The sequence below is a fragment of the Humulus lupulus genome, chromosome 2 (genome assembly GCF_963169125.1).
Source record: "Humulus lupulus chromosome 2, drHumLupu1.1, whole genome shotgun sequence".
NCBI classification, from domain to species: domain Eukaryota; kingdom Viridiplantae; phylum Streptophyta; class Magnoliopsida; order Rosales; family Cannabaceae; genus Humulus; species Humulus lupulus.
This window is the reverse complement of record NC_084794.1, coordinates 71,079,833-71,151,921: the sequence shown is the minus strand read 5'-3', so window position 1 is coordinate 71,151,921 and position 72,089 is coordinate 71,079,833. Positions and strand designations below refer to the sequence as shown.

At 37.5% G+C, this 72,089-nt stretch overlaps 3 protein-coding genes and 1 non-coding gene across 6 annotated transcripts; 3 read left to right on the top strand and 1 right to left on the bottom strand.

Annotated features, from left to right (window-relative positions):
- The first annotated feature begins 24,155 nt into the window (after positions 1-24,155).
- Positions 24,156-24,265, top strand: LOC133820751 (small nucleolar RNA R71). Its single transcript, XR_009887151.1, has one exon. It is a non-coding gene; the product is annotated as a small nucleolar RNA R71 (small nucleolar RNA).
- Positions 24,266-36,848: 12,583 nt separating this feature from the next.
- On the top strand, positions 36,849-40,562 carry LOC133818002 (NAP1-related protein 2-like). 3 transcript variants are annotated; one of them, XM_062250678.1, is made up of 11 exons: positions 36,882-36,984; positions 37,026-37,179; positions 37,840-37,962; positions 38,080-38,130; positions 38,246-38,317; positions 38,475-38,588; positions 38,668-38,732; positions 39,409-39,466; positions 39,653-39,733; positions 39,856-39,906; positions 40,212-40,562. In XM_062250678.1, the coding sequence occupies exons 2-11, from the start codon at positions 37,060-37,062 to the stop codon at positions 40,257-40,259; spliced, it is 783 nt and encodes a 260-aa protein (XP_062106662.1). In that variant the 5' UTR covers positions 36,882-36,984; positions 37,026-37,059; the 3' UTR covers positions 40,260-40,562. The 3 variants fall into 3 exon arrangements, with proteins under 3 accessions (XP_062106660.1, XP_062106661.1, XP_062106662.1); XM_062250676.1 differs by having other exon boundaries at positions 36,849-37,179; XM_062250677.1 differs by having other exon boundaries at positions 36,850-37,179; positions 39,677-39,733.
- Positions 40,563-42,266: 1,704 nt separating this feature from the next.
- LOC133818003 (uncharacterized) lies at positions 42,267-48,417 on the top strand. Its single transcript, XM_062250679.1, has 12 exons — positions 42,267-42,782; positions 43,005-43,071; positions 43,301-43,678; positions 44,871-45,001; positions 45,175-45,283; positions 45,392-45,537; positions 45,725-45,798; positions 45,883-46,000; positions 46,086-46,288; positions 46,399-47,462; positions 47,551-47,828; positions 47,942-48,417. Exons 1-12 carry the CDS (start codon positions 42,409-42,411, stop codon positions 47,976-47,978), a joined length of 2,979 nt encoding a protein of 992 aa, XP_062106663.1. The 5' UTR covers positions 42,267-42,408; the 3' UTR covers positions 47,979-48,417.
- Positions 48,418-48,595: 178 nt separating this feature from the next.
- Positions 48,596-52,339, bottom strand: LOC133818001 (DExH-box ATP-dependent RNA helicase DExH18, mitochondrial). Its single transcript, XM_062250675.1, has 4 exons — positions 52,229-52,339; positions 49,684-52,129; positions 49,110-49,174; positions 48,596-48,958 (listed from the first exon to the last, which is right to left on the bottom strand). The coding sequence occupies exons 2-3, from the start codon at positions 52,098-52,100 to the stop codon at positions 49,120-49,122; spliced, it is 2,472 nt and encodes an 823-aa protein (XP_062106659.1). The 5' UTR covers positions 52,101-52,129; positions 52,229-52,339; the 3' UTR covers positions 48,596-48,958; positions 49,110-49,119.
- Between the last annotated feature and the right edge of the window lie 19,750 nt (positions 52,340-72,089).

The following is a 72,089-nucleotide window of genomic DNA, read 5'->3' as shown; positions in this document are numbered from 1 at the left end:
GACTTCTTCAATCTGGTATGGCCCTTCCCAATTAGGCCCGAGTACTCTAGCAGCTTGGTCGCGGGTGTTTAGAAAAACTCTTCGGAGTACAAGATCTCCAACACCGAACTTTCTTTCTTGAACTTTAGAGTTGAAATACCGGGCGACCTTTTGCTGGTACGCAGCTACTTGGAGTTGGGCTTGCTCTTGGTTCTCATCGATCAAATTGAGGGATTCCATCAATAGCTGACTATTCGAGCCTTGGTTGTACGTTATTCTGCGATGCGAAGGCGGATCTAACTCGACAGGCAACATAGCTTCATATCCATAAGCCAAAGAGAATGGAGTATGACCTGTTGTTGTTCGGTGGGAAGTTCTGTACGACCAAAGTACTTAAGGCAATTGTTCTGGCCACGCCCCCTAGCCTCTTCTAGTCTTTTCTTCAGTGTATCCTTCAACATTTTGTTGACTGCTTCAACTTGTCCATTTTCTTGGGGATGAGCAACTGAAGAGAAGCTCTAAATAATACCATGCCGCTCGCAGAAGTCCGTGAATAAATCACTGTCAAACTGGGTGCCGTTATCCGAGATGATCTTCCTTGGCAATCCATAGCAACAAATGATGTTTTTGATCATGAAATCCAGCACTTTCTTGGTCGTTATGGTTGCAAGCGGTTCAGCTTCGACCCGTTTGGTGTAGTCGACGGCAACCACAGCATATTTGACACCGCCATTTCCCGTGGGCAAAGATCTGATTAGGTCAATACCCCAAACTGCAAACGGCCCTGGGCTTTGCATCTGCTTAAGCTCATTAGGGGTTGCTCGTAGGATTTTGGAGAATCTCTGGCATTTGTCACACTTTCGCACGAATTCCATCGAGTCTTCATTCATCGTTGGCCAGAAATATCCTTGCCTTAGGATCTTTTTTGACAAACTCTGCCCCCCAGCGTGGTCTCCACAAAAACCTTCGTGCACCTCTTTCATCAATTCTCTGACTTTCTCCTTTGTAATACATCTGAGGAGTGGCATTGAGTATCCCCTTCGGTACAAGATTCCATCGACCAGGATATACCTAGCAGCTTGCCGCTGAAGGGTCCTAGCTTTGTTTCTATCCGTTGGTAATGTGTCTTGCATTAGATACTCTATATATGGTGTCATCCATGCATCCGTCATGTGGATCACCATAGCGGTCTCTTCTGCTTAGATGCTTGGCATTGTTACCCGCTCAACCGGCACTATATTCAAAGTATCAGCATCCTTCGCACTTGCTAATTTGGCCAAAGCATCAGCATTGGAATTTTGATCGCGAGGTACTTGCTGGAGACTGTATTTGTAGAACTGAGCTAATAGATCCTTTGTTTTTTTCAAGTAGGCAACCATCTTTAAACCTCGGGCTTGGTACTCTCCCATGACCTGATTCACCACCAACTAAGAATCACTATAGATGTCAAGCACTTTTATATTCATGTCCCTGGCTAACCGCAATCCAGCGAGCAGTGCTTCATACTCGACCTCATTTTTAGAAGCAGTGAAGTCAAATCTGATTGTGCAGTGAAATCGATGCCCCTCCGGCGTTATCAATATCACTCCTGCCCCAGCGTGGCACTCGTTAGAAGAAACGACTGTAAATAATTTCCACGTGGGAGTTTGGCTTTGACATTCAGGCTCGTTAGGCTCTTCAAGCTACCCACCACTCGTAAGTTCAGTGAACTCTACAATGAAGTCAGCCAGGGCTTGTCCTTTTATCGCTGCTCGCGATAAGTAAGATATGTCGAATTGCCCGAGTTCGACTGCCCATTTTAGCAATCTACCTGCAGCCTCTGGTTTTTGTAGGACTTGTCGAAGACGCTGGTCGGTCAAGACCGTAATTGGATGAGCTTGGAAGTAAGGCCGCATTTTTTGGGAGGCCAAAACTAGGCAATAGGCTAGCTTTTCGATGGGCGGGTACCGCTATTCTGCTCCAATCAGCCTTTTGCTCACATAGTAAACAACCTTCTGCACACCTTCTTCTTCCCTTACTAAAACGGCACTAGCAGCGTATTCCGTGATCGCTAGGTAGATGAATAAAGTTTCTTTATCGACCGGCTTTGACAGGATGGGTGGTTGCGCCATATGTGTTTTTAGTGCTTGAAATGCCTCTTCACACTCCACCGTCCATTCAAACTTTTTATTGCCTCTAAGTAGATTAAAAAAAAGGGACGCACTTATCTGTTAACTTTGAAATGAATCTACTAAGAGCGGCAATTCTTTCGGTTAAGCTTTGAACATCCTTAATCTTTCTGGCGATTTCATGTCGATCAGGGCTTTAATTTTCTTGGGATTGGCTCCAATTCCTCTCAAGTTAACTATAAATCCCAAGAACTTCCCTGATCCTACTCCGAAGGAGCATTTAAGGGGATTTAGCTTCATCTGATATTTGTTCAAGACGTTGAAGCACTCCTGCAAATCCCTTACATGCCCTTCTTCTTTCTTCAACTTGACCAGCATGTCGTCGACGTAGACCTCCATGTTTGTGCTGATCAACTTCTTAAACATGTGGTTGACGAGTCACTGGTAAGTCGAAACAATCTTTGGGGCAGGCTTTATTTAGGTCTGTAAAATCCACGCGCATACACCACTTTCCATTCGGCTTGGGCACTAGTACGGGATTAGAGACCCACGATGGATAAAACGCTACCCTGATGAACCCATTCTCCTTCAGCTTCTCGACTTCTTCTTTTAAGGCCCTTGATCTATCTTTGTCGAGCAGCCTTCTTTTTTGTAGCACTGGTGGAAAACTCTTGTTGAGTTTAGGACATGGCTGATGACTACAGGATCTATCCCGACCATGTCTCTGTGCGACCAGGAAAAGACCTCCTGGTTCCTCCTTAAAAACTCCACCAGTGCTTGTTTTGTTGTTGTCTCTAAGTTTTTACCGACTTTCACAACTCTGGTCGGATTTTCTTCATCGAGTTAGACCTCTTCAAGGTCCTCGATGGGAACTACTTCTTCTTCAAAATCCCCAAAGCGAGGATCTAAGTCCCTATCCTCACTTTGGGCAACGCCCTATTTGGTGACATTATCACCCGAGTGGGCATCTCTCGTCACACCTTTCTTTGCCTTGGTGATCGAGGCATTGTAGCATTCCCTTGCTTCCCGCTGATTTCCCAACCGCACCATATCCCTGCGTCTGTTGGTAATTTCATGGCGAGGTGCGATATCGAGGTGACGGCTCGTAGGTCAACCAAAATTGGTCTCCCAATTACAGCATTGTATGCCGAAGGACAATCAACTACTATAAAAGTAGTGAGTAATGTCCTATTAGCAGGTGCGGTGCCTGCTGTAATTGGGAGTCTAATTTACCCTGTTGGGGCGAGCCCTTCTCCGGAGAAACCGTAAATGGTTTGGTTGCATGGCTCCAGGTCCTTCACAGACAACTTCATTCTTTCCAGCGAAGACTTGTATAGGATATTGACCGAACTTCCTGTATCGACCAATACCCTCTTCACCATCATGTTAGCAATCTACACGTCCACGACCAGCGGATCGGAGTGTGGGAATCGCACATGCTGGGCATCGTCGTCAGAGAAGGTTATCAATTCCTCCTTTGTACGAGCCTTTTTTGGTGCTCGATCATCGACACTCATCATCTCGATGTCCTGGTCGTGGCGCAGGATTCGAGCGTATCGTTCCCTTGCCTTCCCACTATCTCCTGCAAGATGCGAGCCTCCGCAGATGGTGAGTAGAGTGCCTGCCATAGGAGCTGGCTGTAAAGGTGGCGAGCGTTGGCGTGCAGGTGCCTGCTCGTTGCCACCTTGAGCCTCTCGCTGAGAACCTCCTACAGCTCGCACATATCTTCTTAAATGTCCCTGCCTTATCAGGAACTCAATCTCATCCTTCAGCTGGTTACACTCGTTGGTGTCGTGCCCGTAGTCGTTGTGAAAACGACAGAACTTTGTTGTATCTCTCTTGGAGATATCTTTCCTTATAGGTGCGGTTCGTTTATAAGGCACGTTTGAGCTGGTCGCCTGATAGACCTCAGCTCGGCTTTCGACAAGGGCAGTGTAGTTGGTGAATCTCGGTTCATACCGATTTCCTTTAGGGCGCTTACTCTCAGAGGTTGAGGGTTCATTGTTCGCCCGCTTTCCACCATTTCTACCATTGCCATTCTCGTTGCCTTTGCCATTGCCATTGGGTTTTTCCAAACCACTGGCGGCTTTGGTGGGTTCTTCCTTGGGCCCCTTGTCTTTTGTTGGCGATTTCCCTTCGTTGGCAATCGCGTCTTCGAGCTTGATGTACTGATCAGCTCGATCTAAGAACTCTTGGGTGCTCCTTACCCCATTCTTTCTGAGGCTGCTCCAGAGGGGTGAATGGTGTCTAACCCCAGCAGTTAGGGCCATCATCTTACCCTCATCGCCCACAGTCTTGGCTCCAACTGTAGCTTACATGAAGCGCTGAACATACTCCTTCAAGGGCTCTCCCTCTTTCTGGCGTATCTTGACCGGCTGGTTGGCCTCAGTGGGGTGCACGCGACCCGCATAGAACTGTCCGTAAAACTCCTTTATGAACATTTCCCATGATACTATACTAGCAGGAGGGAACTTAAAGAACCACTCCTGGGCGATGTTAGACAGTGTTGCAGGGAAGATGCTGCAGCGGGCATCTTCTGACACCTTTTGTATATCCATTTGTATCTCAAACTTATTAACGTGAGATACCAAGTCTCCATACCCGTCAAAATTTGGTAGTTTTGACATCTTGAATTTACTTGGGGTTTCAGCCACAGCAATCCTCTGCACGAAGGGGGTGCCTCTCCTTCGATCGTACTCAATGTAGGATGTTTTCCCCCCGACCAGCTGCTGCACCGCCTGGTTCAGGGCATCGATCTAAGCCTGAACAGCTTCTGGGATTGTCGGGGCCACTGGTGCTGGGGGAACGTACTCATCGTGCCTTTCACGGCGGTCGTTAAGTACGTCCCTCAGATCATCGTCTTTTCGTCTCTGCTCGTTGGCTCCCAGTTGACTAAAGACGTTCTGCTGCCTTGGCTGCCCCCCAGCATTATGGCCCACTGGTCGGTCCTCTCTAGTTGGGGGGCTCTTGCCTCCACCTCTTTATTCGTTTCTCCGACCAGCATTTCTTCTTCCGGAATCGGCTTCATTATAGTCATGGCCATCTCTGAACTATGGTGTGACCGGTTATTCACTTTGTTGCCTCCTCGGACTGGCATTTCCCGAGTGTCAGGGGGAGGCCTGCGCTGGTCGGTGGGTCCCCGTGCATTTTTATGTCGTGGGGTGCCCTTGATCGCAGAGCCCGTCTCGGAGTTCCTCCTGTTGGCAGAAGGACGCTGCCCCCTGCTCGGTAGATTCAGATCTTCATCCCCTGGGCGTCTAGGGCTGCGAGGCGGTTGCCCAGCCCTATTCTGCCTTGGGCACTGGGGATTTCCTCGACCAGCCTAAGATGGAGGATGCTACTCAGGATCCCTAGGTGGGACATCATCCTGAGCCATAGGCGGCTGCTCCGGCCTTTGAGGGCTTACCGGCTGGAGTGGAGGACTAAGAATGGGACCCCTTTGAGGCGGCCCGTTTGGTGGCTGATCTGGCTGGGAGGCTGGCACAGCCTGATTCCTAGCCAGTTGGATGGCTGCTTCAAGGGTGGCCATGGCATCCCTCTGCCGACGATCCATCTCAACTTGCCGCTCGCTCAGCTCCTGACGCTGGCGCTCTATTTCTCTTTGTTGCGACGCCATTATCTCTGCAACATTCTCTTGATTGGCCCTCAGATTGGCTAGCTCATCCTGCAACACCCCCAGCATTGCCTTTAGTGTTTCAGAATCTAATTCATCCTCATCAAACTCCAAATGTACTTCGTCCTCAGCCACATTTGGGGGAGGAGGCTGAGATGATGCAGTGCCAGCGGCCTGTCCGGTCCTCTTGGATGTTTTTTGCCATTAGATTCTTTCACAAGCTCTCAATGAAAGCACCAGAATGTTGACCCTCGAATTTGCCAATGACACGGAGTCAAATATACGACAAAATATGGAACGACACTTGAAAAGATAATCTAACGGAAAGGGAAAAAACACCAAGTGATTATAGTGGTTCAGCCCCAAAGGATGGTAATGACCTACGTCCACTTAGTGATATTGTTATTATTGAATCTTAAAGTCGTGATCAAAGAACTAGGGTTCTTGAGTTTCACAAACCTTAGATGGATTACAATAGAATGATGAACAATCACTGTAGCTCTTTCTCTCTCAATATCAAGCAAAAAAACTAATGAATTCCCAAAAGTCATTTCCTTGAGCTATTTTATGCATATTTATAGGCTCAAGGAGGGTTACACATGCTAACGGGTCCTATCTTTCCTTAATAATCACGTATCAATGATAATTATGAAGAAATATTCAAATGCAGTTAATATTATATTACAACTTAAGAAGGAAATAAATCGGGTTTCACGATCAGCCTGGTCGTATCAAAAATTAACACTGACGATGATGTGTGCTTCTGGTCGATAGTCGAACAACACATTTGCCCTTCAATTACACCACGTGTCATTCCACGTGTGAGAAATCTTTGCCACGTCATCAATGACCATTTTTGGGTAAACAGATAGTAAATAAGAATCGTTCCCACAGATACTATAACCCAATTACCAATAATTGCTCTTTACTTTCTATTTGGCAAGTAAAATTAAGATGAACAAATCTAACTACAAACACAATTTAAATAACTGTAAACAAAACATTTAATCAAAGGACAAAAATCAATAATAAAAAGACCTAGGGTATTAACTTCATCAACTTTTCATTCTATTAATTTTACTAATTAATTCTAAATCTCTTTCTTCCTATTCTAATAGCAAGTTAACAAAAATCGATTCCTATTCTTTTTCAAGATATAAGATCTCAACCTATATGCAGGTTTTCTACATCTCTGTGATAAACTTAAACACATAGTATGAAACCTAATTGTTACACAAGCCATACATGTACTTTCGTCCAATATGTAACCTATGTCTATATAACGATAGCATATTCAATTCGCATCTTTCGAATTTTGAATCAAAATCATAAATCAAACAAATATTGATCAGATATTTACTAGCATTAAGCAAACATTATATAGATTAGAATAAAGAAGAATCAATATAACATCATAATAACATTAAATAGAAATCCAAGTGACTACATTAATCCATAGATAGAGGATTTAGTTCATATCAGACATAATAACAATAACATTAAGATAATTGTTCATATAAAATAACCCAAAGAATTAAGATGAAGAAGAAATCTAGAAAACAATAAAAACAAAAGAAGAAATCTAGAAACAATAAACCAGCAGTCTTTTCTTAACCTTCCTACATTCGCAGAATAATGTCACTTAAATAGTTTTTCAATGCTCCCAAGTGAAAAGACCGTTTTGTCCTTCTAAAAATGGCTTAAAATTTCAAAATCGCGTCGATAGCGCTAGGTTTTAGGCGCTGTAGCACTGATAACAGAGCCAAATTCCATCAGAAATTCGTGAACTAGCACTGTAGTACTAGGTTTGTTGCGCTGTAGCGCTACAATCAGACTCCAAATTAATTTCAACTAGCATTGTAGCGCTAGGTTTGTAGCGCTATTCACAGAAATGATAGCCTTCAAAACAACCAAGTAGAGCTGCAGCGCTACTATGCTAGCGCTGGGGTGCTAATCACAGTGGCATAACTCAGACTCCTTGCTTCCAAAACGACTCGATTTTCTCCAAAATTGCTCCATTCTCTCCCACTTTTACTTCATTAATCTCTTTTCACTATCTTAACATAAAAAACCTGAAACATGAACAAACAAGCATAAATCTACGATAAAATAGCCCTAAACTAATGAAAACCTTCATAAAAACTATACCATAAACAAGCCTAAAACTAGCTTATCAAACTCCCCCAAACTAATCAATTACTCGCCCTCAAGTAATGAATCTAACTAGACTCAAACTTAAACAAACCTAGTTGACATAACTAACCAATTCCAACACTCAAAACTGTTATGCACATATAATTCTCCGAAAAACAATCATGCTATTTAAAATATTAATCTAGATTTTAAGTCAAAATACTTTACTCCTTCACTGCAATCTATTAACGCCAAACCTCATTTCACTCATAACTCCCAAATAAAATAATTGAACCACTTTATGCACCTCAAATTCTCACCAACTAACCACATAACCAAATTATTCCATATGTCTGCATTACTTACTATTCTCCATTAATATAAAGAACTGCACAAATAAGAATCAATAGGACTTTACAGGGGTTGTAATAGAAGGCTTAGGTACGGGTAGATAAAAAAACATTTTAGGCTTAATCATACCACAAGCATTCCAACTAAGCAAACTTTCCCAGCAATTTCAAACCACTCATCCCCTTTTTTTTTTAATATTACATTCCCCCAAACTTTGATTTTTCAATAAATAATTGCTTAGGAGTGTAATCCTTTCACACTTTTTTTTTCTTTTCTTTTATCCATCAAAAGGAATTTTCTAAATAACACATTATACATAACTTCCCATTACACATTCACTCCCCACATAATAATTTTCATGCTCATGGTATGGGTCAAAAGAATAAATGGTAATCAAATTCACCACTAGGATCAAAAAATGTGTTAACAAGAAAACAATTATAAGGCTCAAAAGGGCTAACTAAGGATAAAATTTAATAGGGTTAGCTTGAAAGGCACAACCAGTCCAAAAATTTCCTATATCATTTTCCTAAATGTGCATTGTTTCAAATTTCATCTCAAATAGTAAGCAACCAAGTTCTAGAATTTTTTCAATCTTTTTCAATCTGCAATCCAAATTTGACATTCATAAAATAACTCAATTATAACATCTGCAATTCATGAGCAATAGGTCTCTAATGTCAACAGATCACAGTGAAAAAACAAAGTATTCTGACCAAGCACACATATTTTAGTTTTTTAGAAGCACATCAACTTTTCCTTTGAATTATACAAAATAACAGTCAATTACATTAAAATGGAAATTATCATCAACTTAATTTACACTCTAAAACATGACTCAATACTAACTAACTAGAAAACCAAACTGAAAAACGCATCAAATAACGTAACACTAAATGTTAGGAAAAATTGTTTTGCCTCAATGGAAATTGATAATAATATTACAACTCTATGCAATATATTACAAATAAATAATGATTTATTAAAAGGAGTTACAACTCTATAACTGAAAATTACAAATAAACAAAGGAAATGAAGAAGATGATGAAGAATAAGAGAATAGTAAAATACAACTCTAAGCAAAAGGTTACAAATAAAGTAAAGTGTTTGAAACAAAAGAAAAAGAAAAGATTACAACTCTTGAACAAGAAATACAAGTAAAAAGAACAAGAGAATAAGAAGAAAACAATACAATAGAAAGAAGAACAGAAATACAAGAAACTCTCACTTACACAACCTAAGTGAAGAGGGTTGGGGATCACCAACTTGAACAAGGTTTAAAACCTTTGTCCAAAAGCTTATTTCCCCCTAACTCAAGCACTAAGGGATCTCTCTCAGATATTGGAAAAGCTTTCTGGAATTATCAAGCCTCAAGGTGTTTCTAGCCAAGTACTCTAATGGATAGAAATGTTGTGTCTTACAAGTGAGCTATAGGCTCCTATTTATAGAGTTTAGAGACACCCTTTGAATTTCAAATTCCACCAAACCACATGGCTGTTACCAATGTTTAATTGGATTAATATGGAATTAAAAAGGAGATTTGGGAGTTATTTGGGATTTTTGAGCCATTCAACAAAGATTGAAAAAACTGAAAAATTGGTCAGTTTTTGGCCTGTGGCCGCGGCCACTGGTCTCTGTCCCACAGGCCGCGGCCACCAACATTCAGTGGCCGCGGCCACCAACATTCAGTGGCCGCGGCCACCGACCAATTTCAACACTTAAGAATGTGTTGTTTTTCCAAACGGTTCCAAACCCTCCCAAATGATTTTGTAACTCCCAAAACACATTATTGGGGTTAAAATCATATCTCTCACAGCCATATCACATATGGCTTTATGAAATTCATCTCAATATTGTGTAACAACAATTTTACACAATAAAGGGTAATATTTGGAAGTTACAAATTTGTAACACCAAATATGTTACATTATTTGGATATATCTCATATATCTAAATATTGTAACTCTCTATTATATGTTACAATATGTGACATACTTTGTCACATTTATTTAATCTAAACATTATATTATAAAATAATATAACATTCCCCCACTAGATTAAATAGTCATCTATTGTAACACTTATTTAATCAATTATTATATTTTGAAATATAACATATCCCCCACTTGATTAAATAAGAACTCTCTCTTATAGGAGTCATTGCATTAGTGCATAAAGCAAAGTGTTTTTCAACTTGAACTTCACTATAGTGTAATTATCACAAAATTTGTCGAAAATTAGGTTGCACTAGGCATTGAACCATCTTTTCATGATGAAAAATCGATGATAACACACACACATTTGCGATGTTCACTTGAGACCTCTATGTCTCGCTTTGCACCGTTAATGGCCATGTGCACTTTCCATTCATGGACGTTCTTGAGAATACTCCCAATTCTCATGAGAGGCGGCACCACCCCTAGGTCCATATAAGTAGAATTCTTACAGTATTTTGTTACCAAAAATACTTTTCTTTACAAGACTGAATTCTATTAAAAAAACCTTTCGGTTTTAACCCTCCACTTGGTAACACACAAGTACTCAATATCTCAAATGGGACTTGTTTTGAGTACAACTAATATTCACTTAATTGACTTGTTGTTACCTATTGAACCTAACACTAGTTGAATAACTAGTGTTAAGATAGGTTACCATCAATCGTGATTCTCTTTAGGGAGTTTAAGTCCCATCCCTCGAGATGATGCAGCCACTAAATCCCTCGTTAGTGGCTTAGTGAAAGGATCTGCCAGATTTTCACTTGTTCTCACATAGGATATTGAGATGACTCCTCTTTGAATCAATTCTCTTACATATCCATGTCTTAGACTAATGTGTCTAGACTTCCCATTATACACTCTGTTGTATGCTCTAGCCAATGTCGCTTGGCTATCACAATGTATCGATATAGTAGATACATTATCTTTGATTAGGGGAATCTCTATCAACAGATCCCTTAACCATTCGGCCTCTTTGCTGGTAGCAGCTAAAGTTATGAACTCTGCTTCCATAGTGGAATGAGATATACAGGTTTGTTTCTTGGAACCCCAAGAAATTGCACCTCCACCAAGTGTAAATACCCAACCAGTTGTGGACAAGTTGTCCCCAAGATTGGATATCCAAATTGCATCTGTATATCCTTCTAAAATCGAAGGAAATTTGGAGTAGTGAAGGCTTAGTCCTTTGGTTTTCTTAAGATAACCTAGGACTCTACCAATTGCCTTCCAGTGATCCACACTTGGATTACTTGTAAACCTACTAAGTTTACTTACCGCAAATGCTATATCAGGTCTAGTACACTGGCCAGCGTACATTAGACTCCCTATAGCACTAGCGTACTCCAATTGAGCCACTGCTCTTCCTTCATTCTTCTCTAGTCTTACACTATGATCGAATGGAGTATTGGCATCTTTAACCTTGAGATGGTTAAATTTGTTCAATACTTTCTCAACATAGTGGGCTTGCCCTAACGCAAAACCCCCACTATGCTTCTTTACTTTGATACCAAGCATGGTATCAACTTCTCCAAGATCTTTCATCTTGAAGGTTGATGATAGAAACATCTTCGTTTCTTCTATCCCTTTCATGCTATTACTTAGAATAAGCATGTCATCCACATATAAGCAAACAATGATCACATATCCCTTACAAGTTTTGGAATACAAACACTTGTCTCCATTGTTATGTCTGAACTCATTAGACATGATGGCTTGATCAAATTTCTCATGCCATTGCCTAGGAGCTTGTTTCAATCCATATAAGGATTTTACAAGTCTACAAACTTTATGTTCATATTTTGGTAGGACAAACCCTTCGGGTTGTTCCATATAGACCTCCTCATTGAGGTCACCATTAAGGAATGTCGTTTTGACATCCATTTGATGAACATACAAGTTGTGTATAGAAGCTAAAGCGAACAAAATTCTTATAGAAGTTGTTCTTGCAACAGGCGCATAGGTATCGAAATAATCAATACCCTCTTTTTGCCTAAACCCTTTAGCTACTAATCTAGCTTTAAAGGTTTGGATAGTGCCGTCAATGTGATATTTTTTCCTAAATACCCACTTACACCCAATTGGCTTAGACCCCGGTGGGAGGTCTACCAATTCCCAAGTGTTATTGGAAAGAATGGAATCCATCTCATCATTGATGGCTTCTTTCCAAAATGCACTATCTCTTGATTTCATAGCTTCTCTATAAGTCTTAGGATCATACTCAACGAGAAGTACAATAGGAATTTTCCTAATGACTTCCTCTCTATTTCCTTCTACCATGTAGAATGAAATTCGTTGAGAATCTATCTCATCCACTACTAGACTTTTATGATTTTTAAGCCTTTGACTTCTTCTAGGTTCAAATGGTTGCTTTACATCCTTTTGAGAATTCTCCTCTTGAGAATCAACTTTGGATGTAGAAGCTTGAGAATTGTTCTCATATAACAAATTCTCTTTTAGAGATGTTGAAGCTTGAGAATTGTTGTCACATAACATATTCTCAAAGAATTAAACTTCTCTAGATTCAATCATAATATTAGACTCTAAGTCTAATAGCCTATAAGCTTTACTATTGTTGGCATAACCAACAAAAGCACACTTTATGGCTCTTGAACCTAACTTTGTTCTATTAGGCTCGTTTTTCTTGCAATATGCAAGACACCCCCACACTTTGAAGTACCCTATGTTGGGTTTTCTTCATTTCCATAACTCATATGGAGATATCTCATTTTTCTTCATCGGTATTCGATTAAAAATGTGACAAGCGGTTAAAAGCGCTTCACCCCATAAGTTGAAGTTCAACTTAGAAAACACCAACATAGAATTTATCATCTCTAGATAAGTCCTATTTTTCCTTTCGGCAACACCATTGTGTTGTGGTGTATAAGGTGCAGTGCACTCATGAATTATACCATTTTCTTCACAAAATGTATTGAATTCATTAGAGAAGTACTCTCCTCCTCTATCACTTCTTAGCACCTTAATCTTTTTATTTAGTTGATTTTTAACTTCTAATTTATACAATTTAAAATCATCAAAAGTTTCATCTTTATGCTTTAAAAGAAACACATAGGTATATCTACTAAAATCATCTATAAAAGTAAGAAAATACCTTTTACCACCTCTAGTTAAAACACCATTTAATTCACAAAGATCACTATGGATTAAATCTAGTAAATTAGATGATCTTTCTACACTAGGAAATGGTTTATTAATCATTTTTGCCTTAACACATGTTTCACATTTACCATAGTTTTTAATATTGCATGCAATCATACCACATTTTACTACTCTTTTCATGGTAGAAAAACATATATGCGATAGTCTAAGATGCCACAAAAATAAAGAATCATACTCAACAATATAGGCGGAATTAGCATTTTTATTGATAACATTGAAAGTTACATCATTGGTGCACAATTTAACCATACCCTCACAAGAGTACCCCTTTCCCAAAAATACATTTGATTTGGTAAGTATAAGTTTACCAGACTCAAAAACGGCTTTAATGCCAGGCTTGCCAAGCAAATCACCACTTACCAAGTTTCTACTCATTTCAGGAACATAAAGTACATTCACTAATGTAACTTTCTTGCCGGAGGTGAAGTAGACATCAATAGTACATTTGCCAAGTACCTTGGATTTTCCCTCATTGCCCATTTGTATCTCATGGTTGCCCTTTGACTCTTCAAAGGTCTTGAACAATGATTTGTCATAGGTGACATGGACGGTGGCACATGTATCATACCACCACCCTTTCACCTTGCCTTGGACTGCATTCACCTCACTAAGGGTAGCAACTATGTTTTCCTCTTGAGTTGCATTCACCTTAGGTCCTTGTTGATCTTTTCTATGCCTACACTCTCTAGCATAGTGACCTTTTTTCCCACACACAAAGCAAGGACCTTTCTTGCCCTTAAACTTGTTTGGGTTGATTTTTGGACCCAAAGGTTTCTCATTACCGTTTTTCCCTTTGTTTTTGGGATGTTTTGGTTGTGACACCGCATTTGCTTTGGAAGTCTCTCCATTAGACCCCTCCACAAGTTTATCTCTACATATCGATTCCTCTTCGATTCGAATATGCTTTTGGATCTCCTCCAAAGAATAATCCTCATTTTTATGAAGGATTCTTTTCCTATAGCTCTTCCAAGTTGGTGGTAATTTAGCCACTATAGCACCAACTTGAAAGGCCTCGGGAAGCTCAATCTTTAACACTTTCAATTTATTAACAATAATTTGCAATTCATGAATTTGAGGAAGAATAGGTTTATCACCAAAAAAATTGAAATCGAAGTATTGAGATATCAAAAACTTTTTGGTACCTTCCTCTTCCGCCTTAAACTTTTTCTCAAGTGCATCCCATATCTCCTTGGCCGATTTGGTCTCGGTGTAGAGGTCATAGAGCCTATCGGATAGGGCGTTGAGGATAGACCCCTACAAATTCCTCCTCCCTCTTCCTTCTCTTCTCCACCTCCTCGGGAGTGTCTTTGTCGGATGGCTCGGCTAGAGGTGCCAAAGATGACTCAAGGATGTAGGCGATTTTAAGAGTAGTTAAAAGAAACCTCACCTTGTCTTGTCACCTAGTAAAATTGGATCCATCAAACCTATCCAATCTCACTAGGTCTTGGTTCATGATCTTGATTGTCTCCCCTTCCATTGAAACAAAAAGGGATAAGCTTTTGAATGTTAGGAAAAATTGTTTTGCCTCAATGGAAATTGATAATAATATTCCAACTCTATGCAATATATTACAAATAAATAATGATTGATTAAAAGGAGTTACAACTCTATAACTGAAAATTACAAATAAACAAAGGAAATGAAGAAGATGATGAAGAATAAGAGAATAGTAAAATACAACTCTAAGCAAAAGGTTACAAATAAAGTAAAGTGTTTGAAACAAAAGAAAAGAAAAGATTACAACTCTTGAACAAGAAATACAAGTAAAAAGAACAAGAGAATAAGAAGAAAACAATACAATAGAAAGAAGAACAGAAATACAAGAAACTCTCACTTACACAACCTAAGTGAAGAGGGTTGGGGATCACCAACTTGAACAAGGTTTAAAACCTTTGTCCAAAAGCTTATTTCCCCCTAACTCAAGCACTAAGGGATCTCTCTCAGATATTGGAAAAGCTTTCTGGAATTATCAAGCCTCAAGGTGTTTCTAGCCAAGTGCTCTAATGGATAGAAATGTTGTGTCTTACAAGTGAGCTATAGGCTCCTATTTATAGAGTTTAGAGACACCCTTTGAATTTCAAATTCCACCAAACCCCATGGCTGTTACCAATGTTTAATTGGATTAATATGGAATTAAAAAGGAGATTTGGGAGTTATTTGGGATTTTTGAGCCATTCAACAAAGATTGAAAAAACTGAATAATTGGTCAATTTTTGGCCTGTGGCCGCGGCCACTGGTCTCTGTCCCACAGGCCGCGGCCACCGACCAATTTCAACACTTAAGAATGTGTTGTTTTTCCAAACGGTTCCAAACCCTCCCAAATGATTTTGTAACTTCCAAAACACATTATTGGGGTTAAAATCATATCTCTAACAGCCATATCACATATGGCTTTATGAAATTCATCTCAATATTGTGTAACAACAATTTTACACAATAAAGGGTAATATTTGGAAGTTACAAATTTGTAACACCAAATATGTTACATTATTTGGATATATCTCATATATCTAAATATTGTAACTCTCTATTATATGTTACAATATGTGACACACTTTGTCACATTTATTTATTCTAAACATTATATTATAATATAATATAATATTACATTATATTATAAAATAATATAACACTAAACACTCCCCCAAACTTAAAACCTAACATTGTCCCCAATGTTAAAGTGGATAAAGAATGAGAAAAGAGACTTACCTGAGTAGCCACATCAGTATGGCGGTTGTGGAGGCTAGGACGAAGATCCCTCAAACGGTTGAGACGGCGGTGGCTGCTGCAGCGGAAACCCAACAAATGATGGAGGCGGGGGTGGTGGATACTGCGAATGATATGTTGGATACTGCGGTGGTGGAGCAAAATAAGTCTAGTTGGTATCATTCAATGACCATTGATGCACCAAAGTGCTTAAGTGATTAAGATGGTCCACCTCGTACTCATATTGCTGCCCCATATACTGATGCATCATCTGATGCTGCTGAACCATGTATTGATTTTGTTGGACTAGATAGTCCAACCTATCATGAACGTACTGTATGGGAGGGTCAAGGAGACCCCCCATCAATGACGATTCTTCAGTCTCATCCATCTCAGCTTCAACACATCGTTTTCCTTTCTTTCTTGCATGCGGTACATAAAGAACAGGCTTTGGATAATCTTTAATTAAAGCCACAGATAAAGGCTGTTGCAGGGATTGATAAATATCTGTTACATATTCTGGCACTCCATATTTATAACACAACATGGTGATCACCGACCCATGGCCCAATCCCCCAGTGGTATGGCCCTTTTCTATACAATGAATATTTTCCAGAACCCTTTGCCCAGTGTTCACAAACATACCAGTCATAAGGGCATACATCAAAAGCACTATATCCTTGGTCATGTCAGACACATGACTCATTGGCATAAACCTGGCACACACAAAGAAAGCCCAGAACCTGGCCTTTGCGTTCAACTAACAGGAAGAAATACTCTTAGGCAAGGAACTAGATAAATTCCAAGGAGCGCCCTCAAAACATAATTTTTCTGCCACTGTAATATAATCTATGTTTCCGTTCAAAAAATTGGAATATTCCTCATCTTACCCACGAATTTGTGGCACACTAAGCAACCCATTAATAGCTTCAACAGTGAATGACACCCTCTTGCCTCTAACAAAAATCTTATCATTATTCTTAGCCTTCAGGTTTGCATAAAATTCATAGACCAAGGATACATTGGCTTGGTCCAGGTTAGTAATAAATCTATCCCACTTTTTAGCCGCTAAATTGACTCTAGCCAACTCAAAAATTGGATGCTCAAATGGCTCATTCTGAAATTCCACCTCACGTTCTGGAATCACATTCCTTTGTCCCAACTTCTCATACCGTTCTTGAGCCAAACAATTAATAAATCTGGTTTCATCATACTCCAACTCTGGTATTTCCTCTATTTGTTGAGATGCTGAAGCCTTGCCTTTGCCTTTATCCTTAGACTTCCCATCCTTGCTCTTAAGAGCCATAATACCTATTCACTCAACACCACAAAATCCCAAAAAAAAAAAAAATCTGCAGCACCTCCTCTTAATTTATATACTTTCCTTCTTCTAAATCACCCTATAATTCCAATATCACATCACAATATACCCAAACACAATGTAGCACAGCAACAAAAACCAATTTCTACCCAAAGACAAGCAAAATCCCTACCACCCCTAATGTTGATATAATCTTGAGACAAAAAGGAGTGAAAACACTTACTAGCCCTTGAGATTGCCTTCCACATGCTTGATTGACCAAAGCCCCTTGAAAATTCAAACTTTCTTCAAGAAATTTGCAATTTCTAAGTTTTAGGGTTAAAACTTTGATTTAGAGCTTGTTTGGGTGTAAAAGAGTGGAGTGATGGGTAATGGGATGTAGAATAGAGAAAAGATGAAGAAAAATGTTGTTAAAATACCTTGGAGGAGGCTTTAATGGAGGTTATTGGGTGGTAGGAGGTGGTTTGAGTAGAGAGAATGAGGGAAAACTGAAGGTGGAAATGAAAAAATGTGGTTTGGGGAAAAAAAATTTCGAAACCCTCAATTTTTAATTTTCTGAAGGCAAAGGGCGTTGTAGTGCTTGCAGGTACTGAAAACCCAATTGATTTTGGAACTAGCGTCGTAGCGCCATATGCATAGCGCTGTAGAGCTCTTATTCTGGGAATTTCAACATCTGGGAGCACCATAGTGCTTGTTTACAGCGCTGTAGCACTATCTCTTCGAAAAAAAAATGACCACAGCCTCTGCTTGTAGTGCTTGGAATGTGGCGATGTAGCGCTACAATCACCTAAACTTCAATTTTTTCACATTTTTCACGGTTTACGAGTTACATCACAAATTTTCTAGATTAAAACTAAAAACAACTAAAACAAAATATCTAAAAACATTGTTCCAATAAAAAACAAAAACAAATAACATAAAATTAAAAATAAACATAAACATAGGTATGCCTCCTATGAGTGCTGTCTTTAAAGTCATTTAGCCGGACAGTGAACACCCAATTCAAAGGGGTTCCAAGACCATCACAGACTTGCATTTTTCCACCTGGCTGTCTAAATAGTGCTTCAATCTCTGACCATTCACCTAAAAGTGTCTCGTCTTCTGGCTATGAATTTTCACCACTCCATAAGGCAATGAGACAACATCAGTGTATGGTCCTGACCATCTCGACTTTCATTTTCCCGAAAAAAGCTTCAATCGAGAATTAAATAATAGCACCCTGTCTCCCGGTTGGAAATCCTTCCCAATTATCATTTTATCATGAAATGAAATGCCTTAGACTTTTCTTTATAAATCCTTGCATTTTCATAGGCTTCATTTCGAAATTCATCAAGCTCGTTCAACTCCAGAAGCCTATTCTGTCTTGCCATAAATAAATCAACGTTCAAATTTTTTACTGCCCAATAAGCTCGGTGCTCAAGTTCCACCGGTAAATGACATGCCTTTCCAAACACCAGTTGATATGGTGACAAACCAATCGGAGTCTTGAAAGCTGTGAGATATGCCCACAATGAATCATCAAGCTTTTCGACCAATCTTTCCTTGATGTATTTACAGTCTTCTCCAAAATACTTTTAATCTCCTGGTTTGACACTTCTGCTTGACCATTAGCAAGTGGATAATAGAACAAGGCCTTTCGATGATGAACTCCATAATGAGCACATAAAGTTGTGAATGACTTGTTGCAAAAATGACTTCCTCTGTCACTAATAAATGCTCTTGGAGTACCGAACCGGGTAAAAATATTTTTATGAAGGAATTTAAGTACCTCCTTACAATCATAAGTAGGAGTTGCTGCAACTTCCACCCATTTAGAAATATAATCTACTACTAGTAAAATATACTTGTTATTATAAGATGACGGGAAAGGCCCCATAAAATCTATCCCCCACACATCAAACAACTCAACTTCTAGAATTCCAGTCATCGACATTTGATCTCTTCTTGATATGTTACTGGTTCGTTGGCAACGATCACAACTCTTAACAAAGGCACTAGCATCTTTAAATAATGTAGGCCAATAAAACCCACATTGCAAAACTTTTGCTGCTGTCCTTGTTCCTCCAAAGTGATCACCACAATGTAAAGTATGGCAATGAGTAAGAATGAATATTATCTCCTCTTTTGGGACACATCTTCTAATTACTTGATCAACACAATGACAAAAGAGAATGGGCTCATCCCAATAATAATGCTTGACTTCCGAATAGAACTTTTTGAGTTGTTGCCTTGACATGTCCAGAGGCACAACTTTAGCTACCAAATAATTGGCAAAATCAGCAAACCAAGGTAGCTTTTCTTCACTTTCAATGGAAAATAAATGTTCATCCGGGAAGTTTTCATCAATTTGTTCATCTTTCTCATTAGGCTCTTCTCCTTTTTCCAATCTAGATAAATGATCTGCAACTAGATTTTCTGTCCCCTTTTTGTCACGAATTTCCGTATCAAACCCTTGCAATAATATGACCCATTGAATCAAGCGAGGTTTAGCATCCTTCTTGATCATAAGGTACTTAATAGTGGAATGATATGTATAGACAATTACCTTATTACCAATTAAATATGCCCTGAACTTGTCGAATGCAAAGACAATTGCAAGTAATTCCTTCTCAGTAGTTGCATAATTTAATTGAGCATCATTCAAGGTTCGACTAGCATAATAAATCGTTTGGAATACCTTGTCAACTCGCTGTCCCAGAACCGCTCCTACTGCATAATCACTCGCATCGCACATCAATTCAAAAGGAACATCCAAATTCGGTGATACAACAATCGGAGCAGACACCAATTTCTCCTTCAGTGTGTTAAATGCCTTTACACATTCAACATCAAAGTTAAATACCACACCATTCATAAGTAGAGTAATGTTGACTGCGCTTTTAGCCAACGACGTGAGAACGTCAAAAATGACAAACCTTCAAGAGAATTCAAACGACACAGACAGTTTAATAAAGAAAACAAAGAACACCCGCAATTTTTATAGTGGTTCACCCCCAATCAGTTGGTAATAGTCTAATCCACTTAGAGATTTGATTAATTTATCTACACTCAAGATCAGATGAACCTTAGTCAACTGAGTTTCTTCAGTGTAAATTCTCATAACACAAAAGAGTTCTCTCGCACTTTCTCTCTCTAGAAAACTCAGACCAAAAATTCCAATTGCCAAAAGTCCTTTTCTGATCCCATCAACCCTCTATTTATAGGCTTGGGATCAGAAACTGATATCCCCCTAAGATCGGGATATTTTATTATTCGTATTATATTTAAATTACAAGAAATATTCGAAATACAACATAATCCTCAATTTGAGCGAAGAATGAGAGATTCCCGCAGATGCCCAGACCGATTCTTGCTGAAGCCGTTTCTGGGAATTTGACGCAGTCTGAACTATTTGGTTGATGAATATCGTCTTCTGGTCGAACACATGCATGTTGGATACATACAAGTGCTGGTCAGACATATGCATGCCATTTCTCAATTTGGACAACTATGCACTTGCTGGACATATGCATAAGGACCAGACCTTTGTCTCTCCTCAGACATGCGTCCGACCACGCCCTTGGACTACTCCTCAAACCAAAGTCCGACCACACCTTGGACTGCTCCTCGGACCAAAGTCCGACCACACCCTTGGGCTCTCCTCGGACCAAAGTCCGACCACACCTTGGACTGCTCCTCGGACCAAAGTCCGACCACACCCTTGGGCTCTCCTCGGACCAAAGTCCGACCATGCCTTTGGACTGCACCTCGGACCAAAGTCCGACCAATCACTTGGCTTGGACGTGACACCTCTCATGTAGTCAAAACTCTTCATTGATGTACTGTGCTGCTGCTAAGCCAGATCACCCAACTATTCCTTGCCACTTGTCATTTCTATCGCCACGTCATCATTTTCAAAATTTTGGGGATAACAAGTAGATAAGGGTTTCAAAATTTTTGAAAAGTCCTTTATAAACCTCCTATGAAATCCAGCATGGCCCAAAAAACTATGAACCCCCTTAACAGACACCAGTGGAGATAAGTTTTCTATTGTAGATATCTTGGCCATGTCTATCTCAATACCATGGCGTAAAATTTTGTGACCCAAGACTATTCCTTCTGTCACCATAAAGTGACATTTATCCCAATTTAATATTAAATTCAACTCCTCGCGTCTTTTCAAAACCCTCTCCAAATTAGCTAAACATCCATAAAAAAAAGGCCCAAAGACTGAAAAGTCATCCATAAAGATCTCTATACCTTTTTCCACCATGTCTGAGAAGATAGACATCATACATCTCTGAAAGGCTGCTGGAGCATTACATAACCCAAATGGCATTCTCTAAAATGCAAATGTTCCATAAGGGCACGTGAATGTAGTCTTTTCTTGATCCTCCGGTGCTATGGGAATTGATGGTATCCCGAATACCCATCCAAGAAACAGTAATAAGGATGGCCTGCCAATCTGTCCAACATCTGATCTACAAAAGGCAAGGGGAAATGGTCTTTTCTGGTTGCCTTATTCAGTTTACGGTAGTCTATACAAATTCTCCACCCCATCACCATGCGAGTCAAAATCAGTTCATTATTATCATTCTTAACCACCATCATGCCACCCTTCTTCAGGACTACCTAAACAGGACTAACATATGCACTATCAGATATTTGGGTAAATTACCCCTTCATCTAATCATTTAAGGATTTCCTTCCTTACCACCTCCTTCATTGAAGGATTAAACCTCATCTGAGCATCGGTACTAGGCTTACTATCCTCCTCCATTAATATATGGTGCATCACCGTTGAAGGGCTTATACCCTTGATATGTGCTAAAGTACACACAATTGCTAGCTTGTGAACCATCAACACCCTAAGTAGCTTCTCTTCTTCAATCAGAGACAATGAAGCTGAAATAATAACCAGGCGAGTTTCATTCTTACCCAAATAAGCATACTTAAGATGATTCCGTAAAGTCTTTAACTCAAGAACTGGTGGCTTCTCAATAGATGGGAGAGGTCTCTCAGGAACTTGCCCTAATTCCTCATATTTCTTTTTATAAATTTGCCCTGATGAGTTCAACCACTTAACATATTCACTGGCTTCAGTACCATCACACTCTTCAGGACTTGCAACCAAACTTAACTCAAGTGGATCCTCAATAGACTTGACCCCTTTACCTTGTTCCTCCAATACACTAATACTGAAACAATTGTCACTAGCTGAAGGATATTGCAAGGCTTTAAAAACATTAAAAACTACCTCATCACCTTGTACTCTGAGCCTTAACTCACCCTTCTGGACATCTATCAAAGCTTGCCCCGTTACTAAAAATGGTATTCCCAATATAATAGGCACTTCCTCATCTTCCTCCAAATCTAATACAATGAAATTTGCTGGGAAAATGAATTATCTACCTTTACTATAACGTCCTCTATAATACCTCGGGGGTGTGTTAATGAAAGGTCAGCCAATTGAAGAGTAACAATAGTGGGTCTAGCTTCCCCTAAACCAAGTCTTCTAAATGCGGACAGCGACATTAAATTAATACTTGCACCCAAATCACATAAAGCCCTCTCACAATGAAAGTTCCCAATGGTGCAAGGTATAGTGAAGCTACCCGGATCTCTTAACTTCTACAGAAGTTTCTTTTGAATAATAGCACTACACTCTTCTACCGATGCCATAGTTTCATAATCCTCTATTTTCTCTTATTAGACAATATCTCTTTCATAAACTTCACATAACTAGGAATTTTTTCTAGAGCCTCTGCAAAAGGAATGTTAATGTGAAGTTTCTTAAATACCTCAAGAAATTTTGAGAATTTTTTGTCAAGATTGGCCTTTCGGAACCGTTAAGGATAAGGAATCCTTGGTGTAGGCTTGGTGTATTTTGGCTTCTCTGTCTTTGGAAGGTCTTTAGTAACCTCCTCTTGTGCTGGACTAGTAGGATTTTATCCCATATCTTCTTTCCCTTGTCAACCACTATAGGCCCGTCATACTTAGTCCCACTCCTCAAAGTGACAGCTTGACATTGCTCTTTGGGATTTACCTCTATGGAACTAGGCAAATTCCCTTGCTGTCTACTAGAACCTAGTTTAGCCAACTGACCCATTTGTGTCTCCAAATTCCTGATTGACGACCTTGTCTCTGTCATGAATTGATTTAATTGGTCTAGCTGAGTTGTTGTTGAGTTCATTGGAGGATGTGGTGGTGGATGAGATGGTCGTGGATTTGGGTCATAATAGGGCCTAGAATGTAGTCCATAAGTCGGTTGATGAGGTGGATACTGCGGTTGTAACCCTTGGTTATTTTTCCAAGACAGGTTAGGGTGATTCTTCCACACAAGAGTATATGAATTTGAGTAAGTGTTGGGTGCAGGTCTTGGAAAGTTACCAATAACCTGTGCCTATTCCAAAGGCAAATTGTTTACGTCTGTTGAGCAACTAGTAGTGCTCGAGCATTGTTCATAAGAATGCGGACCCCCACAAACCTCACAACTCATTACATTCTGTACTTGCATTGCTTGGGCGACGAGGTTATTCCGTTGCAATTGCTTGGTTAGAGATGCCACTTAAGCGGTCAATAAAGCAATATGATCAACCTCTAAGACTCCTACCACCTTCTTATTCTCACACTCAGTGGGCCAATTGTAGTTATTCATGGCTATCTCTTCCATTAATTCATAAGCTTCATTAGCGCTTTTTCTCATAAACGCTCCTCCCGATGCTGCATCAATAATTTCCCTTGTATTTCCCCCCAATCCATTGTAAAACGTGTGCACCAACAACCACTTCTCTATTCCATGATGTGGGCACTTCCTTTGAAACTCTTTAAAACGTTCCCACGCATCATATAAAGACTCCCCATCCAGCTGATGGAATTTATTAATCTCTCCTCTTATCGGGCTGACTTCGTAGGAGGAAATTATTTACCAAGGAATTTCTGAGTCAAGTCTTCCCAAGTGACTATAGAATTGACTTGTAATGAATTCAACCATCTCTTAATTCTGTCACTTAACGAAAATAGGAATAATCGTAATCTGACAGCATCGTTATTCACCCTGGTCATTTTGAATGTCGCACACAGCTCTAAAAAGTTGGTAATATGGAGATTTGGATCCTCGTTTGGTAATCCCCCGAATTGTACACAATTCTGTACCATCTGAATGATCGAGGGTTTTATCTCAAAATAATTCGCATCTATAGTAGGAGGATGAATACTTGAATGTATCCCCATAAGAGTATGGAGTACCTAATTTCTTAATGGCGGGTCAGCCTCAACTGCTACGTTACCCACATTACCCAGATTTGCATTGTTGTTGACACCGTTATTTGCATTCTCAGCCATGGCAAAATACAACCTTCTCTTTATCTTTCAGTTTTGTCAGCACGTTCTCTTAATTTCAAGATCTATCGGTATGAGTTCCTTTTGTCTACTTCCTCGCATATACCAATAATTTCTTAAACACAATACAACCTCGATCCGAATGAGTGTAAAATAGAAAAACCAAATTAGAATAAAAAACAATCAATTTTGATATTGAATATTAAGTCCTCGGCAACGGCGCCAAAAACTTGATCGGTAAATTATGATACGCAATCTGTAACGTCCAAAATTTCCTAATAAGGCTTAGGGCCTTAATTAGGGGGTCGGGATGGAAAATTATGGAATTATGTGATTTTGTGATATTTATGTGTATCATTATGTTATTATGTGAGTTATATTATAATATGACTTGATATGCATGTTTAGGTGTATTAAATATGCATGTAGTCCCATTTCTGTTTAATTGGACAATTTTCATAATTTGGCATGTTTTGGGTATATTTGGCATATATGTGATATATGTGTGGGACCACATTATTATGTGAGTATGTTTGGGTTACTCGGCACGAGACGATCCTAGGGAGCAAGCTAGTGGGAAAGTCACAACGAGATTCATACTTGACTCGGAGTGAGTCAAGTGGTATTTTGGGTATTTAGCCCATTACCGGGATATTGGGTAATGAGAATAAATATTTGATGATAAATTGGGAGTTAGTGAGATCAGGAGGGAATTATGGGAATTTTGACTATTTTACCCTAGGGGGTGTTTTCGGGACCCCGAGCATTAGGATTTGCTTGAGGTTACTTAACTCGAAGTAACCTGTCAGAAATAAAAAGAACGTTCTCTCCCTCTCTCTCTCTCTCTCTCTCTCTCTCTCTCTCTCTCTCTCTCTCCTTTTCCCTTTTTGACATCGATCGCATTTTTGGAGGAAACTCGAGTTTTAGGACTCGGATTCAAGCAAGGATCGAGGCATAACAATTCAAGGAAATATTAGAAGCTTATTAGTCGAAGGATTTAGTTGGGAAACGACATAATCAGAGGTAATTTAAGCTTTGAATTTTCAAGTTTCCGTTTCCTAAAGTTTCTTAAATTTTGAAATTTGTTTTTTCGTTTTGAGGAGTTTTTGAATGGTTCAAAGCTTGGGTTTTGATGGTTTTGGTCCATTGAGATGATTGGGAACTTTGTTTATGAGATTTGGGTATGTTTGGATAGATTTTTGCAAGATTTTAAAATGGGAAAAATAGAGTTATTGGTTATGTTCATGGTTGGGCTGCGACCCTTTTATTGTGTGTCGCGGCCCAGGCTTGAAAAAAATGAGGTTTTTAGCTGTTGGGGGCACTTTGGGCCACTGCCCCTTTTTGTCAGGCCGTGGCCCACGACACAGACAGAGAGGGGTTTAGCCCCTGTTCTTGATCAGGCTGCGGCCTGGGTTTTTGGGGTTGCAGCCCAAAAGGGCTGAAATGGCCAAAATGGATTTTAAGTCATGGGAACTTAAACCTAAGGGCTCGGGATTGATCTTACTACCCGGTTTGATAGGATTTGACGTCCCGGAGGCTAGGATTTGGTCCGAAAGTATTTATTTACTCATTTTTGACAGGATGCTATATTATGGTTGTGATTAGGTTATCGCTAGGGGACTTGGAAACATGATCGTGCTTGAGGGTCATTTATTGGTAACTTGTGCTTGGACCAAAGGTAAGAAAACTGCACCCAGTATTTGATGCATGTGATGTATATGATACATGTGATTATGGCATGGCATGAATATTGAATATGGAATTGGTCAGAGCTTGAGTCTCTGTAAATGTGCATGATCATAATTATGCTGGTGAATGTTGAGTAAGCATGTTGAATGCCTTATATTTGGATATTTGACATATGATATATGCCTGGATGCATTGCTTACTTGTGAGTGGCACTGACTCATTAGTCAGAAACGACATTGGTGTTGTACTGGTCGTGAAGTCTTGACTTATCAGTCATGATCGGCAATAGTACTGAGCGCTGGTTGTATGGAATTGACCTATAAGTCAAGAGCGGCATTAGCGTATTGAACGCATAGCCAAAATGATTAGATCTAATAAACATGAGCATTAAATGCTTGACTGACCCTAAGGTCGAAGAAAACTAAAGCGCTTGTCTAGTCCAAAGGCTAATTACTTAGAGCCAAGGCCAAAAGGCGCAGGTGACTAAAACGTCACATGGCTTAGGGCGCAGAGTCGCAGAGAGAGACTTATTAGTCCTCTACCCAGAGAGAGATTCATTAGTCACCTACCCAGAGATAGACTCATTAGTCATCTATTCAAGGAGCAAATCCCCAGAGATAGACTCATTAGTCATCTATTCAGGGAGCATATCCCCAGAGATAGACTCATTAGTCGTCTATTCAGGGAGCAGGACCCCATAATCATTTATTTGGACTTGCTTGCATGCATGAATAGGGTTATGACTGCTAGGCATGCTTATTGTGATTTAGTGACATGTTATTATCTGTTTATGAGCATGTTGAGTTTTCTTGCTGAGCCTTGGCTCACGAGTGCTATGTGGTGCAGGTAAAGGTAAAAGAAAGCTGGACCATCCTTGAGTTGGAGAGCTTAGGTGACGATGTGTACATATGCGGCTGCTCGACCACCACAGCCGAGGGTTTAAAGAGGAACTAGAGTTAAACCCTATTTTGCCGCTTAGGTCGGCTGGTTGTAAATCTTTTACCGCAATTAACCTTTAAAATATATTTTGGGATCCCAATGTATTCAGTAAACGTTTTAGTGAAACGTTGTATCTTTGACCAAATTTTTTAACCCTAAACCATTAATTACATTTAGTTACATGATTATGGCCAAATGACTCGGTTAGCTAGTTTAGCACTGTTTAAAGTACACAGCGTAACGTTCCCTGGGTAGTAGGGCGTTACATATATAGATCAACTTATTTTCTTTTTCATCTAAATATGCTACATATATTACGAGGACACGAATTGCCTTTTGAAACATGAAATAAATAAAGTGCGACTGATCTGATCTCTTTCTTCATTATATAAATTAGGGAAATTGGCGGTTAAATTCCCTATTCTTTTACAAGTATAATGTAACGCCCCACGTCACTATGGTTGCTTCCTGGAATGACGACTGACCCTGAAAACCAACAATAGTCTTTCCAGCGTGCTTTGTCCTCACTCACACGCTTCTTGGGAAAACTTCACAAGAGGTGACCCATCATGAGACTACTCCAGGTCAAGCACACTTAACTTTGGAGTTCTTAAGTGATGGACTACCGAAAAGAAGATGCATCTTGTTGGCATATGTAGTACCTATCAATCCATTTAAGTCATCTTCAACTGTGTAGTCCCATACCTACACAGTCTTAGAATCATCACACTTGACCTTCCCCGGGAGATGTGGGATTGCACAGCTTTTACCCGGTCTTTCCCCCTGTGGATCACGGGATTCTGACTATCACTTATGGCATTTAAATCTCTTTCACAAGTGTAGCATTGAAGTCTCTTTTTTTTTTTTGGCAAAAGTCTCCAACATTACATAATTATTGCACATTTTCTCCAAATTGTTCTCCGCCCGTTAGAATGAGAGCTAAACATGAATGTTAGGGACTACTGCCACTAAAAAAATAAAGGATCAGGGACTTAAATGTTTCAATTTCGAAAGAATGAGGACTTTAGTCTCCAATTTCCAATTGTTTTTTAATAAATAATATTTTTGCCCCCTGAACTTTTAACATTACTAGATTGTGCCCCCTAAAATATACAATATGTTAAATTTTCTCCTATTACGATTTGCATACAATAATTAGTATTTTTGTCCTGCAAACTTTGACAACTACCAAATTGTGCCTCCTTTAATTATAAAAATTTTAAAATCTATTTTTCCATTAGTTCTTAAAAAAATTAAGAAAAAATTATTAAAAAAATTCAATAAAAGACTAAAATTATTTAAAATTCATTTTAAATACATTTAAGTTTAAAAATATTTTTTAAAAGAAAAACTAAATTGTTACAAATAAGAAAAACATACTCCCTTCTTCTTCTTTATTTTTTCTTTAAATATTTTTCTAATTAATTTATGTTCTTTCATTTTTGCCCAATATTTTTTATTAATTAAGTTTTATATATTTATTTTAAAATTAGTACATTTTAAATATATAATATTATATATATAAATATATATGTATTTAATTTTTAAAATAATTTTAGGGGCAAGAATAAAATAATAGAAAGTAATTAGAAAAATTAATAAAAAAGAATAAAGAAGAAGGGAATATGTTTTTTTTAATTGTAACAATTTATTTTTTCTTTTAAAAAATATTTTTAAACTTAAATATATTTAAAATGAATTTTAAATCATTTTAGTCTTTTATTGATTTTTTAAAATAATTTTTCTTTGTCAATTATATATAAATTAAATAAAAATCTATCATTTTTCTCAATGTTTATAATTTTATTACTATATTAATTTGTTTTATGATTTGTGAGTTAAATTTTTTATCATTAATTAGTAGGTATTCAAATTCTAATAATTATCTTTGATATAATATTGTGTAAAGTATTGTTGAAAAATTTATTAAAATATCTCAAATTATAATTTAAACAAATAATGTATTTGGATTGGTAGTGAGTCCATTGATTGTTCAAGAGGAGGTGGAAGGTTCAATTCTCCATCCTCACATTTTTTGGCAATAATAAAATAAGTCTAAAAGTGGGCCCGAATTTGGGCTCGAATAAGAAAGTGTGTCGGCTCGATTTGGACCTAACACGACACGACGTGTTGGACTTACTCTTTCAAATATGTACTGAGCCGGCCTAACACGAATTTAAATACGTGTCTGGTCCAAATTATTCGGAGACATGAAAAGCTCTAAACACGATACAATAACTAGTTACCATTTTTTTTAGATTTAGAGAATCTTAAATAATATGACATAATAATTGTTGACCATTGAAATGGTCAACTACATTTTTTAATTGAAAATGATAATAATTAAATAATTCCAAATCTCAATTACAATTAATGGAAGAAAACACCAAGAATTTTTATGTGATTGGACCCCAATAATTAGTAATGAGAGACTTTTATTAGAATATTGCTCAAACTAAAGATTAGACAAACTAGAATCAAATGAGTTTCCCAAGTCTGAATATGGTGAGACCTATATTTATAGGCTCATGGCATTACAAACTAGGTAAAAGACTCCTAAAAGTACACAAGGCTTTTCTCTTTACACGTGTCATTAAATACTTGCCACATCATCATGCTAAAAATTGGGGATAGAGTAGCTAGTTACCAATTTGAGTTAGCAATTAAACACCACACTGTAACTGGTTACTATTTTTTTGTGTATGCCAAATAACTACTGAATAAAAAAAATTATTGTGAAGGTGATAAAAAGTTACCTACCACACCAAAGAATAAGAAAATAATTATGTAAATGTGGTAACATGTTACCTACCCCACTAGTGAATAAACATGTATGCCAGAGATATACCATTTTTTGAAACTGCAAGGTAACCAAGTAGCCATAATATGGATATTAGATTACTTAGAAATTAAACACATAAAAAAATCCAAAAATTATACACATATTAGAACTTGATGTAGCCATGATGGTTACTCGTTACGTAACCCATAAAAAATGAAATGTAATGGTGACCCTAATGGTAGCCCTTAATTTAACCCAAAATTAAAAAAACAATCATATCTGAAAAAACTTAATGAAAAAAACGAAGAAGATTAGAGGAGAAGAAGAAAAAGAATACGTTGCAAAAGACGAAAAAAAATAAAAATAAAATTGAAATTGAAATTAAAACAAAAAAATGATTTGATATATGTCTATTAAAAACATACAAAATATATGTGGAATTACAAATTGAACCTTAATAATTGAGGAGAAATGACAAATTTTAGCTTTTTCAATATGAATCGCTAATATTCTTTTAGAAGTTTTTAAAATTTGTATAGGTTATACCCTCTAAATGCCTCGTTTATAGATATGCACAAAGCTCATTTATTGAGCGTTTGCCTGACCTTATGACTTTGATCTTTTGTAACCATTGATTGATTGATAAGTTCTTTTTTCCTTAAAAAAAACCTCATTTATTATTATTTTATCTCAATCACCAAACAACACTTTGAGATTTATTTAGCTCCCTTACAATACAAAGTAATTTATACAGTACTAGGATCAATTCAAGATATCATGTGACTTTCTTTTTCATTTGTTTCATATGTTTGATATCTTCAATAGTTGTTGCTCTTTCTAATTCTTCACCTTAATTTCATCAATAAACTTAACAATTAATTCAAACATTACTCTTAATCATATTGTACTCTTAAAAAATAACTCAAAATCACATTTTATTAATTAATATTTGATTTCCCCCTCAAATTTAGTTCATGAATAATAATTTTGTCACAGCTTAGCAATATTTATATATATACTAGATACAAGTAACGTGCAACGTTTGCTTAGTTTTATTTATATAATTTATTAATTATTTTTATTAAATTTATAATAATGTCGTACAAATTTCAAATAAATATTGTATTTTAATTAAATAATTTATTTATTTTTGTTTAAGTTTATGTTCGTTTTTTAAATTTGAGAGTGACAACAAGAGATTATATATTATATGTTTAATGTAATATTAAATATTATAAGTAGATTTTAAATTTAAGTTTCTTACTAGTATTTAAAAAAAAATTGTTGCTAATTGACAGTAAATTATATTATATGTTTAATATGATATTATTATAATAAGTGAGTTTAAGTTTAATTAAATTTTATTTAAGTTCTAAAACGTATGATTTATTATTTTTAAATAATTATCATCGTAAAAAGAAATTAACAAATCATCATCATTCAAGGCTTAGGTTCGGTTTGCTCTCTCCCATGGCGAAGAGGAAGAAACTGATACGTAAGCCTGTAATTAAGGTAGACGATCAAGAGATTCAGCAGGTTCAAGATCAGAAGGATCCTAATAGTTCTGTCCCTAATGATCTGGTGTTTAAAGACCAAGAGTCTGATGTGTTGAACGAAGATGAAGAGGCTCGAGAAGAGGGTTTAGATTTCAGTAACGAAGAGCAACGTCTATCTGGGACTAGAAGTTCTCAGGATGAAGGTTTTGTTGGAGATGGGCCGGTAAATTCGTTCTCGCATGGGGCAACTTGGGCAGATAAGGTTGAGGAAGGGGATTTTCAAGCTTCAGCTCAACGTCAATGGCAGCAATTTACAGCAAGTAAGCTTTCATTTTCTTATCAGAAACTTGAGTTTTCTGAGCCTTTATTCAAAGATGGAAGGAAATATGCAAAGATAGATGCAGAGGAGGTTAAAGTCCAATCTGTGAATTGGAGTTCGGCAGTTATATGTATGGTGCTAGGGGCAAATCCTCCTATGGTTGTTTTTGAAGGATTCATTAAAAGAGCATGGGGTCATTTAGGGATTGCTCAGATATCAAGAATGACAATGGGTTTAACCATGGTCAAATTCAATGATGAAGCTACAAGGGACAAGTTCTTGAGAATAGTATTCTTCATTTTGATCGGAAGTCTATTATCATTCGGCCATGGTCTGCGGATCTTAGCGCTATTCGCCTTGTTCGTTCAGTTCCGCTCTAGATTCGCTTGCCTGACTTAGGGCTGCAGTATTGGGGTAGCAAATGTCTTAGTGCACTTGTGAGTACGCTTGGTAAACCGATAATGGTTGATAAATTTACTAGGGAGCGTTCAAGAATTCAGTTTGCAAGAGTTCTTGTGGATATGGAAGTAACTGATAATCCCCCTAGAAGTATTCAATTTCTAAATGAGTTTGGTCAGATAATGGAACAAGAGGTGGAATATGAATGGCTACCTATTAAATGTAAAGCTTGCTCTGGTTTTGGTCATGCTGAGATGGAGTGTCGAAAAGAGTTGAAAGCAAAATGGGTAAAAAAAGAAACTACAACTAAAGAGAAGGTGAAGACTAGGCCGAATGCTGAAGAGGAAGTGCCTACTGGTATGGAGATAGCAGGTTTGGTTAACGTAGGAAGGGAAGGGGATCAGGCTAATATTACTGAGATGGAAATGGCTCAAGTTGCTACATCAGAGGAAACCCAGCCTAAAACTCGGGCAAATACTGATGTTGATAAGGATAAGCAGAATAGCAAGAGATGGCTCACTCCTAAACGTGTAGCCTCTCATCTGAAACCTGGTCAGATGGCAGCTTCAACTACAAAGAGTTCAGGACAAGGGTAAGGAAAACTCAATCAGTTCCAGGTTCTTCAAGAGCATTTATGTGGTAATAAAGATGGTATTCCCTTACCTATTTCTACTAATGGATAATAGTAATGTTCTCAGTTGGAATTTAAGGGGTCTGAACAGTTCTAACAAGCATAAATCAGTTGTGGATATTTGTAGTAGGTTCAAAATTGGTATTGGAGGTTTTTTGGAGACTAAAATGAAGGGGACTAAAATTCTTGATTTTATGGAGCAAAATTGACCTAATTGGGAGTTTTATACCAGTTTGGTTACAGAGGGTAGAATATTGATAGTTTGGAGGAAGGTTTTTGTTAAGGTTACAATAATTGAGGAATCTCATCAATTTTTTCATTGTTTGGTCACGATGGCTGGTCAGAAGCAAAGGTTTTTTGTTACTTTTGTCTATGGATTTAATTCTTTAGAAGGCAAAAGGCGGTTATGGGAGGGGTTACTTAGGCTTTCCCTCGTGAATGAAGCTTGGATTATTTTAGGGGACTTCAATGCCCCCTTTTCTGGTATGGATAGAGCTGGTGGTAATCCGATTTCTGGTGTTGAGTTGGCAGACTCTGTTCGTTGGCTTTAGGAGGCTCATGTTGCTCCCTTAAAAAGTTTAGGTTCATTTTTCTCCTGGACTAATAATCAGCTGGTAGTTACCTATTCAGGCTACTAGTTTAAGGGCTATTTTTTTAAAAAACTTTGAGGCTGAAACATAGTTTAAAGAAGTTTAATTATAATACTTTTGGAGATATGGGTTTGAGCTTTGACTTGGCTAAAGAGAAGTACCAGGATGCTTAGTTAAAAGCCCAAGCTAACCCGACTGAGTTTAGATACCAGCAAGTAGTTAAGGAAGCTGCTGAAGCTTACTTAGTTTAGGAAAAAATGTACCATAGTTTTTTGACCCAAAGAAGTAAAATAGACTGGTTAAAGAAGGGAGATATGAACACATCATTTTTCTATGCTTATCTGAAGCAGCGAAGAGCTGATAATGGCATCGCTTCATTTGTTAATGATCAAGGTAAGCTGGTGGATAATTTTTCTGAGGTTGTCTCTCATTTTGTTGAGCATTTCAGAGGTTATTTGGGGAGCCCGAGTTCAGCTACAGGTAGTATCAATATGGCTTGCATAGACTTGGGTCCTAAGCTCTCGATAGATCACCAGACTCTGTTGTTAAAACCTTTCTCCTAAAAGGAAATTCGAAGTGCTTTATTTGGTATTCCCTCTACCAAATCTCCGGGTCCTAATGGGTATGGCTCTGGTTTTTTCAAGGCTGTCTGGCAGGTTGTTGGGAATGAAATTTGTTCAACTATCAGTCATTGTTTGGAAATAGGGAGCTTTCCTTCAGATCTTCATGAAACTTCCTTGTCTTTAGTCCCTAAGGTGGCCAATCCTTCCCGAGTTATAGACTATAGGCCAATTGCTTGCTGCACAACTTTGTAGAAATGTATTGCTAAGCTGTTATGTTCTAGATTGGCTTTGGTTCTTCCTGCTATTGTTCAGCCGAACCAGGGGGCTTTTATTAGGGGTCGTTCAATAGCTCATAATGTCATGATCTTTCAGGATCTTATTAAAAACTATGGTCGGGCTATTACTTCCCCTAGATGTGCTATTAAGATTGATTTAAGCAAGGCTTATGACACGGTAGATTGGCAATTCCTAGATGATCTTTTAAAAGCTCTCTGCTTTCCCATGAAATTTATAGGATGGATAATGGTGTGTTTACGGAATACTTCTTATTCTTTACTCATGAATGGTTGTGTTCAAGGTAAATTCAAGGGTAAGAAGGGGCTGCGTCAGGGAGATCCAATGTCTCCTCTTTTGTTTGTTCCTATCATGGAATATATGACTCGGAGACTTCAACATGCTGCTCTTGAACCTTCTTTCAGATATCACCCTATGTGCAAGAGTTTAAAGCTTATAAATCTCTGTTTTGCTGATGACTTGATCCTTTTTTGTAAGGGTACTCATTCAGCTGTTCTTGCTCTTAAAGACACTCTTGAAGAATTCAGTTCGGCTACTGGTTTGACTATTAATTCAGCTAAGTCTCAAATTTTTTTTGGAGGAGTTTCTTCTGATGAGAGACAAATTATAGCTCAGGAGGTGCATCTTTTGGAAGGTTCCTTTCCTCTTAAGTACCTTGGGGTACCTATGAGGCCAACTAAGTGGAGACATGAGGATTGTGAAATAATTTTGCAAAAAATCAGATTAAGACTTCACTCTTGGTCCAGTAGACACCTCTCTTATGCAGGCCGAATGCAGCTCATCCACTCAGTTTTATTTGGTCTCCGAAATTATTGGATGAGCATCTTTATTTTACCACAGAGTATTGTTAAGGAGATAGAGAAGTTATGCCGTAGCTTTCTGTGGGGTAGTGCTGGTCTGAGAAGTAAACCTCATCTGGCTTCTTGGCAGAAGGTTTGCCTTCCTAAAGCTTATGGTGGCCTTAGTTTCAGAGATGGTGCTCTTTGGAATAGAGCTATTCTCACCAAATATATCTGGGCTTTATCTGAACAGCCTGAGATTTTATGGGTTAAATGGGTCAATTCTATATATTTGAAAGGCCTCAATTTCTGGAGTTACACTCTGAAATCTGACTGTAGTTGGTATTGGAGGAAGTTATGTCACATAGGGGAGAAATTTGGTTTTACTGAGATTCAGGCAGCGGGTTGTTTTGGGAGATTCCATCCTTCCAAATTGTATAATTTTGCTTTAAACCAGTAGCTTGTAGGCTACTCTTCTGCAGTTTGGTGCAAGCTTACCTTACCAAAGCATAGATTCCTTCTTTGGCAGGTGATTAATGAGCAGCTTCTTACTAAGGACAACCTGATTAGACTGCATATTCAGGTGCCTATTCAGCTGTGTCCGATTTGTGGGAGCTATCCCGAGAGTCACCATCATCTCTTATTTGCTTGCTGTCTATCTCAACAGGTGCTTCAAATATTGTTTAATTGGTTTGGTTTCATTGCTTGGCCGAGTGACTTCACTAGTTGGAGTGTCTAGCTTGCTAGATCTCGGCATGGTCTGATGGCAGCCATTTTGAACTTATCTGTTGCTGCTACTGCTTACAGTATTTGGAGGAATAGGAACAGAAGCTTGTTTGATGACTATTCTTTGGCAGTTGATTGTCTTGCTAGTGAGATTAAGAATGTAGTTAAATATAGACTTTACTTGGTTAATTTTAGAAAGTTTACAGTCCAAGAGCAGACCTTTTTAAGGAAACAATGTAATTAGTGAAAGGTATTGCTGGTTTTTTTGTACAGGTTCAGTTTTGAGTGCTTTGCACTGTTTTGTACAGCTTGTTTGTTCAATGAAGTAAATTTTCTTCTTGATAAAAAAAAAAAAAATTATCATCGTAAAATATCTAAAAAATATTTTATTTTAATTTTTAAATTATTTATTTTATTTTATTTTATTTAAGTTTAAATATTTACAATCTACAGTTAAATATACGAATATTATGTTAAATATAAAACTATTCTGTTAAAGTTATCATTAAAAAATAAAAATCTGTTAAAATAAAAAATTTTCTTCATCAACATACTTATTATATGAAAAATAGCAATATTATATTTGGTTGTTATAAAATATTTGATTTATTGTTCCTAGTACATTGGATCGGTGATCTCAATGTATACAACTATTGTTAGTGATAAAAGCCATACAAAAAAATCACATGATAAAACTAGTACAAAAACATTATTAAATTACCGAATTTGAGACATTTTGAGAATCTAAATGGATATTTGTTTTCGAGGACAAAAAATAAAGACTAACTAACCATAAGAAAAATAAATCTCTAATTTTAATAAATAGCATATATAGGAAAGGAAATGTTTTATTTTATTTTTTCTCTCCCTTTAAACCCCCCAAAAAATATCTTTACGAGTAAAACCTAAAACCCTACTAAACGATGTGTATGCACTTGTTGTGAAGGTAGGGCCACAACATAGCACTCTTCTCTAACTCTAGCTTGCTTGTAATACTAAAAAGCGCCGGAAGTGAAGGCTTCCTTTCTTCGGCTTATATAAATACATTGCAATGCCTTTGTAGTCAGGTCAGAGCTCAACCCTTCTTCCCGAATCCCTTTGAGGAAGAAGAAAAGCATCACAACAGCAAAGCTTTTTCTCTCCCTCCAAAATGGTGGCTGACAAAGGAAAGAAAGCTAAGGTTGCCCCAGTTGAGGAAACTGAACCCGTTGACGACGAGCTCGTTCTCTCAATCGAAAAGTTGCAGGAGGCTCAAGATGAGCTCGAGAAGGTTTTAAGCTTTTTCATCTTTTCGTTTCTCTAACTCTGTTTTTGTAGATGTGTCCGTACAAGTTTTTGTTTTTTATTTCTGGGGGGGTTTTTTAAAATGTTTATTTACAGTTTATGTCATTATTGTTTTGGTGGATTTGGGTTTTGGAATATGATTGTTGTTGTGGGTTTTGTTTGTTCTGGTGTGAATGGCGATGGTGGTTGTATTTTTTGTTAATGTTTTTGCTCATGCGAAGAAACCTGACTATGATTTCTGTTTTTTTGTTTCAATTGTTGAATGATGATATTATTTAACACTCTTATTTGTTACCAATTGTTTTTCTGGTCTTGTTTGGTAGAAATTCTTGAACTTGGTTTCTCATACATAGAAAATTTTAGGTAGTAACAAACTTTCTATTGAGTTGTTTTGTTCTCAAATTTTCCCCCTTTTCCTTTTCATTATTTTTAAAATAAAATATGACTACTGAGCATAAATTATCATTTTGACTTAGTTTGTAGCATGAGTTTGCAGATTTGACTTAGTTGTAACAAATTGGTCATACTCTTATGAATTGTTGATAGACAAGTAGTCAATAATTTTTGCAACTTGTGAATTCTTTTAGAAATCAATATGTTGTAGTAGGGTGCTAATGAGACTTGGAATATACATTCTTCATGACAGGTTAACGAAGAAGCCAGTGACAAAATGTTGGAAGTAGAGCAAAAGTATAATGAGATACGCAGACCTATGTACTTAAAACGGAATGATGTTATCAAGACCATTCCAGACTTTTGGCTGACTGCTGTTAGTGTTTCTTTATAGCTCATTGGCATTAATGCCTGTATCTATTTGTGAATATGTAATGGTACGTACAAGGAATGCTTTTCATCTTTGTGACTTTTGATTTATTTCTTTGCGCAGTTCCTGAGCCACCCTGTACTCTGTGATATTTTAAGTGAGGAAGACCAGAAGGTTGGAGACATAATATGTAAAACTTATCAAGCCATTTGGCTACATTTGGTCTAAAATAGTCAACGTTCGCTTTTCTTTCTGCTGATTCATTATATGCTCCTTTGCGTTTGCTTAGATTTTCAAGCATCTGGACTCTCTTGATGTGGAGGACTTTAAAGACTTAAAATCAGGATACTCCATAACATTTGTAAGCTGTCTTTGTCCTTTTATTTTCCTAAAGTATGCATGTTTTTTTTTCCTGTTATTTATTTAAGAAAGCGTTTGCTTCTTTACTCAAATTAATGGCACTCTAACTGCCTGTTTTTGCTCTCTGTATGTTTTTGTGTCCCAATTCTTAATTTCAGAATTTCACCGAGAATCCTTATTTTGAAGATACAAAGCTTACAAAATCCTTCTCATTCTCCGATGAAGGAACAACCCAGATTACTGGTACTCTTATCAAGTGGAAAGAGGGCATGGTAATAGTCACTCCATTGCACCTTGTGGATTTTCTCTTTCTACCGTTACAGTTGTTAATGTATAATGTTACTTGTGCAGGCTGCTCTGGTTAATGGTGTTAATGATGAGAAGAAAGGAAAGAAGCGATCCATCACTCACCAGAGGTGATTTTCTTTAATTATTTTTGCTTTTCTAGGTGCAGTATTTTAATTACAGTTTAAATTCTCAGTTGGTACCTGAAGTGCCTGTTTTGGCTTTAGGATCACTAGCTTGTGGATTATGGGATAGATGTGGAGGCCATTTTTTTAAACTAAATTGAGGATTTAAAGGAATGCATTTATAACAATTGACTAACAGTAGTGTGATTGTGAAGTGATATGGTGGTTGCTTTTTTGTTCATGTACATATTAAGTAACAAATCTACACGATCAACTTATTGTTGTTTAGTTTTTGGTGTAAATATTACTTCACAGTTGAAACAAAGAAATCTTAGCAATATAGGTTGGATTCTTTTCATTTATTTACCCCTTAAAAAAATAGGCACAGATAAGAAATTTCCTTCTGAGAAAAGGTTTTATAATATTTTGTTTGTTAGTTTAACTTCTTAACAAGGAACTATTAGAAAAGTGGATGTAAATGTGAAAGATGGCCTCAGCTTTTTTCAGCCTCACTTTGCAGAAAGATCAATTCTTCTTGGTTTGAACTTGGAGCTGTAAATATATGAGATTAAATTACAATATAAATATACACGTATATAAATATATGTATTATGTGTAATGATAATCCTTTGCCTTGACTTCCATGATCTCTGATTAACTCAGAATAATTTAATATCTGCAGTTTCTTTAGCTGGTTTTGTGATACTGAACAGACAGAAATAATAGAGCTTCAGGATGAGGTACGTTTTAATGTTTCTTTTGTTCCTTTATGCTTGCATGTATGATGTATCTACATGTAATGTAGGTGCTCTTATAAGTTATTTCTCTCAATCAATGACTTCACATTTATTATCAATTATTTTTTTGGCTTTATAATTGTAATTATAGTCACAGATAGATAATGTGTTCTTTTTTTTTTCTTACAGTCCTTTTCCTCCATGGAATTGCAGGTAGGAGAGATAATTAAGGAGGATTTATGGCCCAATCCTCTGAAGTATTTCAATAGTGTAATTATCTCTCCTCAAATGTTTTACCTTGCATACTTTCACTAGATTTTAAAGTGTTAATAGTGAACCTTTTCTTTTTCATACCAACCTTCTTAAAATCTTGTGTTTATTTATCGTTTCAGGAGGCTGATGAAGAGGATTCTGATGACGATGAAAATGAAAATGACGAGGAGGTAACAAGGATAAACTTTATCACTTCTTGTTCTCTTAATACTCATTAGAGTACATATTATGATTTACACCAGTTTTAGTTATTTACTTTATTTTAAACTTGTGTTACAATACAATGGCTACACAGTTTTCGTTCTATGCCTAACAGTGACTAAAATGCACTTGTTAGCTTAGAAATGCGTACTAAAAGGCACAGAGAAGAAAACAGAATAGATCTAAAACTGTGTTCACTAATCACTTCTGTGCTACTTAAAAATATTTGGAAGTTTAGAATTTGATCTAATCACTTCTGCATGGTTTTCTCCAGGAGAATGGTGATGACGAAAAAGGCGAGGAAACAGATGATGAAGAATGAGACAGTAAAACCATCTTTAGCTGCTTTTCAGTATTTCCTTTGGAATGGATCGCTGCAAATACTATAGAAGCGTATTTTTACCTTTCCTAGTTATAACGGCTTATAAAATTTTACTCATGGCAGCTTACCTCAATTCTGCCTTTTTCTTTTTGGTTACTGGTCAGCTGTGGAGTTCTTATTTAATATTTTTATCTTGTAGGTTAGTTTGGTTTCATTATTATTAATTTTTTGTTCTGTTTTTAAGTTAGTTTGTTGGAAACGAAACATAGAGCCAAATATAATAGCATGCATTTATGAACAAAATCTGGGTTTTATAGGTTGATGCATTTTAGTCAGTTGTATGTGGTTTTATATATTGGCGTTGATCTTATATGAAACTAGTGAAACAACATAACAAAAAATAATAACAGGTGAAATTAGTTAGTTTTTTTTTTTAATGTCGTTTAAAGTGGCCTTCCGGACTTTCTGTATGTTTGGAAGACTAATTGTAAATCATGAATGAAAAAGATTATTCTACCAAACAACCCAGTTCGCACCCCCAAATGAAATCTCATGAAACGAATCATATCCTTAAATTACAATAAAGAGGAGAAAATGTTCATAACAAACCCAACCACACTTACAAACATCCCTTTCTTTCACTGCGCTTATGTTTCTCGTCGTGATGCCGTTTTCTTAATAAGACTGACAAAGTTCGTAAGAGCTAAATCAACACTTAATTCTTCTATTTTATTGACCAAGAAAGAAGAATAAGGACCATTTTTTAAAAATAATAATAAATTACAGAAAAAAACATGTAGCAATTTAATAAAAAATCACAAAGCTAGCATGTTATTTTTCAATTAAATTTGAGATGTGTCATTCTTTTTAGTCCCAATCTCAAATATCTTATAACATTGCATTAGATTAAAATAATTTTATAGATCAACTAGTTTAATTGTTTCTTAAAAACAGTAGCTAACAAAAAAATGTTTTTTGTTTTTTTGAAAATTGGTTAAAACAAGGTCGTGCGACTGCATATCCGTACGTAAGAATTATATTTATATATATATGATCCATATAATCTCAGTCGCTTTTCAAATAACAAAAAACGTTCACTACTACGTGTCAAGTAGGGGTTTGCTCCTTTTGCTTTACAGTATAAGCTGGACATGGACGTAGCCACGACAAAAAGCTGAATATTCTTATTGTCCGGAAATAACCTCTTCAGATTCTCCCTATCATTTCAAATAACCTCATCCATGTAGGGGTAATTAAGTCCAATCCTCAAATCAGACATCTCATTCCAGCTTATAAAATTTGAAGTCCGCCCCTTATAAATAATCCTGGTTTTCCCTCTCCTTTTCGCCCAGTTTCTGTTTCATCAGATAACAAAACTAGAAGAGAGAAAAAATAGTCTCAATTCGCATCTCCATGGCTTGATGATGATGATGAAACTCCTCCATAATCGCTCGCTCGAAATAACTCGAAAAGTCAGATTTTCTTTCTGCCTCGAAGATTATTTGTGAAACGCAAATGGAATCGGGACGTAAAGTGTGCTGTTGTACATTACTGGTCGAAAAAATGTTCAATCGGAGCTGAAAGGTTAGGGTTTGAAGATGGATCTGGTGCGAGTCTTCTTCTTGATCATATGATGAATTTGTTTTACTTTTTAGTAAAACTTCATTTTGTTTTTCTACTGGAACTTTGAGTTTTCTCGTAAAGTGAGTCGATCTTTGGGTTTTTGAGCGGAATTTCGAACTGAGTTTCTGATTTTCTCGAGCTTTCTTGGAAAATCCGACGTTTTCCAAGTGAGATTCTTCTGAAAATGTTGCGCAAAATTTTTGAAATGCACAATGCACAATGCGAAATGCGAGAATCTTTATCTAATCATCGTCCTTGTCTTTTTAAGCAGTTTTCCAGTTTTGAAAAAAAAAAGAATTAAATTAAAGGCGATTTTCCACTTTTTCTTTTCTGTGTGGAAACGTACGTACTTAACTTACTGATTACTAATTTGTCGCAGAAAATTCATGGACTCGGAAACGCGGAGCTCCGGAACTCGCTTCCGGAAGGTACATTTTCCACGTATAGTACTTCTCAAAAGGTCATCTCCTTGCAGGACGATGACGGCGACGATGATATTCTGAACACGAAGGGCGTCGATTTGGAAATGAATCTGGCTCAAGCGAGCATATTCGAATCGATTTACGAAGACGATAAAGGTGGTCTGACGACTCAGTCGAGACGAGTGTTTGAGCTATCTTCGGAACCTTTGGACCGAAGCTTCGCGTCGAAGCTTCTCCATCTCTGCTGCGTATACGACTCGGCGGACTGCGCCTCGGCGTTGCTCTGCGGAGAGCTTGGAACGGTGCCTCTTGTGAACGAGGTGGACGAAGAAACCGGCAAATCACCGCTGCACACGGCGGCTGAAATGCACGCCGTGCGGTGCGTTGAATTACTGCTTAAGAAACGTGCTCGTACGGACCTCAGGACCAGGGACGGTCGTGCTCAGCTTGCTTTGGAGCTGTCTCTTTCCAGCTCAAGGTAAAATTTCTTGTCGTTTTCGTTTAAATACATCAAGGTAAATTTCCGATGAACGCTGCAGAAAAACTTCCTATAATAGAATATTTGCCTTTTCTTTTCTGTAACGTTTTAACTTTTTACTAATTACTATTATTATGAATAATTTTTTAAAATGTTCTCTCTCTCTCTCATTTCCTTTCGAAAACTGAAAAAAAAATATCATTATCATCTTTGCGATTTCAGGATGGATGTGACTTGGAATCCTGACGATTACTCCATTGAGGACTTGGTCGTCTTTCTTGGCGAAAAGGTTATTCTTGAAAGGGGAAAAAAAGAGTGATAGAAAAGATTTTTGAAGCGATCGTAAGGCTGCTTGGTTGCTGAGAAAGCTGTAGTACTAGGAAAATTAATATTTGAGCAAAAAATAAGAAAAATAAATAAATCAAAGAAAAAAATTACTTTTTCTTTCAATTAAATTGCAACATCACTAAGTGCATGTCGATATCACTCGTAACTTTATTTATTTATTTATTTTACAGGATTTGAATACTATAAGACTTATTTGTGAAAAAACGAAGGACGCTGCAGAGGTGGCGCGTGCAAAGGCCGTTGAGGGACGTGTAGTCGCTTTAGCTGCTATCCTCGTTGTGGCCGCTGAGAAGATTAATGAATCGATCTTAGAGTTTCGGGATACTGATTCAGGTTCCAAGGAGAAGATGACTATATACGAATGCGTGATAAGAGAGGCTTTGTCCTTGGGCCGCGCAACATCGTCAGTCAAAGAGAGCGAGGACTCTCAGAAAAGAAAGCTTCTGCTTTCTGAAATAGAGTTGCTTCAGCTCTTTGGAGTTATTGCTCAAAGCCGTTGTACGGAGAAGAAGCCGAAAACACCGTCACCACTAGTCCAGGCCGTCCAGGTTAGAACACTACAAGATTTATTTATGTATTAGTATAATTTGGTTTAAATAATATTTGTTGTTAATAGCATATCCTCTCTTCTTTTAGGTTCTTTGTTTTGAAAATATCCAAAACCTCATCACTTTCACCTGGATAATGATTGATAGAAATATTTTAGAATGGTCCCATCCCCTTTTCAAATCCAACCACTACTGCTTGCTAACATTCTCGAAAAGAAGACGTATTGGGTCTTTAGTTATTATTACTATTATATTTTACGTGAAAGTTTTAATTATAAAATAATTAACCAGGATTCAAATATGGGGCCCATTTGTTCTTAAATAAATAAAACAAAGTATAATTTGTACTTTCTTTGACATGAAAGATCATAGAAAATAGAAGTGGGGATCTATCTAAGAATATTTGCCATAGACTAAGGCTAGGTTTTGATAGGATGGATGAGGGAGAGGAGAAGACGAGAAGCTATATCCTAAGAAAGTAAAGTGGGGAGGAAAGAAAAACTTCTCTTCTCTTGTTACGTTTGCTACGAGAAAAATGAGAGAAACATCTGTGCTTATGAATAGAACAAATATTGACATAAAAATTACTTGGTAGAGTTTTGTCTTCCGAAAATCTTTTCGTAACCAAATTTATTCACTAAATTCCCAAGTCATCTTCTTCCAGGCTTCCACTATTCACGTCCAAACAGACACTATATTTATGCCACTTATCTCCTTTAATATGTAAGATATGTTTTTCTTCAGTGTTCTCGTGTCCTATTTATAATAGTTATCATTTCTTCATTCTCAATGCGCTTTCTTGCGAACTAGGAAATCTTCTAGTTGCTTCCTCACACCTGATCGGCCATTAATCTCCCATTTGCATTGCAAATTGTTCATGTGACATTCCTAATGATATGATCCTAGAGTTATTTGAATTAGTTAAACAGTTCTTATTTCCAACATCAGCTGCTTTACAAAATAGCTGAATTGGACTCGATTTTATATCTTTGAAACAACATTGTAACCAGGGAATAATGAGTTTTGGCAAATTAGGATTATAAGAAAATAATTTAGGTGCGAGACCTAGAGGTGTCTGATTCTCAATTCATAGTACTGTGCAACTGCACCGAAAGAACCCATGCGTGATATATTGTTGTTATTATGCTGTGTATAGTGATCTACGGCTTGAGTTTTATTTTTATTTGGTTAGGCTGGAGACGAAGCTGTCATTATGCTACTTCTTAAGACATGCTTAGATATAAATGATGTCGATGCGGAAGGATACTCTGCTCTTCATTGGTCCGTTAAAGCTTCGAGGGTTCCCTGTCCAGAGGAGATAAAGTCTTTCTTTCTCTCTCTCTCTCTCTCTCTCTCTCACGCACACACACACACACACACACACACACACACACATACATTCAAACACATACAAAAGGAAAACTTTTGGAAGAGGAAAAAAATGTTAATGCAGGATTAGCAGCTCTTCTCAAATTAATGTTGTCTTGTTTCCTCAGCATTCTATCGCTTCTCCTTAAACATGGCGCTAGAGTGAGCCAAAAGAATAAATTAGGATTGACTGCATTTCATACGGCTGCTGGTAATGGTAACTCACAGGCACTTCAGGTATGAAAAAAATCTCACGTCAATCTAGTCTGGTGTTCTCTTTGAGTTGACAGATATGCATATGTTTCTTTCTAGAAATTTATTAGTTTTTTAACTTTGAGCTGACAGATCCTTCTACTGGAAGATCCTGATGGTATCAACTACAAGACAGAGATGAAAGAAACGCCACTGTTTTTTGCAGTAAAGAATGACCATATGGATTGTGCAGAGATTCTTTTGCGCTGGGGAGCAAACAGTGAAGTTCTGAATTTGCGGTAGGAACAATGTTTAGTCCTTTTCGTCCTGCTCATAACGACTATGTTCATTTTACTTTGTAGTCTCTAAGAATAAGACCATCGCCCATGCACTTCTGATGCTTACTTTTATTTTTTGCTTGCGGCTGTATGCATATGCATGAACGGACCATTATATATGCTCTTCAATTCAACTTATGGTTACCAGTAGACAAAGACCAATAGATTTAGCAAAGTCGCAAGATATGCGTTTTATGCTAAATCCAACCAATATCAGTCTTAGTAAGTTGAATTTTACTCTATTTATTTTATATTTTTAATGCGATTATAATAATGTAATCTCACTTCTCTGGTATCTGCATGCAGTAAATCGTAACCTCTCTTTGCAACAGAAACATACAACATTGTTACAAGATGATGAGTTTTTCTTGGACACTGGAGGAACACTCCTAAGCATGACAGATGGAGAGACCCCCTACGAAAGGTGCTACTAATGGTCTTCTATGTTCCTGGGATATTTATATCCATTAATATGGTCTCATTAAATTATACTGACCTGTGAATGCTAGATTTTGTTCAAGCACGGCAGCAGAGAGTTGTAAATATTTTTCTTCTCCTCAAGGATGTATTAGAGGAGAAAAGTGCTTTTATTCACATAGTGAAGAAGGGCATCGGCAACTGAAGCAGGGACCTCAGAAAAACCGTTCTCCTTCTGCAACGGAACTCAAAAAGAAAATCTTTGTGGGAGGACTTCCTCCTCAAGTGAACTCTAGTAAGTGAAGAAACTTGTTGAAACTTCTATTTATTCGTTAACAAATGATTTTTATATATTGCCATTATATTTGGAGAAGATAAATTTTGTGCGTTCATTCTTGGGAACAGATTTGTTACGTAAGTTCTTTGGTGAACAGTTTGGGCCAGTAGAAGATGCTTTAGTTCTTGTAACGCAAACAGGAAATCATATTCAATCCCGAGGCTTTGGTTTTGTAACCTTCAGAGATGAGAAATCCGTTCTAGCTGCTGTTCAAGCACATTACGTCACCATATCAGACAAGGTAGTCGAAATCAAAAGCGTACTCCCAAAATGGCTTTTAGAAAATGCACCCCAGAAAGTCTCGACTCGTCAAGACAGTCATGAGAAAAATGACAAATGCCAACCTCAAGCACAGGTATCCCGTGAGAAGATTGTGGATGATTATTTGCCTGAGCAAGGTTCTTGGGTTAATAAGTTAATGTCTGGACAAACCACGACATGTTCCAAAGAAGTTCAGGCACACTCATATACAGCTCTAGAGAATCAAAAAATGCCTACTTGGCTAAAGATTTTCAGGAAGTGGCTCCCGAGCTTCATAGAAAACCTATCAAAGCATCCAAGGGAAGGAGAATACGCTCTCTCATCTCTGAAGAAAGATTTTAAGGATAAATTTGGCTTGGATTTGGACCACGCCTCTATCGGTTACTCTAAGCTCAGCGACTTTATTAAGTGTTTCTCTGACCTTTGTTGTGTTAAGGTTGTACCAATAGGCAGACGTGGAATCGCAAATCACATGGTTCTTTTACCAAAGTATACCAGACCTCAACAGCAAGTTTGCCATTTGCCTACAACACCCCATACTATATCTAGTGCTGAGTCAATAAATGATGGAGGTGACACTAAATCAAGTTCTAGTGAAAATGTTGGTACCGGATTCAAAAGCTTCTCCTCCGCATTGAGTGCACCAAAGACGGGAATATCGCCTAATGTACCAGCTAGTTTTCTTCAGTTCCTGAAGGAAGATCCTCTCTTTCATTTTCGTCCCTGGCTACAGAATGATAAAATGGGACAGTGCTTAGAGGCTGTTCAGCAAAGAAATCTCAGCCATCCACGACATCAGGTTTTGGAGGCCCTTTCCAGAAGAAGGAACAACCAATCAGTCTACTTTCTTCGAGAATTTGATTTCTTCAGCGTGAGTGTTTTAAGTAAAGAATCATTTGTTGTTGCAGTTAGAGCACTTGTTCGTTTCATTTAAGTTAACCAATATTTTGTCGATGCAGAGTTATAAGGCAAGTATCAAGGAAGGAAAGTGTTTTGCCTGTAACCAGCATAAGGTGTTATGGGCCAATATTCCCTGCCGACACTTGTTGTGGTGCTCTGACTGTAAAATCAAGGCTTCACTGGCTGCTCGTAATTTTTCACACAAATGTGTTGTGTGCGATGTAGAAGTACAGAACATCAATTTACTTCCATGTATTGACCTTAGTCAAATCGTACGTGGATGCATCTCTCGTGATGAAGAGTTCCCACCTTTCAATCCTAATCACATACGAAGAAGGTAAGAAAGGTCTTTCTAATTCCAAACCTTACAGAAAAATCAATCATATTTTCTTACAGGTTATTCTTGTTTTAATTTATCTCCCTAACGCTAATCTTTCCTTTGCTTTGAAGTCCGCCCAAGAAGAATACATTTGCAGCTGGTAACTGATGAATTTAAGTACTTCTTTCCGCGAAGAAGCGGAGAAAGGTAAAAAATATATTACCAAAAAAGAGTAGAAAAAGAAAGGTAAAGATAGAAAGTGGTGCGCGTAAACTGTAAATTGCACCCAAGAAAAAAATGGAAAGAGGGAAAAAAAAAGGTTAACAGATAACTATTGCTGATACTCGTTGCTTGATGCTTTTGTTGATATCTCATCAAGCTTATTGTCTTCGAATCTAATTCGTTTAGTATGGTTTTTGTATCATCCATGTGATGGTATTACTATAGTGTAACTGACCAGAAGGGTCCTTCATACGTCATAGTTCATACCCTTCTATTTCAAAGGTTTAGGAAACACCAAGGAGAGACCTGTTATCATATATAGCACACATACGGAGTTCAGAAACGCAAGAAGTAACGTTTCATATTGCGTTTACAACGCACCGTACTTTTTTTTCTTTCAATGTTTGTTACATCTGTTCTAAAATTATTTTCTCGCAAAAAAACGTGTTGATGCTAACACTGCAAGCATAACGAAGAGATGCAAACCCGGTAATGAGACCATAGATATTCTTTAAATACCAAATCAACCCTCTTCAACCATAATCGTTTGTCTATGGTCTTAATAAATAAAATCTTTTCTTTAGTACTTTCGAATCAAAATTGTGTTTATCTTGTCTAATGAACATTGACTTGCATTCAGCTAGCACAACCTGCTGATGAAAAAATACTTTAGCACCCTACTGTTCTTGATAATACATGTTATTACGCTCTATCTAAGATTTCGACTACAAAAATTTCACTTTACAAGCTAGTCTATCCTCACGCAATCTAAAATACAATAAGTAATTGAAAATATAGTGTGGTTAACTTAATTTAAAGGGTAAAGCTGTCTCCGTGAAATGGAAGAAGCACCCATAGACTAAGCTTGACTAGCTAAGCCTCGATGGTTGTGAACGTTGAATCAGTCAGCTACAAATAATTAGCACCTGCAGATCAAAGATAAATTTGTATCACCGCATTTTTTTTAATCCACAAAACTTAGCAGGACTCTGATCTAACGTTGGAAAGAGTTGTCAAACAAGTAACACAGCAGATTAGAAGATGAGGTGTCAAACAAACAGATGTCTTGTAAATTACCGGCCCCAAGCTAAGCAACTACTTTCTCTGACTGCTTGTGTTGTATGAACTTTTCATGTCTTTCCCTGCACGACCGCAAAAACTATTAACGCCCAAGATTCAAAGACGAAAAATAATAATAATAATTGTATTTGGATTAAGTGAAGACATAAGAAGCAAACAGAGTAATAAAAATTATTTCATAATATTATCTACATTTATAACTTTCCATCCTCTATCCCATTATGTGGTTCTTTTCTCTGCCAAAATGTTTTTAAAAAGCATTTTAGTAAAGGTACGAGTATGTCCTATCTCTATCGAATAAAACAACTGAAAGTAAAATAGCTAGCAAGCCGAAAAGTTCAGACATATCGTCATATTGTATGTGAAATACAAGGCTAAACTAGAGAATCAACCAGATTAGACACATGATTATCAACAGAAAAGAAGAACGTTCTTGTAATAACAGAGTTTAAAAAAAAATCTACACTTGCATGCTAATCAAGCATAATATTTGCCAAATTCTATTTGAGAAAACCATAAACTGCCTCCTGTTGGAAGCAAGTAATAAATTCTTTTCATAAGTAAAACTTACTGATCAAATTGTTTAATAAGTGACAATGGCCTCTCATAACCATCTGCCTTCTGTTGGGGCCTTGGTTTCCCTGCATTTCTTGCCTCAGGTTTCCAATTAGCTTTAACAAGAGACTTCCCCAATAAGTCAGCAATATCTGTCGCCATTGCCTCAACTTTCTTCACATACGGAAAATTATCTCCCTTGAAGTGTTGTGCCAACCACAGATACATAGACAAAACTTGATGCTTGGTCTCAAGATCCAAGAGCTCTTTGTCATTGCTAGCAGAACCCTTTGGCATGCCCATATAAATATTGACTGGAATACTCTGACCGTATGAGGAAGCAAACTTCAGAAGATGAAACATAGCCTTCGGGTCCCTAATGTTAACAGGGGCAAAACAAAAATTGAATCGATCCTCAAGAGATAACGCAGGGACCTTCTCCAACATATTTGCAACCTTTTTGATATGATCATGTCGACACAAGAAATATGATCCATCAAGACGGCAATTCTCACCGAATTTTTCAAGGAGCTGGCAGAATGAAGAATTATGGAGTTTCCCTGCAAACAGCTCTACCTGCTCAAAGAAAGGAAAGAGACCCAGTTTCTTAACATCATCAAAAGGTTGCTTCAGACACTCAATCAAGTAATCTAGATCACTTAAATGCAATGTGGTCGAAAGTCCATCAGGATAGCGGCTTCCCCTCCGACCAGCTCTTCCAGCAATCTGCTTCACCTGGGAAGCTGGAACTGGAACAACCTTATCACCATTGAATTTTGAGAGGGTATAGAATACAACCCTCCTGATATTAAGATTCAAACCCATTCCCACTGCATCACTTGCAACAAGGATATCAAATTCATTATCTTGATCATTAAACAAATTTGCTTGCTGCCTGCGAGTTTCTGGTGGCAAAGCACCATATATTACACAACATCTGTGATCAGTGTGCTTCTCAATAGCCAATTTAACCTCAAATATCTCTCTTCTAGAAAATGCAACCACACAATCTCCAGACCGAACATTTCTAAGATCACCTAGGAGTGTCTTTGCTTCAACAACCAATGGTTTAAATCTCTCGTATTGCTGCTCACACAACTCATCCCCAGTTTCAGAACAGACCTTGCGAACAATATTCAGAACACTTGGATCTCCACACAAATGTATCTCATCAGCTTTCAGTCCAAGCAATGCACGTGTCCATGCATAACCTCTATGTGGGTCTGCTATCATCTGGATTTCATCAATAACAGCAACATCATACAATTCATCTGTCGACACCATTTCCACAGTACAAGCAATGTGATTTGAAAATGGAACATGCTTCTTTTCTTGACCAGTAAGAAGACTACAATACACCCCAAGCGCATTCACCTTGTCAAAAACTTCCATAGCCAATAATCTGAGAGGACTGCAATAAATACCTTTCTTTGCCTCCATAAATTGCTGCAAGGCATTATAAGTTTTACCACTGTTGGTTGGACCAACGTGATATATGATCTTACGTCTCATAGCTCGCGCAAACGGGAACCATGTGTGTGGCTTAGTGAGATCAGCCGCCTGAATCATACTCTGAAACTGCTTGATCTCAGCAGGAAATTCTTCTAAGCAAAACTCAATAAATATTGGGAACAGGAACTTAACAGCAGCATCTGATGGGCCCAGAGTCACCAAATACTTGGCAACATCAGCTGAACATTTCTTAAAGAAAAAGTTCCTAAACTTTTGCACAGCAGTAGGGAAAAAAGCTTTGCCAATGTAAATGGCAAGAGCTTGATCAGATGCCCAACCTGACTTTCCCAACAAACTAAATATTTCTCTGAGAGTATCCCAGTCAGACCGTCTCTGCTTCGCACCCTTTTCAGCATTGCGAAGCTCTCGATACAATTCGACAGCGTCACGATACTGAACATGAACATAACCCTTACCATTATCCAACTCAACAATTGTCGAATCACAATTCTCATCAAACTCATCATCATCGTCATCATCATCTTCTTCTTCGTTGGAAATGACCGAATCATAAGCATTCACATTGCCCCCAAGTTCATGCTCAAGGTCAATACTTTGCCCCACGTCCGCATCAAACTCAGAGACTGAATCAACGAACGCCGTATTACTTTCACTTTCACCATTCAAATCTTCGTCCTCGTCATCCACAACCGAAGAAAAGGGCTTCATATCAAAAGCATCACTACCCAGAAAACTATCTCTTTGGGAGAGTAATCCAAGACGATTTTTATCAATCAAACCCGTAAAAAATGAACGGTTCGGAACTTTAAAAGGAGGAGTCGGAGAAGAATTTTGAGTTATCAAACGGTCACGTTGAGCGAGACTAGTGAGATATTGATTACTCAGCAATACCCTAATCCTAGAAACGTTTTTCTTAGAAGCAAAAACGCAAACCAGAGACGAAGCATGGCCTCTTGCCATTGCTTAACACTCTCACATACACATATAATCTGAACCAGAAATTAATTATAAATAGATATTGAAAAGTTAAATTATAAATTAGAAAGTGGAAAGATTATAGAAAAAAACTGGGTTTGTTGGGAGCATACCTGAAAAAATAGTGGCAGAGAATAAGAGAAAAACAGGGCGCGCAGCGCGACTGCAGGGAAGAGCGGTGGTGACTGGTGATGCTTTAACCCGCCGTATACCCTTCAACATGGGCTGCCTTCTGGGTTCGACTTCATCGTTGACTTACGGGCCCAATAAGTGTCACCCGTATTGACAAATTGGGCCCAAACAATTTTCGTTTTTTTGAAAAATTACGCATACCATTGTAAATTTCAAATTTTGTTGAAAAATACGGAATTTTACAAAAATTAAAAAATACGGATAAAAATTTGTAACAGTTCTGTAGTCGTCCGTCACAATTTTCTATTTAGTCTGTAAATGTTGTTTACAAAATTATAACATATAATTACAAACTTGTAAATTTTAGTTACAAATTTGTAAACTTTGGTTTACAGAAAAATTGTATTGTTACAAATTTGTAAACTTTGTTAACAAAACAAATACTCTGTATTTACGATTTTGCTCCTCAGTATTTTTGTATTTTTTTAAATCTTTCATATTTTTAGTATTTTTTTAAATCTTAGGTAAATATGTGAATTTCCCAGGATTATTTTGTCGGGAAATTTACATTTATATACCTAGAATCCAATGTATTTACAAAAGTACATTCAACTAAATTATTTACACAAATACTAGTGCCATGACAGCATAGCATACCGAATTTTGAAAACAAAATTGGGAAATCCCGCTTCCCGAAATTTTTTATTTTTTTTGGGTTGTAAAAAGTTATATTTTGGTTGCTTACGATATCGATAAGATACCAATTAGTCATTTTTTTTTTATTAAAAGCTTTATTTTTAGATAATATTATTTCAGTAACGTTTGGTCACCTCCAATTAGTTATTTTTATGTTATATTATGATATCTTATTATTTAAAATACATTTTGGTAACCTTCAAGCTTATTTAAAAAACTAATGAGTTATCATATAGTATAATAAGTTACCATATAGTTTATTAATAAAAATTAATTTAGTATATTACACAGTAACTATTAAATGAAAACTTTTAATAGACTTTTTTAGTCACTCATGTAATTTACATGTTTTATTATTTAAGATTTTTTTACGTTACCTTCAAGTCTATTTTAGAAACTAATTAGTTATCATATAGTATAGAAATTTACTACTATAATTCCAAAATTACCATGAATAGCTTATTAGAAAATGATACTATTTAGTATACGGTATAGTTACTTTTAAAAGCTACATTTTTGTAGCTTTTAAAATTATTTAAGAAACCAATTGGTTACATTTTGATATATGACTAAATTTTTGGGTATGCCATAAATTTAAAGCATCCAACAAACTTAGTGAGTTACCAAAAATAATCTTCTTATATTCTATTTAAAAGTTACCCAACAATGTCCTAAAGAATCTATTTTAAAAAAGTTACTTGAAATGTTTCTAAAATAGCTTTAAAGTTGTTTAGAATACCATATGGTATCTTTTAAACGTAAAATAAGAATACAAATTTTCGTATATTAAATTTTGTTTAAGTTTAAAATTTAATTACTTTTTGGTTAACAAAATATAAAAATAAACTAAAATGTTGTTTTTTAATTTTGATCGTCTTCTTTGGCGACAGTGAAAAAACATATGCTTCCCACATATCAATATGATCACTTTGAAGAGTAGGTTGCAATGGTACCACTCTTGAGCCCGACCGACTATTTTGAAATTAAGGAGAAGGGAGAGAAAGAAAGAAACGCACAAAAAAAAGACAAAAAACAAGAAAAACGGTAGAAAGAAAGGGAGAGCGATCGAACAAAAGACAAAGTATTAACAATATTTAAAACATTTAAAAAATGTAAATTAAATAAGTAATAGTATTTTTGTAATTAAGATATAAAAAACATTGCCACATGTAGTTTTTTATAGGAATATAATTTTTTTGATATATCTCTAGTTTGTAGATAACATAAATTATTGGTTTTAACATTTTTTTTTTGTTAACTTTAACACAATATTCTAAATATTTAATGAAATATACTTTTAAAATAAATATTTATTAATTATATTAATATAAATTGAAATATTATAAAATATCATTATTATTACTAGATATTTATTAATTCTATTAATATAGATTCAAATATTATAAAATATCATTATTATAATAGTTTATAATACAAAACTAGATATTTATTAATTATATTAAATAAATTCAAAATTTATAAAATATCATTATTATAATAATATATAATACAATACTAGATATTTAATAATTGTTGACGTCGTTTTCGTCAACTTAATTTTGAAGAGCACTAAACAATATTTTCAGAAAGAATAGAAGAACACAAAAACTTTTACGTGGTTCATCAGTTAAAATTTGCATAGTCCACGAGTCAATATTATTGATTTTGACACTCTCTCAAAGCTTTTTCAGAGCAATTTGGAAGTGTATTCTCAGTACAATTTTGTGTCTGAATCCAAATGAAATTCCCCAGACTATTTATAGGCCTGGTTGACAGAATATCTTCCCCGTATTTCGGGAAGTTACAATCAATTATTCAAATTTTAAATAAATGCTAATAAATGCATTAATTACATAATATCCCATAATAATTGGGATTTTGATATCTGATGACAACAAATCCCTTAAGAATAGGGATTTGCTAATAGTTGTTGATTAGTGCTCAAAAATATTATTTTATTAGTTTTAAAGTTTAAAACTAATTAAGTTTTAATTAATATTTTCATGGATTTATTATAATATATTTTATATTTGAAAATATTAATTTTAATTTAATTTGTGTTTAATTTGCAGGAAATAAAATGTATTTTGACACAAAGAAAGTGAAAGAAGAAAGAAGGAATTATAATTGAAGAAATTATACAAAAAAGTGGCATTTTTTAATACAAATCAAACCCAGCCCAAACAAAACCTGCCACCAGCAACCAACACGTGTGGGCTTCTGATTCACCAAGCCGAGCCGCTGCCAGTCGATCCGCTTGCCTCAGCTCCACCAGATGCTTGACACGCGTCCCACCAGAGCCGCCGAAGCCGAGCCTAGCCACCAGCACCTGACGCTACCTGCCACTCTGCCTAACGCGCCTGCCAGCCTGCCACACCTGCCACGCCTCCCTGCCGAGCCAACCAAAAGGCGCCACGTCGCCTTGCTGTCTCCCACTCCAGCAGCAGCATTTTTCTGATAGCCAATCTTAGCGCAACACGTGTCCCACTTGTCCCATCTTGCATCAGATTCTGAACCCACTTTCTCCACTTCCTAATGCACGAAAATACCAATTTTGAAGCAAATTTTCTCTATAAACAGGGAATCAAAACAAGTGTAACATCATCATATTTTAGGGTGGAAAAAAGACACTTTGTTATTTTGTTTCTTTTCTTATTTCTAGCTTAGTTTTGCTTGTTTTAGGTGACAAAAATGAGTGGACTATTTTAGAAATATTGGTGAGGTTAGAGTGTAGTTGTTGTACTTCTCATTCTCAATAGTGATATTGATTCTTCTTATGCTTCATTTCCATATGTCATTAATTATTTTGTTTCTCATCTTCTAATTTCTTTTCTAAAATTATTTAGCATCTTTTACATAAGTTTAGTCATGCGTTTCTTATGTAACTTAGATTGTTAATTTATTGTAGTATATTTGTTATATTGTATGCCTTTTACTCCATTCTGCCAGTGGTATTTTGTCGCTCTTGGATATATAATATGATATGCTATAAAATTAGGAGTTAGATTCAATTTAATCTAGATTAATTAATTTGAGCTTTTAACATATACATCTTCCAGTTGCAATTAATGGTATATAGTTGCAACTGAGTTTTGAATTAATATCAATATTAGAATAGGTTTTGGCAGCACTGCATCTCTACCTTGCCATGCTCTTCATCTGATCGCTTTCTCTAATCTATCATTTTAATTTCACAAAATCTATTTCTTCAATTCTATCTTTATTTTTATCTGTTATTTACTAATCAAAATTTTAGTTGTGTTTGCCTCTCTGTGGATACGACATAGCCTAGAGATGTAAATGTGGGCCGGCCCGGCCCGGCCCACATTTTCGTGCTTCCGAATAATTCGGGCTGCGTCGGGCCCGTATTTCAATTCGTGTCGGGCCGGCCTGACCCATATTTGAAAGAGTAAGCTCATCACGACCCATAGGCCCCGCCCATGTCATGTCGTGCTCGTGCCATGTCGGGCCCAAGTAGGGCAGGTCCACTTTCATTATTTGGGCCCACTTTTAGGGCGATTTTATTATTGCCAAAAAATGTGAGGATGGGGAATTGAACCCTCCACCTCTTCTTTAACAATCAATGGACTCACCACCAATCCAAATACATTTCTTTATTTAAATTATAGTTTTAGATATTTTTATATACTTTTTAACAATACTTTACTTAAAATTATATCAAAGATAATTATTAGAATTTGAATACCTACTAATAAATGCTAAAAAATTTAACTCACAAATCTTAAAATAAATTAATATAATTATAAAAATATAAACATTGAGAAAAATAATATACTTTTATTATCATTTTAATTTATAGATAATTGACAAATAAAAATTTATTATCATTATTAATATCAAAATATCGAGCTTTTTATCGTGTCGTACTTTCGGGCTAGTTTATTCATGCTTTCGTGTCGTACATTTGGGCTTGTCGTGCCGTGCTTAGGCCCATGTTGTGCTGTGCTGTGCTAATTTTCAATTTGTGTCGTGCCTGGCCCAAGCCTATATTTTTTTGTGTCGTGCCGTGTCGTGCTCGTGCCTTCCAGGCTCTTGCTGGTTTTGTGTCGTGCTAGAAAGCCCCGCCCATATTTACAGCTCTAACATAGCCCGATTACTACTGCGACCGCTTAGGAGTTTATTGGGCAATATCAGCTTTCATGTGTAAAACGCGTTCCTGAGCTCGATCGTAAGGTGGACGCTCTTTTGAGATCGAACAAGTCTTTGAGCTCGTTATTCCAGTCAGCCTCCTCCTCACCTAGTGGTTTCATCGAACTCATTCATCGGAGACCAATGCCTTCGAGCTTGCAACTAAGGCTTGAACAATACACTCATGCTTCAGAGAAGATTCTCGCTTTCAAGCCTGCAACTTGTGATCGATCTCCAATAACAACAGATAAGGAATTATGTCAATTTATACAAGTGTTTTTCCAATGCTTGTTATTTTCAAGCTTACGCTTTAGAGCCTACATTTCGAGGCTCATTTATTCATTCTTGAAATTTGGGTGTAGCATTTTGCCCGCTCAAAAGTGTTGGTTCGAATCCTCTGAGAAGGAAACTTTTGAACTCCACTTTCAAAAAATGTGTTTACCTGCTACACTCGAGTACGGACACGCGTCACTAGGGGATTGTATACCAAGAGTACTCGAGTACTCTTTTTCCTGCACACGTCCTTTCCCATTCTCTTTTTGCCACCATACTTCGAAAATCAAATGTGATCCCTTGGATCCTCTTTTAATCCAAATCAATGGCACAAATCCTTTCGACATTTGATATCCCCACTAGGGTATATATATATATATATGTACACCCTCTTCTCTATCTTCATCACTCTCATTTTTATCCCTCAGAAAACACGAACCAGAGAAAAAACCCAAGGTTTTCCTTGCCTTTTCTTGTTCTCTAAACCCAAAAAACAGAGTACCCTATCCTCCTTTGGTTCGGTGAAATCATTCCTGCAACCAATCCTTCAATTGGAAATTTCTTCATACCCACGGTCCACTTTGCGTAAGTTCTCTGATCTTCCTCTGGTATATATATATATATATTTACGTGTTTCACCTGTGATAAGAATAACTTTCTGGTTTCTACCAGATTTTAAAGGCTTTTCTTTGCACTAGGAAATTTTTTGATCTGGGTAGATTTGGCATGATTAGAAAAACGGTTTAGATCGAATTTTGTTTGCAAAAACTTGTAAAAATGGAGTTTTTTTTTCTTCAAATAGTGGGGTATTTAGGTCACGGGTTTTGTGTAGATTAAGAAATAGGGTTTTGGATTAGGATTTTAATGCACATATCTCGAAATATCACATTTTTGGGTAACTGCCCACTTTTTCCCTATAAATTCGGGATTCTTTTAAATTGGTAATAACTGCCCCACTCTCGTGTGGGTGCACTCTCGATGCCCCGAACTTTACAATAGTTCGGGATAAGCATCCGAGTTAACCTCGCCTTTTCAAGCCTTTAGGCTCGATTAGTGCGATCTCGTTACCTTGAGCTTTCGAGCTTGAGTTATCAAGATCTCAACCCCTTCATATTCTCCCTTTTTTTTCTTTATAATGGTCCCTCACCTTTTTCTTCCTTGTTAGATATCACAGTCTTCTAAGAATCGGTGGGGACCCAAGCTTTCCATCCCTTACCATCCATCAACTCCCGGACCTGAACCGCCCTTCACACAAAATCAATGTTTGATTCATGAGCACAAGGAATGATGTGAGCAAGAAGATATACGAGCCCATTTCCGACGTCAGATCAACAAGGTCAAAGAGAGAAAAAGGAAGAAGCTCCGAGTTGTGGCCTATCCCGACCCAGACCCCGAGATCTGGCCTATTTCGTTAGACCCCAAACTCAAAGTCACTATAGCCTTTTCCCCCAGTGAGCTCACATTTAGCCTCATGGAGGGTCCATCTAACCAGCCATCCAAAGCTCCTAAATCCCTCTCCATCCCGGTCTTGGAGAGTTCTTTCCTCAAGGCTAAACACTACCAAAGCTCCATAACCTCGACCCGACAAATTTCTGAGCTCCCTCCTCATAGGTTGAAGCTCTCCAGCCAGTTAGTTTGCATCCCCACCAGCTCCAACGAGAGGAGTTGTTTTGCTCCTGGTGATGGCGATCTCGAGAGAGGTTAAGCTCGCAGCTTGGAGTCGTGAGCACTTACGAGCTAGGGCTCTATTGCCGTTGAAGGATTACTTCCGGAACTTTCTAGACTATGCTAGAATTTCCCTATTCCAGCTCCAGATGAACTCGTATAGGGTCCTGACTGCGTTAAGGTCACTATACCTGGAGAAGAAGTGGGAGGAACCCACGACACATGAGATCTTTTATCTCTTCTGCCTCAAAAGCAACCCCTCTCGAGCTCACAGCGAAGATGGGCTCTATTACCTTTCGAGCTATCCCAAGGAGAAACGGATATTCGAGGATATTCCCACCCAACCATCCTCCTAATTTCAAGACCGCCATCTTCTGGACGGACGGTCTCACTCACTCTCGTTTCTATTCCTTTTGGCGAATTCGTAAGTACCTTGCTAGTCTTTCTTGATTAAATTTTCCCTTTCATTTACGAGCCCGTCTGACTCACTCAAATCTTTTATACAGCCAACTATCATCATCCCTAGCCCACAGATGCCATGAGGGAACACAGGGAAGCTATCCTCAAGCTTCCCTATGGCTGTCGATCCCTCTCATATCTTCTCCACGAGGACAAGCTTCGTCTTTGAAACCTTCTGGAAGAGGGAGAGACTATCGACGACTCGGGCAATCGCAAATACACGAGATGGGAAGATGTACCCGTGCCCACCACCAAGCTCCCTGTGAGAGGCAAATACGCGGGCCCGAGCTCTCGTGCCCATAGATCTCGCCCTTTCGAACCCTCAGGCTTGGGAAATGAGGCACAGGACGAGGCCTCAGCGAGCTCGTCTGGAGGAGGTAAAATTTTCTCGACCCATCCATGTGGTCTCCTTCTCTACTTAAGTACGAACCTGATGTAATGGTTTTCTTTAAGAACCCTAAGAATAACTTCCTGGTATGGTCAAGGGTAGACCTTAGAGTCCATAGGTTCGATAGTTGGCTAGGGAAATACCAGACCATGTATAGTCTAAATGAGGTTTGGGATGGGGTAGCTGTGCAATATGGCACAAATGATTATAGGGACCTTTCGAGGATGTCCCCCACCTTTAGGGAGGGGACTCTAGTGGCCTTGTCAAAAGACAGGGGAATTTCCTGGTCCCCGAGTTCGAGCTCTGATGAGTCCTTCAGTTAGGTTCCTGATACTTAGTCTTTTTTACTATAGAAATGTGTATGACTTTTCCTTTCTCGGCTTAATTGATCTTCTTTGTTCTTTTCAGGTGACATGGTGTTGGAATCGGACAACCTCCTGGGGCAGCCTCCTAAGCCCCGAGGTACCAAGCAAGGTCGCACCACCTCGAAGAAAGGTGTCATTTCGAAGTCAGCGAAGATTGTAGAGGGTTCCTCTCCCTCGAATCTTATCTCCAACGAGCCCAAGCCCCAGGCTCCAGAATCTATGGATGTGGTCGACAACACTACTCCCGCGACCTCAATGGCATCCACCATCGAGCCTCCGGTTGTCATGCCCTCTCCCCAGGAGAAGAAGTCTACTCCTCCTCCTTATCTGATCCCTGCTGAAGATAAAGGTAAAAACGCTGTGCCTCTTTCGGCCCCCAAGCCTGCAGGTGCTCCTACCGTGGTCCGTCAGTTTGTGGCATCACCCCACACGCGGGAGTATCCTCTGGAGAATGTGGCGGGAACCCTAGGAGCTGAATTGTGCTCAAACCTGTTGTCTTGGACAAGCCAGTCTTGTAGCCACCTCGATGCCAACGTGTGGCGATATTTGAGGGAAGAAAACCCCACAACCTCATTGATTAAATGATGGAACTAGGGGTTTTGGTAAGTCTATTTCTCTTGAATTTTATTTTATTGGTTTCCTATTTATTTTCTAACTATTGTAAGACCTTTTGTTTCAGACCTTTCTTGGTGTCCTTCGCCAGAGATCTCTTTTCTCCTTGAAAATGGCGGTGGCCGAAACCCTGGTTTATGACACAAACCAAGCTTGAATCCGGGCTGAGGATGGTCTGAAGGAGACCAATGGAGACTAGACCAAAGCTGAAGAGGCCTGAACCCAAGCCGAGGATGCCCTCAAGGTTCTCCAGGCCAAACTTGACTCCTCTGAGGCTAATGTTAACAACTTGAAGGCGGAGCTCGACCCCAAGACGGTGAATTTTGACGCCGCCAGGGCCGAGATCGATCGCCTGAAGGCAGAGACAAATGCTGCCAAGGCCGAGATTGAACGCCTGAATGAGGAAAATAATTCCGCCTTCAAGATCCTCGAGGATGAGATCGAGGAGTTTAAGGCTAAGAAGGATTGGGCTATAGACCGGGCCATGTATATGATGTGGTCTTTGAACCCTGAGATGGACACTTCATTTCTCTAGGATAAGGAAGAGGAGTTCATCTCCAAGTGGAAGACTCGGTTGGTTGAGGAGGAGGTCGCGATCACTATCTTAGATGGCATAGGTGAGGATGAGAAAGGCAAGGAGGCCGAGTCTGGTTCAGTTGACCAACTCTGAACTATTTTGAATAGGGCTACGTCCCTTATTATTTTTGTAATTATATATTCTATGCTATTTGGGCAAAGACAGTTGAAACATCTACTTATATTTCTTATTTATAAGTTAATGGTAGTTTTTATTATCTATGCTTATATTCTTTGCTTGAAATATTTACAAATATTGTCTACAGTGGATGTTTATTGTTTTTCTACACGCTTATATTTCCTGCTCAAAGTATTTACACATTGTGGATAAAGTGTTGTACTTGTTTATTTATACAAATATTGGTTGGGTTTAAGCTCGAATTTCGACGTGTTCATGCATAGTTTACTCGAAATTTCCATATTCGACTTCGTTATTGTCAAGGTCGAATTTTACTTTTAAAAAATACGTAGTGGTGTGTAACCTCGTTAGTCTAGTTATATTTTGTTTTTCCATAGTAACTTTTCCTCATCCTCCAGCATGATCTCGAGGTTGCGAGGTCGAAACTTATTTTCAAAAATTTCCAGCCCTTGTCTCGACTTATGATTTTTGTTGGTTTATCTAGAACTCCAACTTTTGATTGTGTCGATTAAGTTTTGCTGGTTTGTTCCAGACTTATTTAAATCGTATTTGGTTAATGATTCATACACTATTATTGTTTTCTTCATATTAGGTTAACAATCCATACATTGCTATTAGAGTTTATTTTTATTGATGTTATGTTTTTTTGAGCTCATGGTATGATTGTATACCACTTATGCCCCTTAATATCCTATGATTGTGATCTTAGGTTATTGAATTTTGAGGGCTTGCAAAAAAAGTATAACAATAAAAATACAACATTTGAATGAAATTCAGTGCTTTATTGATGAAAAGCAAAAATTAAATACAAGCTTGGTTAAAATGAATAAACATCATTCCTACATTACTGATAATAAGGTCGTAGATGTTTACCATTCCAAGCTCGTGGGACCAAACCTCCATTTAACCTCGCTAGTTTATAAGCTCTAGGTCAAATGATGGACTCGATCTGATAGGGTCCCTCCCAATTAGGCCTGAGCACCCCAGCAGATGGGTCTCGTGTGGCTAGAAACACGCGCCTGAACACCAACTATCCCAATCAAAATTTCCTGTCTCAAACCCTTTTGTTGAAATATCTTATAGCCCTCTGCTGATATGCATCATTTCTTAGCTGGACTTCGTCTCGTCTTTCTTCAATCAGGTCTAGACTCTCTTTGAGCTGGGATTTGTTCGAGGCTTGGTTGTATGCTTCACACCTTATAGTTGGGATTTCGAACTCAATTGGCAACATGGCCTCGCATCCATAAGCCAGGGAGAAAGGGGTATGCCCTATTGAGGTTCTTGCTGTCGTTCTATATGCCCACAGAACTTGTGGTAGTTTCTCTGGCCATCTTCCCTTAGCTTCTTCTAGCCTTTTCTTCATAGAACTCTTTCGAGCCTTGTTTACTGCTTCGACCTGACCATTTGCCCGTGGATGGGTCACATAGGAGAAGCTTTTAATTATCCCATTCTTTTCTCAGAAGTGTGTGAACATGTCACTGTCGAATTGGGTCCCGTTATCTGATACGATCTTCCTGAGCATCCCGTATCTATGATTATATTCCTTACTATGAAATCTAGGACTTTTTTTGAGGTGATAGTAGCTGAGGGCTCAACTTTGGTCCACTTCGTAAAATAATCAACAACGACTACAACGTATTTTACCCCTCCTTTTCCAGTCGTCAAGGAGCCTATGAGGTCGATCCCCCATACTACAAATGGCCATGGGGAGCTCATCATGGTGAGCTCGGTGGGTGGAGCTCGCGGTATTGAAGTGAACCGTTGACACTTGTCACAACGCTTAACGTATTTGAATGAGTCTGCTTTAACTGTAGGCCAGAAGTATCCTTGCCTAATCACCTTTTTTGACAGACTATGCCCCCCAGTGTGGTCTCCGCAAAGCCCTTCGTGGATTTCTTCTTAAATCTTCTTTCCCTCGGGGGGAGTTACACACCTAAGTAGTGGCATGGAATTGTTAGAGAATATATGTTATTGCTCAATGGAAATGATAAAACCAAGATACAACTCTATGCAAAAATACAATAGACAAGATGATAGATAGATAGGTTTACAACTCAATGACCAACAATACAAGTAAATGTAGAAAAGTTTAGAAGAGAATTATTAGAACTAAAACTCTAAAACAAAAGACACCAATAAATATGTAAATAGAAATAGAAGTAGAGGATTACAAACTCAATGCACTAATAATACAAGAAGAACAACAGAATGAAAAGATCAATGAAAAAACAAACTCTCACACAACCAAAGTGTAGAGTAGTGGGGATCACCAACTTGAACAATGTTCAAAACCTTTGTCCAAAAGCTTATTTCCCCCTATTCTCTAAGCACTAAAGGATCTCTCTAGGAAATAGCTATGTGGAATTATCAAGCCTCTATGGTATATTTTCCAACCAAGTGCTTTGTGGATGGAAAATGGTGTGTCTTACAAGTAAGCATTAGGCTCCTATTTATAGAGATTGAGATACCCATTTGAATTTCAAATTCCACCAACCTCCATGGATGTTACCAATGTTTAATTTGATGTTTATGGAATTAAAATGAAGATTTGGGAGTTATTTGGGATGTTAGAACCGTTCAATTTGGAAAAAACTGAAAAATCATATAGGCTGTCAGCCTCACTGGCCGCGGCCACAGGCTATTTTCAGCACAAAAAAGTCATTTTTCCAAAACGTCCCAAATCCTTTCCTACATGATTTTGTAACCTCCAAACACTTATTGGTAGTTAAAAACATGTCTCCAACAACCATATTTCATCATGGATTTGTTAAATCCAATCTCAAATGTGTAACATATAATATACACATTATTGGGTAATATTTGGGAGTTACAAATTTGTAACTCCAAAATATGTCACATTTGGGCACACACATGTGTCTAATTTTTGTGACTCTCAATAATATGTTACAAGGTGTGACAAATCACATCTGTGTGACAAATAACATTTTGTCACATTATTTAATCTAACATTATATTATATGAAATAATATAACATTCCTCCACTAGATTAAATAATCACTTTTTGTAACACTTATTTAATCAATCAAACATTATATTAAAATATAATATTCCCCTACTTGATTAAATAATCACTCTCTATAGAAACCTTTGCATTGGTGCATAAAGTAAAATGTCTTTCGACTTGAATTTTACCTTAGTGTAATTATCACAAAGTTTGTTGAAATTTTGGTTGCCGAAGCATTGAACCACTATCGCTTGATAACAAACCGGTGATAACACACACACCTTTGTTGTGTTCACTTGAGACCTCAATGTCTCGCTTTTGCACCGTTAATGGCCATGTGCACATTCCATTCATAGACTTTTCTTGAGAATGACTCCCAATCCTCATGAGGGGCGGCACCACCCCTAGGTCTATATAGGTAGAACTCTTACAGTATTTTGTTACCCTAAAATACTTGTCTTTTCAAGACTGAATTCTATTAAAAAACCTTTTAGTTTTAACCCTCATTTTGGTAACACACTAGTACTCATATCTCAGATGGGACAAAACTTGAGTACTACTACTGTTCACTTGATTGACTTGTTATTACCTATTGAACCTAATACTAGTTTGGTGACTAGTATTAAGATAGGTTACCATCAACCATGATTCTCTTTAGGGAGTCTAAGTCCCACCCCTTGAGATGTAGAAATGATTCCATTTGAATCATTTCTTTTCTCATGTATGCATACTTTAAACACACTCTTTATTTTATTCAAACTTTGTCGCTAGCCATAGTTTGATTAAAATAGTTGCCTCTTAAAATAGTGATTTTGACCATAGTCAACACCCCCACTATTTTATAGTTTAATATCCAAGATAAACATTTGAATATTAATTCTAGAAACCTATTTGTTTCTAAAATTCTCCTTTATGTTTTAAATTGATTCCTTCTTGAATCAAAATATTACAAACAGTAACTTTAGACACCAAGCATGTCTAGATTTATCCATTCTATACACATATATCCAATGTGATTTAGAATGTGGAATTCCAAATCACCTATTTGATAGGATGACCAAATTAATCAATTGATTAACAACAAAATAAATTGATTAACTTTGGAGCATCACCCCCACATTTCTCACATAGTAATAATAAAATATCACTTTAAAATAGAAATCTCTTCATTTCTATAAGTCATTTATCCTCCAAGATAAATCTAGACCTATGTTTCTCAAAGTTCATCATGAGTCCTCTATGCCACATGATAAAATCTCAAGATAAAACCTCAATGTTTATCTTGATTTATTTACTTGCTAAATCAAGGAACACTTATTTCAAAGCAACTTTTACTTAGTTTCTTTCTTTTATGTATTTCACAAAATAAAAATGTGAACACAAATGTAATGTGAGAATTTCTCACACAAATAACCACATTATGAAATAATAGGTCTACCCTCTTACCTATTATTTTAACAAGTTCATTTTAAAACTTTGTTAATGTCTCACACAAATGTCTCATAGCAAAATAAAGAATTATCATAGAATAATACTTTAATTTTATTGATAGCTTTCAAGAGTACAAGCTTTATTACAAAATAACAATTTTCCCAACAAGGCACATAAACATGGTAATCATGCTAGGATCTCTTCTTCCTTTTCTATTGCATTTACCTCATTCTCATGTGGGTCCTTTCGGTACCTACATACTCTAGCATAGTGCCCGGGTTTTCCACAAACAAACAATGACCTCTCACGTCTTTGAATTGTCCATGATCTTTCTTTGGACCTAAAGGGTTCCCACTACCATTTTTGTTGTTGTTGTTGCCCTTGGGATGCTTGTGTGAAACCGCATTGGCCTTGGAAGTCTCATCTTTAGACTCATTCACACCCTTGTCTCTTATTCTTGATTCCTCTTCAATTCTAATGTGTTTTTGGATCTCTTCCAAAGTGTAATCCTCATTCTTATGGAGGATTCTTTTCCTATAGCTCCTCCAAGTTGGTAGTAATTTTGCCACTATTGCACCAGCTTGAAAGGCCTCAGGAAGCTCAATCTTGAGAACTTTCAACTTGTTTACAATCACTTGTAACTCATGAATTTGAGGTAAAAGAGTTTTCACATCAATGAAAGAAAATTCAAAATATTGACTATTGAGAAATTAAGAACTTTCTTGTACCTTCTTCCTCGACCTTGTATTTCCAAGGCATCCCAAATCTCCTTTGCGGATTTGGTATTGGTATAGAGGTCATATAGCCTATCAGATAGGGCATTAAGGATATGACCCCTACATAGAAGGTTGTCCTCTTCTCTCTTCCTTCTTTTCTCCACCTCCTTGGGAGTGTCTTTGTCGGATGGCTCGGCTAGAGGTGCCAAGGATGACTCATGGATGTAGGCTATCTTGAGTGTTGTCAAAAGGAATTTCACCTTGTCTTGTCACCTAGTGAAATTGGATCCATCAAACCTATCCAACCTCACTAGGTCTTGGTTCATGATCTTGATAGTCTCCCCTTCCATTGAAATAAAAAGGGATAAGCTTTTGATTGTTAGAGAATATATGTTATTGCTCAATGGAAATGATAAAACCAAGATACAACTCTATGCAAAAATACAATAGACAAGATGATAGATAAATAAGTTTACAACTCAATGACCAACAATACAAGTAAATGTAGAAAAGAAAAGAAGAGAATTAATAGAACTAAAACTCTAAAACAAAAGGTACAAATAAATATGTAAATAGAAATAAAAGTAGAGGATTACAAATTCAATACACTAATAATACAAGAAGAACAACATAATGAAAAGATCAATGAAAAAACAAACTCTCACACAACCAAAGTGTAGAGTAGTGGGGATCACTAACTTGAACAAGGTTCAAAACCTTTGTCCAAAAGCTTATTTCTCCCTATTCTCTAAGCACTAAGGGATCTCTCTAGGAAATAACTCTCTGGAATTATCAAGCCTCTATGGTGTATTTTCTAGCCAAGTGCTTTGTGGATGGAAAATGGTGCGTCTTACAAGTGAGCATTAGGCTCCTATTTATAGAGTTTGAGATACCCCTTTGAATTTCAAATTCCACCAACCCCCATGGCATTCCACCAAATTCCACCAAGTGAGCATTAGGATCCTGTTACCAATGTTTAATTGGATGTTTATGGAATTAAAATGGAGATTTGGGAGTTATTTGGGATGTTAGAATCGTTCAATTTGGAAAAAAATTAAAAATCATATAGGCTGTCAGCCTCACTGGCCGCGGCCACAGGCCATTTTCAGTACAAAAAAGTCATTTTTCCAAAATGTTCCAAAACGTTCAAAATCTTTTCCCACATGATTTTGTAACCTCCAAACACCTATTGGGAGTTAAAAACATGTCTCCAACAACCATATTTGATCATGGCTTTATGAAATCCAATCTTAAATGTGTAACATATAATATACACATTATTGGGTAATATTTGGGAGTTACAAATTTGTAACTGATTTTGTAACTCCAAAATATGTCACATTTGGGCACACCCATGAGTCTAATTTTTGTGACTCTCAATAATATGTTACAAGGTGTGACAAATCACATTTTTTCATATTATTTAATCTAACATTATATTATATGAAATAATATAACAAGAATACCCCCTTCTGTACAATCTTCCTTTCAAGATGGTGTATCTTGGTATTTTGTACATAAGTTTCCTAGCCTCATTCCGGTCTACTGGGAGACTTCCGGTTTCGAGGTAATTAATTATGGGGGTCATCCAAGTGGGTTGCAAGTTAATCATATTGACATCTTCTTCCTCGGGCTCAGTTATACTCAAGACCGGTAAGAACTCTGTAACGCCCTACTTCCTTAGAGCCGTTACTAAGTGAGTTTAAAACATGGATTTAACTCGATAATCGAGGTTTTAAGACAAACGTGTAATTAAACCATAAACAGAGTCATAAACTTTGAAAATAATTCTATTTACTGAAATCATAAAGCATTTAAAATTTGGGATCCCAAAATACTGTTTAGAGATATTTACAACTCAAAAATATAATCAAAGTCGGCTAAACGACAAAATTCAGGTTTGGTACAATCATCTCCCAAAAATTCCCCTGGTTGTGGCAGCCAGGCAGGCCAAACATGTACGCGCCGCTTCACGCTCTCCGTACTCATGGTTGGTCGATTTTTCCCTTGCCCTTACCTGCACCATAGAGCACCCGTGAGCCGAAGCCTAGCAAGAAAACCCTCACAAGTAGATAACATATGCATATCATGTTATATTATTTTATAATATAATGTAATATTATATTATAATATAATGTTTTAGATTAAATAAGTGTGACAAAGAGTGTCACATATTGTAACATATAATAGAGAGTTACAATATTTAGATATATGAGATATATCCAAATAATGTAGCATATTTGGTGTTACAAATGTAACTTCCAAATATTACCCTTTATTGTGTAAATTTGGTGTTACACAATATTGAGATGAATTTCATAAAGCCATATGTGAAATGGTTGTTAGAGATATGATTTTAACCCCAATAATGTGTTTTGGGAGTTACAAAATCATTTGGGAAGGTTTGGAACCGTTTGGAAAAACAGCACATTTTTAAGTGCTGAAAATGGTCAGTGGCCGCGGCCAATGAGACAGAGAGTAGTGGCCGCGGCCACTAATGTCTCTGGCCGCGGTCACATGCCAAAACTGACCATTTTTTTTTCTTTAGTTTTTTCGATCTTTGTTGAACGGCTCAAAAAACCCAAATAACTCCCAAATCTCATTTTTAATTCCATATTAATCCAATTAAACATTGGTAACAGCCATGGGGGTTGGTGGAATTTGAAATTCAAAGGGTGTCTCTAAACTCTATAAATAGGAGCCTATAGCTCACTTGAAAGACACAACATTTCTATCCATTAGAGCACTTGGCTAGAAACACCTTGAGGCTTGATAATTCCAGAAAGCATTTCCAATATCTGAGAGAGATCCCTTAGTGCTTGAGTTAGGGGGAAATAAGCTTTTAGACAAAGGTTTCAAACCTTGTTCAAGTTGGTGATCCCCAACACTCTTCACTTTGGTTGTGTGAGTGAGAGTATCTTATTATTTTGTTCTTGTTCTTATTTTCTTCTATTGTTTTTCTTCTTATCATTCTTGTTATGTTTACTTGTATCTTTGCTTAAGAGTTGTAATCTCATCTACATCTTTCTTTCTACTACCTCAAGTTTATTTGTATGTTTTTGTCAAAAGTTTTATTTTCTATTTCAATTCTTTTCTTCTTCTTTCTCTATATTTATTTGTACTTTCAGTCATTGAGTTGTAACCTTATTTAATCAATCTATATTTATTTGTAATATATTGCCTAGAGTTGTAATATTCTTACCTATTTCCATTGAGGCAATCTATTTTTTGCTAACATATCAAACACTTAACATATAAACGAGCCATCCTTAGGCTATACACGTACGGCCATGCCGTCCCAGGCGCTTTACCAGGCCCTGGGTTCGCGGTCCACACCATGAGGATATCCCAGGTTTCCTTTAGGGTTTCGCCCTGGCAACTCGTACTTTGCGTGCTAAACGCTACTCCCGGCCCCTTGCCGTTCTAGGCCTTCGCCGTTCCCGGCCCTTGCCGTTCCTGGCTCTTTCCGTTCATTCATTTATATGTACACATAGCATAATTAAGCAAATACTTAAACATGTATAAACTCAATCAAAGAGCTACGCCCTGCAACACAGTCATATAGGGCCGTGCCCTGCAACACAATCATATAGGGTCGTGCCCTGCAACACAAGCTCTACGGGAACAATAGTTTTCTCACCTGTGTCCCGAGCTTCCAAGCACCGATGTCCCGAGCACAGTCCCCTAGTCCGAGCCTCATTGAAACCCTAGTCACAATGCACCAACAATATCCATCCATCAAGTTCTAATCCATTAAATAGCTTTTGGTCATAATTCTAGTCTTCAGAGCATTGAATTCTATCAATCCGGGTGATAAAATCCATCCCGAGCCTTAACTATTGAATTCCTGACCCTAAAACCTCTTTAAAGCCCAAAAAATGCACTAAGCACCGCGGCCCTAAGAACTCATGCCGCAGCCCCCAGCTCAACCCGAGGCCCTGCCTCATTTCAGCCTACACGCACCGCGGCCCTGCCTGAAGGGCGCCGCGGTGCGCCTCCATTTCTAGATGCCCCAATGTTCTAAGGGGCCACGACTCAGTAAGAACAGTGCCGCGACCCGACCCCTCGAGCCTAGAAAAACTCACCATTTTTGCCACGAAAACCAATCCAATTAACCCTAAAATCAACCCAACAACTTAAGCTAATCATCACAGAAGTTATACTATGGATTCAGCAACAAAACCCAACAAGAATTCAAGCTCAAAACCTCATCAAACTCAAAGTCAATTCTTCACTCAACACACATGCAGTACTCTAGAATTTTAGCTTAAAACCAGTATAATTCTCTAAGATTAAAGCTTACCTTGAGCTAAGTTAAGTCTCTGAATTAGGCTCTTAAGCTTCAAGCTTCTGGCTCCCAAGATTCCCAACCCAATTCCTTAGTTTTGATTAGTTTCCACCAAAATTTCCCAAAGCTTCCAAAGGAAGAAACTCCAAGAGAGAGAGAGAGAGGAAGAAAGAGTCGGTTTCCTTAGCTTCTGAACACTTCTCCAATTTTGTTTTATTTAACTTAAGTTTCTAAGCTTACGTCAAGGCTCGGGGTACCAAAAATGTCTCCAAGGGAAAAATGGTAAATTTCCCCAATATTCCCTCCTGAACATTCTATCTTCAAATATATCTCCAAATATTTATTTCCATAACCCGATAACCCCGTAAAACATCTAATACCTGAAATACCCCTCGACTCGCCGCGAATCAGGTTTTCGACCCCGTTGTGACTTTCTAGCTAACCGCTCCCTAAGACTGTCTTAGATCGTGCAACACAGATAAATCACAAGTATATCACAATTATCACATTTATGCCCTCAACGGGCTAAAATTACAAACATGCCCCTAATAACCAAACAGGACCCACATGCATATTTAATTCACCTAAACATGCATCACTAATCACATATTCACACAAATTCACATATTATAACAATAAATCACTTATTGCCCTCCAGGCACACTAATCAAGACCCTAAGCCTTATTCGCAAATTTGGGTCCGTACAAACTCGACTGGCACCACGTTGAGTGTGTCAGCCTCTTTGTTCGTGGCAAGCCTAGCCAATGTGTCCGCATTTGAATTTTGCTCCCGTGGAACTTATTCTATGGCATAGAACTCAAATTCCCCAAACGTTGCCTTAGCCTTCTCCAAATAGGTTGCCATTTTAATGCCACGAGCTTGATACTCACCTAGAACCTGATTAACGAACAATTGGGAGTCATTATGGAAGTGAATGGCCTTCGCCTTGAGATCAGTGGCTATCCGGAGCCCTGCTAATAGTGCTTTATACTCAGCCTCGTTATTTGACGCTTCGAAGCCAAATCATAAGGTCGAGTGAAAACAATTTCTCGTCGGAGTGATCAAAATGATGCCTGCCCCTGACCCATTCTCATTCGAGGACCCATCGACGTAAAGTCT

What these genes read in the sequence shown, in the direction of transcription:
- LOC133818003 (XM_062250679.1), top strand. Translation starts at nt 42,409, where the DNA reads ATGAATCTGGCTCAAGCGAGCATATTCGAATCGATTTACGAAGACGAT. An exon ending in CTGTCTCTTTCCAGCTCAAG is followed by an intron (nt 42,783 to 43,004) that starts GTAAAATTTCTT and finishes TTGCGATTTCAG; the next exon opens with GATGGATGTGACTTGGAATC. An exon ending in GTAACTCACAGGCACTTCAG is followed by an intron (nt 45,284 to 45,391) that starts GTATGAAAAAAA and finishes TTGAGCTGACAG; the next exon opens with ATCCTTCTACTGGAAGATCC.
- LOC133818001 (XM_062250675.1), bottom strand. Translation starts at nt 52,100, where the DNA reads ATGGCAAGAGGCCATGCTTCGTCTCTGGTTTGCGTTTTTGCTTCTAAG. An exon ending in CTTATTAAACAATTTGATCA is followed by an intron (nt 49,175 to 49,683) that starts GTAAGTTTTACT and finishes GCGGTCGTGCAG; the next exon opens with GGAAAGACATGAAAAGTTCA.
- LOC133818002 (XM_062250676.1), top strand. Translation starts at nt 37,060, where the DNA reads ATGGTGGCTGACAAAGGAAAGAAAGCTAAGGTTGCCCCAGTTGAGGAA. An exon ending in CTCAAGATGAGCTCGAGAAG is followed by an intron (nt 37,180 to 37,839) that starts GTTTTAAGCTTT and finishes TCTTCATGACAG; the next exon opens with GTTAACGAAGAAGCCAGTGA. An exon ending in CTCTGAAGTATTTCAATAGT is followed by an intron (nt 39,734 to 39,855) that starts GTAATTATCTCT and finishes TTATCGTTTCAG; the next exon opens with GAGGCTGATGAAGAGGATTC.